At 36.7% G+C, this 55438-nt stretch overlaps 1 pseudogene; it reads right to left on the bottom strand.

Annotated features, from left to right (window-relative positions):
* Window positions 1–18784: 18784 nt before the first annotated feature.
* LOC141575193 (guanylate-binding protein 6-like) lies at window positions 18785–31917 on the bottom strand (annotated as a pseudogene).
* Between the last annotated feature and the right edge of the window lie 23521 nt (window positions 31918–55438).

Below are 55438 nucleotides of genomic sequence, written 5' to 3'. Positions count from 1 at the left end.
AATTTGCCTTCCACAACAATTATTTTCCTGCAGTGTGGATGACAAATTTGGGAGGTGGAAGAGGGGAAAGAATACAAACTGAACTGCTGGTTGGAAGACAATTATCAGTGGTCCTGGAAAGACTCAAGGCAATCAAGAAGCTGTGAAGGAAGGGTGCTGAAGGGAGGGACCTTAAGGATATGGCCTCTGGACAAACTGGTTACTATTGTTTAAGGAATAGTTTAGTGGGGAGCAAAGCAAAGACAAGCACAAAATGTGTTCTAAGTCTTTTGGGGTTATGTAATTGGGTAAATGGTATTGATATTTGCAATATATCCATATATATATATGGAATCAAAAAATTAGTCACAAGTTTCTGGGAGAAAAAGTATCTTCGGCACCCTAACTCCAGGTCCTCAGTTTTTCTATGAGGCAGGAAGCACAGGTGATGTTATCCCTATTTTATGTCCAAAGGGGTAAACTTTTTGCCTACTATCACATGCAGCAGGTTGGGAAGTTTACTCTCTACCAGGCTTAAGAACAGGTAAACAAGGGAGACAAGAACCATGCTTTCACAGAACTTATATTCTTGTGTTTGTGTTGGGGGGAACAGAATATGAACAAGTCAGCAAGCAATGAACCCAGGTCTGAAGGACTATGATGGTAGCAGGCAGTGGTACTTTATCTAGATATTAGGGAAAGTATCCCTGAGGTCACACTGGAGCTGACCTTCCATTGAGAAGGAAGCAGTCATTCAGATTCTTAGGGGAAGAATGTTCTAGGCAGAGAACAGCAATTGAGAAGTCCCTGAGGTCGAAACAAGTTTGCTGCACCCTGAGGGAGGAATTCCAATTACAGAGCAATTGAAGAGCTGGGGAAATTCGTAGTTCCAATGACATTCCTGGGAAGGTGAAAGTGAAAGGCTTGTGACGCCTTAGGGTAAATACCTAGTACAAATACTCTTGGGGAGGGCTGGGAACCTGCCCACCGTGCACAACACTATGCCTCTAGAAACTGCATCATGACTCACAAATGCTTTTGGAAGACAAGCCCTTGCTCAGTTGCCTATTTTGGTACCTCATTTAACTAAAACTCATTTAGGTTTGCCTACAGAGATGAACTTAAAAATCTTTAGATGAATGGAATTCATCTTAAATTTATCAGCTCAGAACAAGAAACCACCTACAGTCCAATGGCAGGCAGCTCTTCCCCCGAGGCTCAGTCATGCCCTAACATGTTACATGGGAACAGAGCCTCCCAGCCAACTTCCAAACCCCTAAAAGAGACCAGAGGGGCAACATTTTCCCCAAAGGATGCCCCGTTAGCTCAGCTGGACAGGACAAGGAGAAATGGTACCCCACTGCCAAGGTGCCAAGCTGGGTTCTTGTCTATGTGAACCTGGAATGCCTTGGAGAGATGGGACATTGGAGCTGCCTGCTGGCTCTGAGATGGGCCATCCCAAGCACAGTCCTGCCTGCTCTCTGGAACACACTGCTCACACCTCTCATCCTGTGGTCATCCTCCACTGCTACTTTGTGGGCTACCTATTCTTCTGCCAACAGTGTTTCTTATGCCACCCCATTCAGCCAAATGGCTTCAAATTCAAATTCTCACTACAGGTAATGCAGATCAACACTCTGACCCTCTCTGAAAAGATCCTACTTTACAGCCAATTTTCTCAGATATCTCTGCTTGGTGTATCAAAAAAAAAGTATGTGAATTTAATATTTATCAATATAGCATGAATAAATTATGAAATAATTAGATTATTCCTAAGTTATGTAGCCCCTTTCAGAGTATCACATTGAGAAGTTATATATCACGGGCACTTATTTTAAAGACAGCCCCAAACCATGAAATGCATTCTTTGGAGTGGTGCTGGAGACTGTGGCATGTTTTGGTCCATGCCAAGGGCAGGCTCACCTTGTGTCTGAGCTCATTTCAAACCATATGCTCTTAACATCTCTTTACTTCAACTGACTGGTCAATTTTTTGTTCCTAAAATCACCATTCAACCTTGGATCATAAGATGTTCGCACATACTTTCACAGCACCGGTATGTCTCCTTCCTAACAACTTTAATAATGGCAATTTTTCATTTATTTTCAGTGATTGATTCACCTGTCTCCCTCAGTAACTGCGACTTCCACAGCAGCAGGGACCATGTGCATTTCTGCTTACCAATATGTCCCCAGAAACTAGCACAGCTTCTGGGACACAGTAGGGGCTTAACAACTAGCCACTGGGGGAAAGATGCTATGGAATATACTCATTGGTGGAAACGTTTCTGCTTCTAAGAGTGGATCTGCCAAAAATCATTCAAATCAAGGCTAAATAAGGTTAAGGCTCAGCTATGCTGTTTTTTTCTTTAAAAAAATACAAGAAAGACTTTGCTGCTATTTGGGTTTAAACTGATTTTGGAGACAATTATCAAAAGGTTTGACTAACAATTTAACAACACTCATTTGTATATGTATGGCGATGACCAATTTTAAAACTTTTTTTTTTTTAATGGAATAAGAGTTCATTTTCAAGAAGGTTCACCCAGATTAGGCCAAATTTAAAAAGATAAGAAAAACTACCACTTACTTTGTCAGGTGCTCTCTCTCTATTATTTTCATTTAATCCTCATATCTGAATCTTACCCCAGGTCACAGATGAAGAAATGGAGGGAGCAAGAGGCTGGGGTTAGACACTGACAAAGAGGCAGAGCCAGGATTCACATCTAGGTCTATTTGATTCCAAGAGCTATGTCTTAAATCTAAGCCAAACTTTAAGCTAAAAAATAAATGCTGACATTGAATAATAATGTATTTGTTGCTCCCTCTTATGAAAAGGTACAAGACTACAGCTTAGTACCATCAACTGGGGCAAGTATTTAAAATAGAATTTGGATGCCAATGATGGGGTATAAGGGAAATGAGAAAATTCACAAAAAAGGAATAAGGAGGGATATTAACTAACATTAACCGAAAGCTTGTTTTATGCTATATACTGTATTAGATGCTTTCATAGTAACATTTATTTTAATCCTAAGACTCCTGTGAGATGGGTAATAACAGTCAAGAAAAAAGTGGTATAGAATAACTGGTATTTGGCTACTCCGATGCTCCTTTCCCCCTTTCTTTCTAAGGATGTGAACCGCCCACATTTCAGCTGAGTATTGTCTGGAATAAGGAGAACATTCCCCAGTCTCTATTCCAGCTTAGTGAGGTCACAATACTAAATTCTGGTCAATGAAATGTAACAGGAAGTGTATGACAGCCTCTGGGAAATTTCCTTAAGAGACCATAGATGCTTGCCTTCCTCTGTCTCCTTCCTTTCCTTCCTTCCTCCTTTCTACATTGCATGTGATGGATAAAGCTCCATCTAGGGCCATGAGATTGAGGGCCTCATCTGATTTTTAGCAAACCTAAAAGGTGGAACCAGCCTAAGCCTCAGGAGATTTGTGAAATCATAATACCAGTTCTGGATTGTCTCTCTAGAAATTTTTTTAATGTGAAAGAGAAACAAACATCACTTTGTTTATGCCACTGTTCTTTGCAGTCTCTGTAACTGGCAGCTAATTTTAACTAATCCAGAAACTTATCCAAAGTGATCATGTAAAGTTCAAACCCAGGCCCACCAGTCTGCAAAATCCACACTCTTAGGCAGAAGCCTGAAGAACTCCTGCTTATAATCTGCAAAAGATTGGTGGTGGGGTAAGAATGTGTGTGTGTGTAAAACTGCTGACAAGAATTTGACAGAAGGAAAGAAGGAAAGTTTGAATATGCTCGCAATTCTGCATACCTAAGAGACAATCAAAGGGAATATGCTACTGGACAGTAAAGAATGTAGTCTCCATCAGAGGTGGACAGAGAAAGATCTGTCACCTTCATGGATCTGGAAAGAGAAAGGAAAGAGAAGCTGTGTCTCTGAAAGATGCTGCTGTATTTTATTTCCCATCTATATTTTATAAATTTCCTATATATATTTATTATTCTGTTCATAGAAAATTCTAAAAGACTCAGTCACTATTTCCACAGCCAAATTTGTCAAAGTGTAAAATTGTGTTTAGAAGTCTCATCATAATTATTAAGCACTCATTCTGTGCCCATCAGTATGCTAGATATCAAGCACAATATCAAAAAAGCATCAATATTGATTTCTGACCTCAAGCAGCTCAGAACTTAGGTGAACACATAGAAAACAACCAAGTACTACTTACATGAAGAGATGGATCAGTGCAGGTGATAATAATCAGAAAGAGACTCATGAAAGAGAAGTAAAATTTAGAAAGACCTAAATTCTATATGTTTGCCTTATCTGCCCCAAATATTGTCTTAAAATGACCAATCCACCCTCAGGGCTCAGTCAATCTCTTTCTGGTAACCTGAGAAAATCCAGAAGAAAAAGACATAGAAATACTCTGTTTTCTACAGCATCCCATTGGTTTGGGGCAATATCTAGTGGTAGGCTCCTCACATTCATATGATAAAGGAGATGACTGTGAGCAGCAATGTGGCTGGTTCCTCTGCCCAATGGCACAAGCAGAGTCACAAATAACAGAAATGAAAGGATCACTACCAATTGTGTTATTGAACTGCATGACCTACATGGAGCAATCAACTCACTCCTAGGTTTGGCAGGGCCTTTCTGAGTTGCTTCCCTGAAAAACAAAACAAAACAATAAAACCCAAACCAAACCAAAAAATAAAAAAAAAATTTTAAAAAAGAGAGACTCTGAGTGTCATCATCTCTGCTCCATGTGGCTGCCTTGATAAGAGTTCAGATTTCTCTGTGTCATGAGAAAATTTTTATGATTAATGGAAGACAGAATATTATCCAGTATTAACAGTTATTTTCCAATTCTGTATTATAAAATTATTTCTGATAATGGAAAATTCTCTATTTCTTTAAATTAATTAAAACATTGAAAGTCTACAGTGTATAAAAGAAAGCACTGGAGTTCTGGAGAGGTGAGGCAGAATACGAAGGTAAACAGGAATCATTATTCCTTTTCTCAGAGGTATGTAATCTACAGGGGAAGCATGCAGCACCTGAAAGGGGAGGAGAGGTTGGTGGGCCACGCAAGGTTGAAGGAGGAGCATAGGGACATGGGTCTGGGAAAGTTTGGCTAGCTTTACAGTGCTCAATTGAAATACTACTTTGCAATATTTTCTCAACACCAGGGTTCAAGTTTGTTAGTCCTACTGAGACATCAGGTCAGAAGAAAAGAACAAAAGTGAGAAGGCATTTATGGCTTTGCATTCTCAGAAAGTCATCCTGCTGGTTCAGCTGTGTATGATTGAGCATATTATCATTGATGAAGAATTTTTATTTATTTTTGATCAAAGACTTCACCATGTTTTCCTGACCTTTTCAATCTCCTGGTTGCAGAGTTTTAACGTGAGCTCTCCTCGGGCCTGGGAGAAATTCTGAGAATGACCCCTGAGAATGAGCTCAGTGGTGAGAAGTCCAAGGACAGGATGAGGTCGACATTGCAAGTGTTTTTGGAATAAGGTAGCTTGACTAGGAACTGTAATTGTGCAAGGCCAGCTGTGCACTTCTGTGTGAGCTGATCCCTTATCATGGTCCCAGTCTTAAATATTCACGACCAATTACTCTGTGTTCTCAGCCCACTGTGCTGATTGACCCTCTGCCTTAACTCTATGACATCCCTTCCTTTTATGACAAGTGTTAGGAAGGTGATCTTCCAGGCTCTTCTTCAAGGGAAAAACACGATTTCCTGCAGCAGGATGCCCGCCATCTCCAGCTAATCTGTCTTCTTGGAAGATGTCCAAATATTTCTTTGAAAGTTTCCCATGCATCCCATTTAAAGAATATGTACTGTCATCTGGGTCCCATATTGGAATCTGCCACACAGCAGCCAGCCAGTTATTGACTATTGTCTCTTTCCCATCCATAAAATGAAGACTTCTAAGAAAATATTTGCAAGTGAAGCCAGGCTGAAAGCTTAGAATTAAAGCAGAGTTAGTGCTCCTTAGCTCCTGTGAAGTGATATAAAAAACGCCCTGATGGGTTCTGCTAGTGACTGAGACAGTGCTTGCTGGGATCCCTGTAAGAATTCAATCTGTGTTCCCTGGACCATGTTGAAATCTGGGCAAAAGTTTTCCTGATACTGTGAAAGCAGCTGGTTTCTGAGGTTCCTCATAGTCAACTTTTTCATTTATTTGATTTGAAGTAACCCAGGTCTAATACCAGCTAGACCTTGATTACATGCCCCTCCCATCTTTTTTTCCTCAATGACTGTGTGAGTATGTATTTGTGCATATGTGTTTCTTGGCCTAATATTAGGCTATCTGTTAATTGTAATACACATTTAATACTGAACTTCAATTCTAACCTTAACTGATTCTCTAAGACTAGGACATAATATGTATGCACATGTATGTGTGTGTGTGTTTGTATGTATGTATATATACACACATATATATAGTTTGTTAAGAATTTTTAAGAATCAATATAAATTGTAAAAGAACAAGATTCAGAACATTTTAGAAATAGAGGAAAAGAGATATGAGTCAGAAAGTGTATGAGAATTGGTATCTTGGCTTCTGCTGGTGGCTCTTCTGTCAGTGAGATCTGGGGCAAGCCACTAACAGTCTAGGCAGGAGTTTCTGTTTTCTATGTGTTTAATGTAACTATCCTGGACTATATCAGAAAAGAAGATAGGAGTATTTCATGTTCCAGATATCTCAGACTTCGTTTCATCTTACCACTCATTTATCATCCAACAAATGTTTATTCTATGCCTACTGTGTGCAAAACACTGGACTGGTTTCTGAGGATACATTGGCCCATTTGATGGATGTGGCCTTTGCCCTCCTGGGGTCCACAAGTCTCCAAGCATTCCTCCAGGGACCGTTAGGCTGGACATGATAAATCAATGGGGACTAACTAACCAAACCCCAGTGTGTCCCCACACCACAGTTCTCTTTGTCTTTGTCTCCTGAATCCTATGTATCCAAATGCAGGCACACCTTCCAATTATCCACTTATTCTACTAATTTATCTCTGCTAACTTCTTTATCTCCAATTCAGTCTCTCCACCAAATTGTTTTTGGAGGATATAAAAACAAATAAACATGTGCCCTCAAGAAACTTAGAGTTTTAAAAAAAATAGAGGCAAATATGTAGCTGGATATATGAGCAAATTCAGGGCTGATTAAAATCTCCTAGTACAGGATATTGACATGTTTCAGAGCCTATGACTCAAATATGCTTTATAATAGCTGAATGTAACCAGGTCACCTTATGAAAAAGAGCAGTATGATAATAACTCAGGCATCCTTTATCTCATTACAAAATTGAAGGGCAAAAGTAGTTGGGTCTTACATTGGTAGATGAAAAAGTGGGCTAAAGTGGAGAGGACTTCACAGATTTCTCAGAGAAATTGAGACCTAAAGGGCAAATTAAAAAAAAAAAAAAAAAACTTAAGGCTTAAGGAAGCCTGTTGTTTTTGTGAGCAGAACAGCTTTTGGTGTCTGGTAAAGGCCTCTGTGTAACTGGGGGAGTTACAGACAGATTGATTACAAGTAAAAATGAGGGGGGAAGCATACTAAAGGATGAAACAAATATGTAAGTGGGTGTAAATTTTATAATTTTACCTTCATTTTTGAGTGAACTTGATTATCAAATAAAATGCCTGGATTTGCTTAATTTACTTAACCAATTCAATAATCAGATACAAAATTTTGTTCTTCAGGGTCCTCAAGGACACAAACACACAAAAAAAGATGTGTGCATTCTGACAAAACATAATCATAATGCAAATAATTTCTATTTATAAACTATTTTATAGTTCATGCATATCACTCAAACAGTGTATTACTGTCATTTCAAAATAACATGCTCTCTCCTCTGTAGTCTGCACACCTGAGAGTGACAGCATCTCTTAGCAGTCCCCAGTCTTGCTGAGTCATTCTGTTCATCCTCCTGTAGCTCAGGCATCATTCAGAGGCCCAACAGGTTGAGAATTGACAAGTGCTTAACTATGGATCCCTAACTTACTCTGGAGGAATGCTGTAAGACTGTGGACCTCAGGAGGGTAAAGGTCACATGCATCACCTAGACTAGCTCATCCCCAGAACCCAGTGCATTGTTGTGCATATGGCAGGCACCCAATAAATATTTGTTAGTTAATAAATGAATGGGTGAAATGAAGTCTGAGGCTTCTGAAATGCACATCTTCTCTATCTTGTATAGTGCAGGGTCCTCTCAAGATTTAATCCCTAGCTCTGTCTACATTAACATGTTCTTATTTGATTGAAGAATCAACACACTTAAAGACTGGGATTTGGAAGTGAGAAGGAATACATGGAAGTGATTCAGGAAGACAAGGAAATGAGACACAAGTGGCAACATTTGTCAAAGTAAGATAAAAGAATACTTATTACAAGATTACTTATTATATTTCTCATGTCTGTGCATGTCTTCATCTTCACCTTCTGGTAACATATACATCCATGTTGAATTGAGCCATTTTCCCCAAATCGAGGATCTTGTGACTTTGAAGTACCATAATATCTTGAGATTTCTTTGATAATTTTTGACCAATGGGTTCTAGAGATGCTGGAAACCCTGAAAGTATAAAATAACAAGACAATGTAAAAACATGTGTCAGAAAATCATGACTGCCTTTAGACATAGCTACTTAAATATAGCATGGTGACTAAAAGTATGGATTCTGGAGCAAGACTACTTAGATTCAAATTCTGACTTTGCCCTTGTGAGCTGTTTGATTTTTGTTGTTAATTAATTTCTCTGTGCCTTAGTTTTGTATTTCAAAAATGAGTTGTGGTGAGGATTAAATAAACAATACTGTTAGAGCAGTTCTAGGCGTATAGGAAGTGCCATATTAATCTTAGCTCTTGTCGTGATCGTGGGTAAGTCACTTATCCACTCTGGGTTTAAATTTTCCAGGTATAAAATGAGAGATTTTGACTAGATTTTCTCTAAGGCCCTCCTGAACCTACTGTTTGCAAATGCTTACAGTCCATGTGCTTTTCTACATATATGTATGTAGTTTGTGATAGGAAAGTGCATGATTAGTAAATGCTTTCCTTGATTGATGCAAGGAGATGTTATTAGGGGATTGAGACAGTCTTCTTCACTAGGCCAAATTCCTTGAGGGTAAGAGTGTATCTTTTCCTCCTCAGGATCCCAAGGCCTAATGTGGTGCCTGGGGACAGTGGGTGCTCTGTAAACTGTTAATGGATATGGAATAAATGCCTATGTCTTGTGTACCCAGATATATGGGAATGGGAAATGGTTGTAACTCCTTCCTAGGCCTTATCTCAATTAAAGCTACTTACACCGAATATTCAAAAAGCATTAGTGCTCTCTACTGGAGACATTCCTAGTACAGGAATTCAAGTTTGAGTTTTTGATGGCAAATTCTGATTTGAGTTCATAAGTCCTGGATTTGAGAAGTAGGGTATAGCAGATACACATAGTTTACTGTGTTGCAAGCACAGATTTGGTGTTATGGCACTGAGGATGGCATGATCAGCATTAAAATGCCAAGTCTCATTTCTTTGCCATGTATTTATGCGTTTTTTTCCAGAGCAGCTTTATCTATAGATTTGTACACATGTTGCGTTTGCTTTGATTCATTTTAAGTAAAAAAAAAAAGAGAGACAGAGACATAGCATTAATTGAAAAAGTAATGTTAAGAAAATGAAAAGACAACCCACAAAATGGTAGAAAATATTCACAAATAATATATCTGATAAGGGACTTGTATCCAGAGTTCATAAAAACAAAACTAAGCAAAACAATAGGATTTACATTTCTCATTTAAGTTAATTATTTTCTCTACACCTCAAGTCTTTTTTTGGCATTACTGTTTTCTTTTTCACTAATTGAATATTTTCTAATATTACTTTTTAACTTCTTTAATGATTTTCTTGCTATATATTTTTAGTTATTTACTTAGTGATTGCTTTAGGCCTTACCATATATGTCTTATCAAAAACAGTTTCACAATTACACCAGCAATTTCAGAGAATGTAGAAACAGCATTCCCATATAGCTCTACTCTCTTTTCTTTCTTACTGTGGTATTCTTGTCATAGGTATTATCTCTATGCATGTTATAAGCCCAACAATACATCATTATAATTATTATTCCTTTATGTAATTTTATGTCTTTTAAAGAAGCTGAGAGGAGAAAAGAGAGCAAGTTTATACGTATAACTTTTTTCTTTTTTTTTAATTGAGTTATAGTCAGTTTCCAGTGTTGCATCAGTTTCCAGTGTAGAACACAATTTTTATGTTATATGTATAATTTTTCTCATATTAGCCTTCTTTCCATTTCAGGTTCTATGCATTTGTTCCTTTGGATTCAAGTGAAACATCTGGAGTCAATTCTTAACCCAATGTTGGTTTGTTCTCACCAACCTCTTTGCCCTGCTATTGGAAAATATATTACATTTCTGTATGTTATATGCCCACAAATACAATTAAATGTATACTGCTTTATGATTTTTAAACAAGATAAGAAAGGATAAGAAATAGGCAATTATACTCCTTTATAATTGCATAATTACCTTTATCAGTGTTCTTTGTTTTGTGTGTGTGTGTATTCAAATTACTGTCTTGGGTCACTTGCTTTCAGCCTGAAGAACTAACTTTAGTATGTCTTGTAAGGTAGGTCTACTGGCAGCAGATTCCTTCAGATTTTGTTTTCCAAATGTCTTTTTATTTCATCTTCATTTTTAAATGATAATTTTGCTGGATATATGATTCTTGATTAAGAACTTTTAAAATTTGAGGGCTGAGAATAGGTTATCCTATTGCCTTCAGCCCTCTATTGTTTCTGATGATAAGTCAACTGTTAATCTTATAGGAGTTTCCTTAAGCAAGATGTCATTTTCCTCTTGCTGCCTTCAAGATTTTCTTTGGCATTTTTACTATGTGTCTATTCATGGGTCTTTTTGAGTTTATCCTACTTGCAGTTTGTTGAACTTCCTGGATATGTAGATTTAAATTTTTTAGGAAATGGGAATTTTTTAGCCACTAATTTTTCAAATATTTTTCTGCTCCTTTACTTCTCTGTTCTTCTGGTGCTGCCTTTAAATGTCTGTTGGTATACATTAGTGTCCCACATTTCTCTGAGACTTTGCTCATTTTTTCTTCATTCTTTTTTCACTCTGTTCTTGGATTGCATAATTTCTATTGATCTATTCTTAAGTACTTTTACTTTCTGCCCATTTAAGTGTATTATTGATTCCATCTAGTGAATTTTTAAATTTCAGTTATTGCTCCTTTCAGTTCCAAAATTCCCATTTGGTTATTTTTAATAATTTCTGTCTCTTTATTAATGTTCTCTATGTGATGTGACACTGTCATCATGCTTTACTTCTAAAATCATGGTTTTCTTTGTTTCTTTGAACATATTTATAATGTCTTCTTTTCTCACATCTGGTCTCTCCTGCAGGTGGCTTTATTGCCTGCTATTCTTCTGGAATCTAGGCCATAATTTCCTGCTTATTTTGCATGTCTCATATTTTTTGGAAAATGAACATTTTAGATATTGCAGCAACTTTGGGTACTGGCTTCATCTCTCCCCTCTTTCAGTGCTTGTCATTGTTGTTAGCTTGTTTACTTGTTTAAAGACTAACTGGATTATTTTAGTGTTGTCCATTCCCTTCTCTTCCTCCTCTATCCCCTAAACAGACACAGGGTAAAGCCTCTGGTGTTTTTCCTCAGGGATTCATCCTTGGACATGCCCAGCCACTTTGGGATAACAAGGTTTTAGCAGGACTTAGGCAGTGTTTGTCTAGTTACCTGACCACACTAACCTATGAAACTCCACTAACTGCTGGTTAAAAGCTCTATTGTTCATAACAATGCCCTGGAGAATAAATTATTTACACCCTAATCCAGTCAAATTCAGGCTGCTATGAAGGGACAGTTCCTGATGGTCAAAGTTTGAAATTTATTCAGACTCTAGTTCTTGCAGCTGGTTTCTTATTTTTCTCCAGCAACTAGTTGGCTTATCATTTAGCCTGTATCTTCAAGGATTTTATCAGTCTCCTCCCCATTGCCTCTCACCAACACTTCTACTGTTTTTGAAAGCACACTTAGATTTGAACTTCATATGCTGTTGCAAATAAAGTTGGCTCCTTTGGGGAGATAATTTGAACTCTCTGTTCTATGGTCTGCCTTTCCTCCCAGGGAAAATCTCTGAGCCACAACTCTGGTGCTGGAGTAAGGAACAATAGGTCAATTCTAAGTGACAGCCCAGTTTGAAGAAGTAAGTGCTCAGTGGATATATGGGCAAGAGCCCCAGGTGTCCTTGGCTTGTCTCCCTTGGCACAAGCCCCTGTCCTATGAGCTGAGTCAATAGCAATTGGGATCTCAATGTCCTACCATGCCCAAGGTAGAACCTTTGTCTCATGAGAGGAAACGTGGTGGAAGAATGGGGCCCCCACCTGTTGGCTGCAGTAGTACAGAACTTTGCCTCAGCAACAAGTATCTAGGGGCAGTATGAGAAATGCTAATGTCATGTCCTTCCCAGGAAGACAACCCTCCAACCAGGACCTGGGGGGAGTCAAAAACTTGTGTTCTTGGTTGTACAAGTCTGGGTGGAGTTCCCAGCTCAATGAGTGGAGAGGGGAAAAGTGCGGATCTTCAAATACTAAAGACTCATCATTTTATGGAGCTTTAGTAAATATTCTTGAGTAAATGTGTCCTCATTTGCTGTATATCTGTAGCGGCATTTCCATTTGTGTATGCTCATAAGGCCAACTATTTTTAAATGTGTTTTAAAAATAGTTTTCATCAGTTTTTTTGAGGAGTGATACTGAGTTGCACACCATCGTGCCAGAAGTGGAGCCAGGAAGGGGAAACTGATACAGTATAGATTAGCATTCTCTTTAACTGAAGGCTTGCTGTATCTTTGGTTGCTAGTGGAAGGCCTAAGATATATTTGTAGTATTAAAAATAAAAATTAAAAAATAATTTTCTAATGTTAGTATGTTAGAAGCAAAGCCTAAGATGGCAATTCCTGTAGATGATTTGTTGCTTGAATCCTCTGAGAAGAAATCTTTAGAGAAGTGGAGACATAGGAGGATGCAAGTTCCCAGGCATTTCTCAAGGGAGATCATGTAAGCATTTCTAGAAGCCAGCACTCAAAGTATCTTGGGATGGATACTCTGCTGTAAAGAGACTAAGAGAGTTCAATATCAGCTATCAAAATCAACCTCATAAAAATAATCATATTAAAGAGTATGTAGAGTAAAGAAACTCAGTGTAGAGTTTTCTAACAGCTGCTCCAAGAACCCAAATCAACCACATAAACAAAATTGTAGCAACAGTAATAAAAACAATATAACAGCCACTCTTATTGGACACTTTCTACCTTTAAGGAAGTACACTTACTATCTCTAATCCTCATGATCACACAGTAAATTAGATATTATTCCTACATTTATGCAAGTGAAGAGATTAGACTTAGCATATTCTAGGTCACTTAGCTTGGTTCTAGAGCTTAGTCTCAGATGCAAGCTCTCTGACTCCAAGGCCTGTCCTCTGTCCATTACTTACACAAAACTGTCCAAAAAGGGGTGAAGAAATGAGAAAAGAAAGAAAAACAAAGGGTAAAAATAGATAAGAGAATAAAGTGGTAAGGAAAAATGTATGAAAGTATAGTCATGCATGGGAGTGCCAGGGCAGGATCAACAGGTTCCCCTGTAGTTCTTCATTAGCACAAATACCCTCCAATTTGGTCTAAGCCTTCTGAGGCGAGCTTCATCAAGGCTCAACAATGCTGAACCCACAAATCCTTTCAATGTAGCCCTATTTCTACGTTGGGTTTTTGCTGAGAAGTCTGAGGAAAAACTCCCTTAAACTTTCCAGAAGCCCAATTGTTTGAGAGCATCTATGATACATACTGTATCTCCTCAGAGAGTCTTTTTCTGATTATGTCATACTCCAAGGATGCAACCATAATGATTCTGAGGTTTAAGGAAAAGAATCTTCAGTCATGTCCTTCATTTCATATTTGACCCCTCCATCTTTTTTCTTTTCTTTTCTGGCAACACCCTGGATTTGTTCTTTGCTTGGAAACCATTTATGAATTTAATTTTAGGATCATTTCCCTTCCTGGGAACTGCTGCTTTGTGTCTTCCTATTCCCCTTCCCAAAATTGAGTTTAAGGTCTCCATAAGATTATATATCATGACAAAAGTATCTTACAAGTCTCCTTCAACTTTCACTGCATTTTGCAAATTTTGATGAGTTGTATTTTTATTTTTATTTCATTGAATACATTTTAAAATCTCTCTTGAGAATTATTTGACCTATGTATAACGTAGAAGTGTGTTGTTTACTATCCAGGTATTTTAGGACTTTCCAGCTATCTTTCCATTGTTGATTTCTAGTTTAATTTCACTCTAGTCTGAGACATACATTATAACATTTCTGTTCCTTTCAATTTTTAAGGTGTGTTTAATGATACATAATGAGGTCTATCTTGGTGAATGTTTTATGTTAGCTTGAGGAAAATATGTATTCTGATGTTTTTGGTATTCTATAAATGTTGATTACATCCTGTAGATTCCAAATAGAAAAATCAATCAATATAATATACCACATTAAGAGAGCAAAGAAAAAAATGGTCATCCAATTGATTCACAAAAATCCTTTGATCAAATTTAATAATTTTTCTGTTAAAAAAATACTAAAAAATTAGGAATAGAAGAAAACTTCCTCAACATGATAAAAACCATGCATGAAAAATCCACAGCTACATCCTACTCAATGATGAAAGACTGAAATCTTCTCCCCTAAGATAACAAAAAAGACAGTAATGCCCATTTTTCCCTCCTCTATTTAACATAGTATTAGAGTTACTAGCCAGTGTAATAAAACAAGGGAAAGAAATAAAGAGATTTAAAATTGGAAATGAAGAAATAAATTCTCTCAACACACGACAAGATATTGAATATAGAAATATCAAAGATTTCACCAAAAAAAAAAAAATAAACGAATTCAGCAAATTTGGAGGATACAAAATCAACAATTAAAAATCAGTTGCATTTCTATACACTAACATGACAATTCAAAAAATTAAGAAAGCAATCCCATTTAAAATAGGATCAAAGTGATTAATTAAAAATAAATTTAGCCTAGAAGAAGAAAGATTTGCATACTGAAAACATTGCCAAAAGACATTAAATAAGACATAAAGAAATAGACATCCATGTTCATAGGTGGGAAGTTTTAATATTGTTAAGCTGTCAGTACTACTCAACAGATTCTACAGATCTCATGCAATTCTTATCAACATTCCAATATTTTTTCCAGAAAATAAAAAGTTTTAAAATTCATAGGGAATTTCAAGAGATCCCAAATAAACAAATAAAAAATCTTGAAACAGAAGAACAAAGTGGGAGATATCATACTTCCTGATTTCAAAACTTAGTACAAACTATTGTAATCCAAATAGACATATAGACGAATACAGTAAATAAATCTTCTCATATGTGGTCAAATGATTTGGTAAAGGTGTCAAGACCATTCAGTGGGAAAAGCACAATATTTTCAACAAGTGATACTGAGGAAATTCGATATTCACATGCAAAAGGATTAAGTTATACCCTTACCTTCCTCCATATTCAAAAATTTACTCAAAATAGAACAAAGATCTAAATGTAAAAGCTAAACAAAATCTCTTAGAAGAAAACATAGGGGAAACTCTTCATTCTATTGGGTTTGGCAGTGATTTCTTGGATATACACCAAAGGTGTTTGTAGACAACAAATGAAAAAATAGATAAATTGGTTTTTACAAAAATTTAAAACTTTTGTGCATATCAAAGGACAATATCAAAAGAATAAAGGGTAACTCACAGGATGGGAGAAAATGTTTACAAATCATACATTTGATAAGAAATTAATATACAGAATATATAAAGAACCCTTTAACTCAGCAACAACAAAAACAAAAACAAAGAGCTCATTTCAAAAATAGTCAAGGACTTGAAGACACCTTCCCCAAATAACAAAGATAAATGGCCAATAAGTACCTGAAAATGTGCTCATCATCATTATTCATTAAGGAAATGAGATACATTTCACACACATTAATATGGTTGACATTTCTTTAGAAACAGAAAACAAATTTTGGTAAGGATGTAGAGAAATTGAGAATCCTGTACATCATTGGTAGGAACAAATTGAACAGCTAATGTAGGAAACAGTATAACTATTCCTCAGAAAATTAAACGTAAAATTACCATTTGATTCAACAGTTCAACTTCTAGTTATATATCTCAAAAGAACTGAAAGTAAGAACTCAAATATATAGTTGTACACCAATGTTTATAATAGCATTATTCAAAACAGTACAAAAAAATGGAAACAATCTAGTTATCCACTAACATATGAATGGGTAAATAAATTGTAGTGTATTTGCTGGTCAGAATGGATGTCATCAAAAGAACACAAGCAACAAATATTGGCAATGATGTGGAGAGAAGAAACCCTTGGTGGGCTCTTGGTGGGAAAGTAAACTCATGCAGCCACTGTGGAAAATAGTATGGAGATTTCTCCAAAAATCTCAAAATATAATTACTATATGACCCAGATTCCACCCCTGGGTATATAAAAGCAAAACCAAAACCAAAACCAAAAACACTAATTTGAAAATATACATGCATGTCAATGTTCATAGCATCATTATGTACAATTGCCAAGGTATGGAAGCAACCTAAGTGTCCATGAACAGGTGAATGGATAAAGAAGATATGATATACACACACACAGAGATAGATAGATATAGATAGATATAGTATGTATAGATATTTATTGTATACTACACACACACACACACACACACACACACACACACACACACAATGGAATACTACTCAGCCATAAAAAATGAAATTTTGCCATTAACAGCAACATGGATGGACTTGGATGGCATTATGCTAAGTGAAATAAGTCAGACAGAGAAAGACAAATACTATATGATATCACTTATATGTAGAATGTATAAAATACAACAAACTATTGAATATAACAAAAACAACAACAAAAAAAGAAGCAGGCTCACAGATATAGAGAACAAACCAGTGGTTACCAGTGGGAAGTGGGGCAGGCAATAAAGGTATGGAGGAGTGGGAGGAGTGGGAGTAACACACCATTGAGTATAAGACAGGCTACAAAGATGTACTGCACAACAAAGGGAACATAGCCAGTATTTTGTAATAACTGCAAATTAAGTGGAAATGTGAAAGTTCTATAATAATTAAAAATTAAAAAAATAAAATAGAGTGTAGTACATTCTTACCATGGAATGTTATTCAGCCTTAAAAAGAAGGATATTCTAACACATGTTACAGTCTAAATAAACCCGAGGACATTATGCTAACTGAAATAAGACAGTCACAAAAAGAAAAATACTATATGATGTCATTTTTATGAGGTATCCAGGGTAGTTAAATTCATAGAAACAGAAAGTTTATTCACACTTACCAGGAGCTTGGGGAGAGGGAAATGGAGACTTGTTTATTGAATACAGAGTTTCAGCTGAGCATGATGCAATGGGTTGGAGGTAGATAGTGATGATGATTGTAACATCTATGTGAATATACTTAATTCCACTATATTGTACACTTTAAATAATTAAAATAGTAAATAGTTGTGCATATTTCATCAAAATAAAATAATTAGGTACTTTAAGTGGGAGGGAAATAGAACTTGATTGTCTGCATTTTCTATATTAATGGACAGTCAGCAGGGGCAGAGAGAGATTGGGGCCTTAGACCAAATATATCAGGGGAGGAATTCATTACTCATGTTTTATCAGGGACTGTTTCCTGGGCTAAGAGTGAGCACCATATTCAATGCAGCCTGGGACCACTGTCCACAAAATAGTGGTCAGGAAATAAGATCACATTATCTGAAGTAAAAGGAATTCCATCCAAATAACACTGTTGAGTGGCACAACCACACTTCCATGGAAAAAGAGACACAAGGAAGAATATTCCAGAGTTGTCATATCAGTCCTAGTACAGTCATAGAAACAGAATCCACTTTAGTTTGTTTAAACATAATAAATTTGTACAGGTGATAAAGGAATAGAGATCAAAGAACACAAAATTCTTCATCAAAACCTTTACTTTTTGGCCTATAGGTAATGAGGGATATTTATTACCCTTTGAAATAATAAACAAATGTCACACTTATTCATACATCCAACCATTAATCTATTTATTCATTGTTTCAATCACCATGCACTCTAGGTTTTACCTTACTTTAAAGTTACCATATTTGGTCCTTAGGGCTCTATAATACACAATTATATCTCCAGGCAAGATGCACTAGGTTGAAACCAAACTTAAAAAATGACTATTTGGTTGCTACTTAGATTCTTGATCACTACACATAAAATATTTATATATATACACACACACATACACATACATACACATACACATATCTATATACACACACACATCTATATACACACACACATATATATATACATGTATATAATTACAATATTTATTTCTGCCTAAATAACATTATGTAAGGCCCATACACAGTGTAAGCTGCATGAGGACAAGATCTTTGCTTTTCTCTCTTTACATAATCCAGAACAATGGCAGGGAGGACATAAGAATTTAACAAACAATGTAAATAATTAGAACCAAGCATTCCTTAATGAGAATTAGAATAGATGTGTGAATAAATTGTTAACTACTATTTAAAGCCTTTTTATTTTTCTAAGTGACCATTGTCAGTTTTATTATTTTTTATTGAAAGAAAATAGAAACAGTATTTCAAAGAGATATCTGCACTCATGTTTATTGCAGCATTAACCACAGTAGCCAAGAAATGAAAGCAACCTAAATGCCAACACATGAATGGATACAAAAGATGTGGCACATATACATATACACAAGGGAATATTATTCAGTCACAAGGAAGGAGGATATCCTGCCATTTGCAACATCAATGGACCTTGAGCACATTATGCTAAGTGAGATAGGTCAGAGAAAGACAAGTACAGTGTGATATCACTTGCATGTCGCATCTAAAAAAGACAAGGTTTCTCTTTGCTCTTCAATGCAGGGTGTGTCTAGTCCAAGGGATTAGAACATCTGCTTAAGTCAAGCTCTCAGTGGGAACAGATATACAGATATTTCTGTAGAATCGTTTACTTTTGCATTAAACCCCATGATACATTGTTCACATATTCATTACTATATGGTTTCTTCTTTAAAAGGCAAAGCCATTCATTCTTCCTTCTGAACACTTGAAGCCACGACTAGACGGAGTCATTTAAATTCTCCAGTGGAGATGAGTTAACATCCTTGCAGAGATACTGAGACTGTGGTGAATAAGGTCACATAGGGGGAAACTGTACCGAAAGATTTTCTTCTGCTCCTCTGGTCCTTAAGTCAAATTAGAGACCTTAATCTAATATCTAAAATCCAAACAATCTATTATCTCAGAGGTTTGGTGTGATCATGGAATTCTGGCAATTGAAAACAATCACACATGTGTCAGCTTTTTGTTTTTACAGAAGTTTCTTACTAAGTACCCTCTGTGCCTAAACATACACTATGAAGATGTAAAGAAAATACATATATATATATATATATATATATAAAATGGTGTCTGTCTTCAGACGAACTATACTTTTATTTGAAAACAAATACTAGACCAAGTTAGTTGCACCTGGGCCAAGACTGTGTTCATACAAGGATGTCATGTACCTCTAACAGGGAGACTGTGATGTCTTTTCAGGATCTGAGCATCACTCCTAGCTTGGATCCTGATTCTGAGAGTCCTTGAATTGTTTGGGTATTCTCATTTCCCAGCATATGGATCCAAGTACATTTCCAGAGGTCCCCTAGGAGAGGCACTGTGAAAATCATTATCATTTATCCTCATCCCAGAGTTGCAAGGTCCTCTCTCCTGGGATCCTGCCCTCCCCTCCAGGTGATAGTTCCATCATCTGAAATTGGTTTAGACCAAGGCTACGGATTATAACCTTTTATCAATGTTACCTCTCAGCTTCCTATAAATATCCTTGATTCCAATGGTTTCCTCCCCATTCTTTTTTTCTCTACAGACACCTTGTTTTATTTGCCATCTTCAGAATTTTCTCTGGTCAGGTCTGCTGGCTGCCACTCCAACCAAATTATAGACTGAATGTTTGAATGTGTTCTCCAAAATCTATTTGAGGAAACCCCAACTACCAATGTCCCAATGTGCTTGGAAATGGGGTTTGGGAGGGATTAGATAATGAGTGTGGGGCCTTCATGAATCTAATTAGTGCCTGTATAACAAAGAATCATGAGATTCATTCTCTCTGTCTCTCTCTCTCTCTGTCTCTCTCTCTTCACCATGCTAGGACACAGTAAGAACCTTGTCATCTGTAAAGCTGTAAGAGGACCCTTACCAAGAAAATAACAATGCTGGCACAGTGCTTTTGGACTTACAGCCTCCAGGACTGGGAGAAATAAATGTTTGTTTTGTAAGCCACACAGTCTATGGTAATTTGTTATAGCAGCCTGAGCTAAGACAAACCACAATGCTCATTACTCTTATTGTATGTACTTGAATTCTGATGTTTAAATGCCAACACCTGGCCTCTGTGTGTCTGGGTTTTTCATTCCCCATTACTATCAAGGCATCCACTTCTGCAGTGGTGCATCACCCCTTCTGTACTTGTCTACAGCAGAGACGCCACCACTGAACTTAAGGATGTTGGGAATTCCTCTCACCAGTGAATATTCTTAGTGTTTAGTAATTTGTTTCTAAACACTGTAAAAGTGTAATTGAAACCTATGAAGCAAAGGTTACTGTTGTTGAGATTTCAAGGGGTAACAGGAAAGTTCATACCTTATTTTTGAAGCAAATATAAGGGATTAAAAACCAAGGCCAAAGCAAAAACAAGATTAGGATGCAAACGTTATTTTCTAGTATTCTGATCTTAGTCTTAGACCCCTCATTAAGCAGGCTAATGTCATTTCTGGAAGCAATGAGCAATTCCATTTATTCACATTCCATTTACTATTTTAATTATTAGTATTTTAGTTTGTTTTCTTTGTTATTCGAGAAATAACACAAGCTAACTTTGCAAAATTGAAAATATAGAGTATATAATGAAAAGCATGTGTCCTTTCCATCCCTGATGCCAAGCTGCCCTCTCCAGGAAGAACCAATGATACCAATTTCTAATGAATCTTCCAGAAATGTACTATACATACATGTGTATGAGTGCCCAAAATAATTGCCTTTTTTTTTTTACGGTGAACACATTATACAAACTGTTTTGTGCCTCATTTTTTCACTCTACATTCTATCTTCCAGATTGTTCTATATTTATACGAATAGAGCTCCACTATCTATTTACTAGCAACCTAGTATTCTAGTATAAATGCATGCAAAATATATATAACCAAATTACATAAATGAGCATTAAGTTGTTTCCAATCTTTTGCCATTAGAAGTGAAGCCTCAGTGAAACTCTTGTATATATGTACATACACATATATATGATTTTGCACACATATATATTTCCTAAAACTGAACACACTATATCAAAGTGCCCATGCATTTATTCTATCTAATGTGGGCCAGGCATCAGTATTCTCTAGAAATCACTTTTTATATTTAAAGCATTGCTGGATGAAAGTGAAATGCATGCACATCAGAAATAGGCCAGAGAACATACATGTATATTATATTATATATCTGATTTCTTTACAAGGAGAGCTACTTCTTTTTAAATAGTGAGCTCACTACTTTCATAACATTACCAAGAATGTTAGCTGGGGCAGGCAATAACGAAGCGATCCTTTTGCCAAGGTTGTCCAAGGCTTGTACAAGCAAGGAACTATCATCATTTTTAGTATCAACAATTCTCTCTCCCAAATCATTTATCTCTGTACTCATCTCCTCACATTTCTTTCTAAATCCTTCAGTACACAGATCTTCTTGGACCTAAAAAAAAAAATAAAAATGAGGAAGGAAGTAAAATTTTTTAAATCCCCCATTTTTTCAAGGATTACATTTTGTCAAATTTTAAAACTTTGTCAGACTATCTTTGTTTTATTCCTAAAATTGTTCTCTCTTAATCATGAAAGGAGACTCTTGTAACAAGGAATATTTCCTGGCTTGGACCTAAATATTAAGAGGAAGTGTAGTTTACAGCCTTAATAATATTCATATACCTTAGGGTTTTGCCAGGAGGCTAAGCCTGGCATGAGGACAGATGTAATATTTTCCAGTCAAAAAATGCAAATGAGAGGTAGCCTTGGTCTGACTGCACTAATTCTCAGTCCCACTCAGGATGACACTGTCACCCATATTATAAAAATCTGTTATAAACACATGGCCCCTAAATTATAGAAATCTCTTATAAATCATGTTCAGATGAACAATGAGAGAAATCCCTCCAAGCCACATGATAACTTGGGGATCTGTCCACACCTGGAGGCAATGCAGCAAGTGTAAAATCTATTATTTCTATGTGTTTTTAAGTCTGGACATTTCTGGTAGTTTTATGTCAGCACAGATCTACCTCAGGGCCTTGGGCTGAGCAGGTCTCCTGGTAAAAGGTAGTGATCTTGGTAGAGCGTACTAGTTGTTGTTCATATTAAACACACATAGTTGGAATATCTGTTCAATCAAGCCCTGTGAGATCATTTTAAAATTCTCTAAATGGCTATTCAACCCTATTTATATTCTCTGAGGGCTTGGAGTAGAGGGGGGAATACTCATCCTGAACTCTCCAAAGTCTACTTACAGAGCCGAATTTAAAGGTTTTGGAAGGATTCAAAGGCTTCAGGGTTTTAATAAATCACAAGCAGTAGATGCACTTGTGATCTTTGCATGACCATGCTGTAACCTTCACCCATCACTTCCTGGGGTACCAGGGCAAAGCTATCAAGCTCTACTACTGCCACAGCCTGATTCACCTTCAGCTGATGCTCCAATATCTTGTTTGGCTCTCTCAGCAGGTTTTCTCTTTCTCTCACCAGCTTCTCCATCATCTGGACTATGTGTTTCTGGAGACTTCTCTTCTGAGCCTCCACCTGCTGCTGCTGCTCCTGCAGTTTCTGATTCAGCAGCTCCTGTTCCTTCTCAGCTGTCTCCTTCCAGGTCCACTCTTCTGCCCCAGGAAGGTATTAGAGAGGGAAAAAATAGGCAAGAATTGACCTCCACCCTCCTGAGCTCAGAGGCCAAACCAAATTGAAGAGAGAGGTAGGAAATCTCTGAAGTCCTCCCCCCACACCCCATGTCCACACCATCGAGAGCACACTTCAGAATGTGAGAGAAAATGCTCTGCCTGTCTGGCATCCAATCACAGTTTCCTTTGCTGTTTCCAAATGCAGCAGGGTTGTTCCACAGAAAGGAAGGAAGCTCCGGTATTGGGAAGGTTTTGCTCTCACAACTGTCAGAGGGCACTGCAAGAACATACGCATCCCACTGTGAGCCCAGCCCTACCCCGTACCTGCTATGGCCTTCTACCCATCAGTGAGGGCTTTATCTGCCTGCAGGATTTCTCTAGTGCCACCTGGGACTGCAGAAACCTCTGGAGGAACTCATTTGCCTGAGGAACCAAGGAGGAGCACAGAAATTAGATTTCCAATAGGGAAATTAGTGCTGCAAAGACAACTAAGTCCATGTAAATTTTGCTTCAAGTTTAAAGTTCCACAGTGGTTCCTTACAATGAGTCCAAGCTCCTTAGAGTGACCTGTCTCTCTCCAGTCTCTTGCCCAGTGCTACTTCCTTCTCCCCACTCTAGAATCCAGCCAGTCAGAATCATGTTCAGTTCTACAAACCCCAAATCTCTGGTGCTTTTACATATCTGCTTTACCAGTGTGAAATAGTGCCTCTAAATTGTGCTGCTGTTCTCCTCTGCCACTAGCTGGTTATAACTTTAGACAACTTATTTTAACCTGCCTATGCTTCTCAGTTCAGATCTTTAAAATGTTGATAATGTAGATGCTTCTTAATGCTATTTGAAAGATTAAGTTAAAGAGTCTAGGGAAAGAGCTTAACATTTTGGCTACAGGAAACAACAGTTCAATATATATTAGTTGCATTTTTATTGTTGTTTTTTATTATTTTATTATTATTATTATTATTATTATTATTATTATTATTATTAATTATTATTATATTTGTTTCTAACACCTAAGTAGCTCTTTCCTGAGTGTTATAACTTGTCTATGTAGTTGACTTCCTGTCTCACTTGTGATCATCCTTGTGTACAAAGGCTGACTTGTAAATTATCAGTGCTCAACACTTCAAATATGTTATTGAGTAAAAAAAAAATGAATAATTTCTGTTCTGTCTCTTGTGGATTGAAGAAATCTGTACTCATGGTTGGGAGTTGACATTTGTACTCTCTTCAGGAATAAATAGCATGCAGTGAACCTTAAAAGCCACAGCTGTTTGAATGGCCCCATACTCTCTATGCATGCATGGAGCTGCACTCTCAGATTTTCAGGAGACCCCTTTGACTATTCTGTAGGTTCCCCATGTTTCCCTTATTCCTCACCTTCACTCCTTTCATGGGCACTTGGTGATATTCCTTTTCAATAATTTCCTTTGCTTTCCTGTAGAGTTCATGACCTCCAGGAACAGAGAAAGTTCCTGCTGAGATACTTTTTATTAGTGTCTTTGAAAGCTGATCAAGTTTAGTCTGGCAATATTTGATTGATGTCTCTTCATTCTGCATCAAGAAATCCTCTTTCTTATTCTTTATGATTTCCTAGAGGGAAGAAAGTTAGAGGGCTGTCACCAGAAGCAAGGAACAGAGGAAGTATATTTCCAAAGGATCTGGTAAAAGAATTGGTCTAACTGTGTTCCTCATGAGAAAAGTATTCTGTTGGAGGACATGTAATAAAACAGCAGTCACAAGATTTGATTTATTCACAGCTCTGAAAACTCTGGAAGACCATGGGGAAGTTCCCTAACCTCCTTTGGGTATTTCATCTGAGCTGTTGGAGTTGCATTACCTAATCTCTGTGGTTCCTTGAAGCTGCCACATTCAGTGATTCTCTCTGTCTTCAATGATAGATACAATAAGGAGCAACCTAAGCTGAAAGTGGCCAGAGATGTGGATCTGAAAAGAGAAATTTTGGTTCCCAGCCATAGGAGTGTGTTCACAGAAAAAGAAGCCAGCTAAAGAATGTCTTGGGTGTTCTGGACAGGCTTGGAATCCACAGAAGTATTTATTTCAAGAGGATATCCATTCTGATTTTTCATTGAAGGTCAAAGAGAGTTCCAGATAAACTGCCTAAGTTCTGGCAGTCAAAAAAGAAGGAAATGTAGTCCTTTGAAACTCTGTCCCTCATGAGAACATGGACTACTTTATCCTTGAGTGAGAGATGAGCCATGGGACCGGTAACAACATTTCTAGGTTTCGTTCTTCAAGGGGAGGCAACATACGGTAAATACTAAAACAGATTACAACAAGATTCCTCTGTAACTCCTGCTTGTCTTCCTTGAAGGAGTGCTCCATGAAGACTGCAGGGGCTTCCCTCTCACAGGCAGCGTGCGCCTCCAGCAGCTCCTGCAGCATGTCTGTGGGGAAGCTCACTCACTGGGCCATCTGCTCGCTGTAGTGGTTGTCTGCCTTCTGAATGGCAGCTGAGTTCTCCAGCTGGGCCAGAGTTGTCACTGCATTCTCCAAGCGAGGTACTGCTCCGCTATTGCTAGTATCCAGGTAGGTCACAACCAGAGTCCTCAGCCCTGAAGAAGCCAGGAAATTTAGGGTCTAAATATCAAGTTATCAGTCAATGGCTCCAGGATTCTGAGACTATGCTTCTAGGGTCATATACACATGCACACACACAAACACACACACGCACCCCTACCTCCTTCTACTATTATCACCTTCATTTTTTTACTGACTCTTCATTTTTATGGTTTTCCAGGCCACAGGACTAAAAAAGTTAATATCTACTTCTATCTAACATACTAGGGGCTACCTGGAAAATACAGTTCCCCATTTTAAAAATTGAAAGCAATATAGATTACATAGATAGACAGATGAGGCAAAGTGTACCATGTTTAATTTATTCCTAATTCTGAGGCTTTGAATGGATTTTCAGTGATTTATGGGCTAATATTTATTTTTGGACCACTCTAAATTCTCAAAATATCTTTTGAATTCTCCTTGTGAAGAACACTTGTTGTATAGGACTTCCTTTGAAAACATGCAGTATTCTGTCTTTACACCAAGAGAGTGATTATATTCTAAGTGGAGGATGTTTTCAGATAAGTGGGAGCCAAAGATATCATTCACAAAAGTTGCAATTTGGGGAAGGAATTTGTAAAGCCCCCAAAGTGAGATAATTATAAAGTATACAGATTTCTTCATGGAGTATAAATGTCTGTAAAATCAGAATTCTTTATAGAATCAAACAAAAATACTAGAAAGCACATTATATAAAATATTCAACACATAGCAGTCCCCATGGAAATGGGAAAAAGAGACTCACCTTTCCCAGTGACCATGATTCCTTCTGTGAGGGTCTTGGTCCTTGCATCAGCGAAGATGTAAGAACAGAAATTTTTTGTTTGCTCCTGGAATTTAGGATCCAGTTGGTCTTGAGATACCATCCCAATATTGGCTAGAATTTTTTTTTTCCTATGTTGGCCAGTCAAAGACAAAACACTTCCATCTTAGAAATAAATGCCTGATGCAGTCTCTGGGTAGATTGGATGTTTGGGCTTTGGGATTCTTCCCTGAGGGACAGAAAAACAGGGATTAGAGTGTGTAGAGTCTTGAGGCGAGGGGGTTACAGGTGTTCATGGCAGGGATTTGTGTGTCTTTGCCATTTCTACACACAGAACTCTTTTAACGTAGACATTCAATACTTCTTTGCACATCAGACTTATACCAATGATATAACTGCAGAGAAATTTAGGGAGACATCTGATCCAGTAAAGGAAACCTATGGCTGGTCTCTCCAGACATGCACATAGTAGAGTGGTTGTCTATGATGTGTTTGCTTAACTAGCAGCTAAAAAGATGAAAGGTCACATGAAACTTTCTGCTCAACTCAACCTCATGTAGGAATTGAGCTTTGGAACCAAAAAGGAGAGCTACAAACAAGGGATCATGGACAGTAATTGGAATATTAGGAATGACATCCTCATTATTTAAGGAAAACTGTTTTGATGCTAAAAATAATTGATGCAGTGTTATCTATTTTTTAGAAAAAACCTCTGAAGTATAAATGTACCTGAAATGTAATTTTAAGGTATCACCACTAATCTATAAACTCTTTGAGGTAAATGATTATATCTGGTCCTTTCCTGCCAGCCAATTTCTTAATAGCTGTTTTGAGAAATCATAAATAGAAACATGAATGTAAGAATGAATAAATTGGGATTGATATTTCTCTCAAGGATTCAATAGACACACATCCTTGGAAATGTAACCCATGAAAATAATTTTTTACCTTGTAATTAATTCATGGTTAAACATGTGGGAATTAGGAGAAAGCTATGATGTGGAAGGTAAAATGAATGTTCTAATAATTGTCAGTATTATTGAAAAGGCATACATTGTAAAGACAGTCACTTCTTCAGGTTCATTTAGAACATATAATCATTTTGTAGATGATATAATTATACAGGATTAGAAAGTTTTATATCCCTCTTTGAAAAGAATAATATGTGAAATCTATATTTTGTTCATTAGATAAGCTTTTCACCGCAGTTTCATGTCTAACAATTAGCTGATTAGTTGTTTTCTTCAACAGAGACAAATTGAAGGAATAGGAAACACAGTGTCCAGTCTTTAGAATGTTTCAGCACCCATTTAAATCTGGATGCTAAATTTAAAGATGTATAAAAAACATATTGGTTTTGAGTAATTTCACTTTACACTTTACTTTTCTTGAGTAAACTTCAACTGTAGCCCCTAGATCTTTGCAACCCACTTTCCAGCCACCATTTCCACAGGCTTTGATTTAGTCTCAAATACAAATGCAATCACAGAGATGAGGGATATTGTTTAGTAGATCCCACACTCTATTGGACTGTACACTGCCCAGGCCATACTCTGATACCTGGAATCAGCTTCAGGGCATTCTCCAAGTACTCATCTTCTGTGATAGGCTGACCACATAACTGCAGCTCCAGGGTGAAATCCCATACAGTCCAGATAAAGTCTGGAAAGAAATTCACAAATTCTGTGGAATCTTCTACTCTATCAGGTGTTTGAGAGGACTTTGCCCTGATGTTTTGCAAGCTCTGTCACATAACTAAGATTTGATTAGGGAAAAGAAACTCACTACCAACAATTCCCACATTTCTCTAGTATAAAAATATTATAAACACTCTCTTTTGCCATGGGTCCCCTCTGCTCCACCCAAGAAAACTAAATGACAGGAAAGGAGAGACTGACTCTATCCTCATTCCCATGAATTCAGTGAAACATGGTGGTTCAGGACCTGGAAGGATACTGCAGATGCTCCAGGGCCTGGTGGTTGATGGTGCTCATGCTGTTCTAGACAAAGCTACTGCACAGAATCACGGCCAGGGCAAAGATCCATGAATCCTTCTTAGACTCATCCTAGAAAGCACATTAGAACAAGAGAGTTAGAAGTTTACCCCTACATTAGAAATTCATCTGTACACTTCTTCAATCATGGTTTCATTTATTATTTCAGCTAACATACTCACCATGCAAAGAAATTGCTTGAAGACAGATGTAAATGCAGATATCAACTTTGACAATTACAGAGACACTTCTTGTGTTTGCAAATTTTTCATATATAAAAGGATTCTAATGTTCACAGTGCTTTCTTTTTCCTCAATTGGATAAAGTAAAATAACATATACAGAAAAACTAATACAGTACCTGTTGTGTAATTAGGAATTCATTGATGAGTGTGGGCACTTATTCATTCTGTATATATTTATTAATCAGAGTCCATATAAAATATACCATAGTTGGCATAACTGGGTATTTAAATTATATCCAATCAATAAATACTTGCAGGAAGCTACTAAATATCCCCCACTGTTCTTAGATTTTAAAAAAGCAATGCTAAAATTGAAAATTTTCTTTCAACATGATTATTTCAAAGCAGTGGACAAACATCCATAACAGTAAGTGCAAAAAAGATACAAGTATCTGTAAAAGGCTTACTCTCAGTAATGTATATAAGCAGTGAAACCTATAGATATAACACTAAACTAAAATTTAGAAGTCTATCAAGGAAGAACAGAGCTATGAAATTTGGAGAAAGAATATATGATCTGAAAGCTTCCTCAAAGTCTTGAGCTGAATATTAAAGAACTGGTAAATGTGGAACTGAAGAAATGAAGGTGAACCCTTTAGACAGGAAAACCCAGAGAAACAAAATTAGAGATGGGAGAAGACAGGGATCTTGTAGTTAGAACAGAGTCATTTGAGGGCAGAGGGCAAGTGGAGAAGTTAAGGTGAGATTTCATGCAGCCTAATCAAGGGCCTTAAAGCCCAGGCTAAGTTGTATAAATCATAGCATTGTCTAAATGATGGCATAAACTGGAAATAGTTTTTTTTTTATTATAAATGGCATGTAAAGTTGCTCCCAGTGTAAATGCAAAAACTGTGGTTTATGTTGAGAAGATTCTAAATGGGAGTTTGGGGGGATAAGAGTCTATTCATTACTTTCTTCCCCCAAAACCCAGTTTTTAAAAATAATCAATTAGGATAAGAAGAAGTAGCAGTTATGACAAACAATTATTTCAACAGCAAGATTATATCATTGTTTGATATATGGCTTTAAAAATAAGCACAGACTTTCTAACTCCTGTTGAGAAAAAAGAGAGAGCTATAAAAATGTAGGTACTATTTCCAAATAAGTCTCAAAAGGGGGAAAGGAGGGATAGTTCATTTCACCCATTAGCAGAAAGCTAAAACACCAAAATCCATTTTAAATGTTTCTTGTAGGACAAAAACTTACTTTTATAGAACTTGCACATTCAGAGGTGTCTCACAGATTTCCAGAACACTCTGTGAGTAGTTGATGAACTTCATCATAGAAAATGTAAACCTGTCTCTTAAATCCAACCCTCAAATACACTCTTCACCTTGTAGCTGAGAAGGTGAATCAGAAATATTTCCTCACTCACAGATTGATACTTCTCCTCTTTCTTAGTTATGCTTAACTGTAAGTTCTCAAAACCAGACAGGTGCTGCCTGGATTGCCTTTCAAAACTGAAGGACTTATTCCCCCAGCTGTTGGGAGTGCTGGTGGAAGACAGTATTCAGTTGTCAGCCCTCTTAATTAGAAAGGCTGCTGGAGCAGCTCTTCAAAAATGTATCAGCGCCCCAGTCCCAAAATCAGGATAACTCAAAAAAGCCATTCCAGCCATGGAGCTCCCATGAAATTCCCAGAAATTGGGGATTGCAATGCAATGTAATTTCTTCTTCTCTCCAGCCTGCTTCTTTCCCAATTACATGGTATTAAATCTGACTGCAGATAATGTCTTGTCAATTGAACTAAAGACTCTTTTAGGGCAGGACATTTACTTTGGTCACTGATATCTACAATGCTAAGTCCAAAGGCCTGGAACTCAGCCGTTCAATAATGACTTACTAAATGTAATCAAGTCTTCCACACAGTGCCAAGAAATAAAAGAATTTATCTAAGACACCATGATAACTTACCTAGAAGTGAGATTCAAACAAATCATAGTTTGCCTTATTTACTATAATTGATTTCTAGATTTTACAGATTAAAGAAGTAAAATTTCTAGGACCATGGAGAGATAAGGGGAAAATCCAGAATAAAAAGTATTTAACTGTGAATTTCTGCTTTACCATTCGCACATCCCCCAGGCTCTAATTGTGCAGAAGGACCACCAGAGTATGATTGGGCTTGCGTGGGTGAGGCACACACCACATCCAGATGCCCTTGGTTTCAGACTGCACTGTAGAGCCTAGAGGAAAGCCTGTGAGGAGAGGGGAGAAAGCAGCATTCAGTTAGAGCAGAAAATCTAAACCACCAAGGGGCTACAGAGTCAGATCTATTGGAATGTCAGTATCCCAGCATACGAGTTGGAGCTTTCTCCATTTCCTCAAGAATGTCCTACTTTGTGTGTCATCTGTTTCAAAGAGGAAGGAATATTAATTGTGATAAAGATACCAAGCAAGGGCTCAACATAGAGGCAAAGGGGAATCCATGAATCAGACAAAATGGAAGTCACTGATAATCATAACAAGAGTATCTTGAAAGAATGGTGAGGTTCAAAGCCAGAGAGAAATGGACTGAAGACAGACATGGGAAGAGAAAAAGGTGGGAAAAAAATAAAGATTATATTTTTTGTCAGACAAATTTTTCAAAAGTGGGGAGAGGTGTTAGCCACAGTAGTATATGACATACAGGAAATATTTTTAAGATTATAGACATTTGAACACATTTATATGTTGATGAGAATAGTCCATAAAAAAGCAAAATGTGTTTCAAGAGTCAGTAGACACAATTGTAAGAGTCCAGTGCTTAAGCATGTAAAATAAGGTAGGATTGTGAGAATTGCTAGGAGAAATTTTGCTTTACAGGAATAAAACATACAATATGATAATGAATTACAGTAAGACAGTGGTTTAGCAGTGAGAAATAGGAGTGGAAAGTTGATTTGTTAAGAGAAGTTTGGTTTTCCCTACACATGATCAGGACAAAAATTAAGAAGCTGAGGTATTAGCTAGAATCAAGCAATTGGTCCTTGACCCAGTACAACACTCACCATGATTCTGACCTGCAAGATGGTTCATCAAGTAGGATTTGCCTGTATGATACGGTCCTACAATGGCCACCACCAGCACTGGCAAAGAAATCTCACCAAGAATCTGCAGAGATTTTTGGTTCACTGAAAGCTCCTTGACACTTTCCAGCAGACAAATGGGGTCCATCATTTTGGGTCTGGATGCCATGGCAACCTGCCAACCTAGAAGAGCTTCTTAGTGGAAATCAGATTATAAAGTCATTCTCTAACTCAGACTTATACAAAGCATGTATCAACTTAGGGTAAGGTAAGTAAGAGTTCTGTGCTTTCCATGAGACAAAATGTAACCTAGAATTAGCATACTGCAGAGGTTTTCCCCCATCATTCCCTCAAGTCTCTCATGATATTGGTAGTGAAATAATATAATATCACTCTCCAAAGTGTTATTTCAAAATAATAATATAATTAAAGTTATTGTTATGATGCACTGAAGGCCTACAATATACCAAGACCTTTGATAATAACTTACATATCCAGCTAAACTGATATTCACAAGAGACTGAAAGTTAGAAATTAATATAACTACTTTGGAAATGAGGTAAATGGTTCTCACAAAGGCTGAGTGAATGTCATTGAGAAAGGATTGAAAATCTACATACTTGAGCAAAATGACAGACTAGCAAACTCTAAGCTCTTGTTTCCCCAAGGAGATATAAACAACAACCAAAATACTGGCTAGAATAACCTTACAGTAGTTCCATAAAACAGTCAAAGGTCCAAAGCAACCAACCAAATACCAAATCAAGAAACAGCCTCATTCAAAATGGTAGGAAATTCTGTGTTTTTTCTGTTGCCCTCGGTCCCCATTGTGGTAAGGTCTTTAAGGAAGTGGCAAATCATTTCCCAATTCCCTCCCCTGATTCAGAGAGAGGGAATTTTATAATGTTCTAACCTGTCAGGGCTGCCTCTTCAGGTCTCTGTTTCACCTCACATGAAACTCGGGGAAGGGTGGCAGAGGGGTAGGTGGTGGTAAAACTTGGATATCAGGTGGAAAGAAGCAGCAGGTATTTCTCAAGGAAAAATGTGGAGAGACAGCTCCACAGATGCCTAGAGCAAGAGGTTACCAGTGAATATATAAAATAGACTATCTAAGGCATCAATTGAGTTTCCAATTCCCTTTTTCAAAATAAACAGAGCAGAGCAGACTGCATTTACAATGTTCTGACATCTCATGGGCTGCCTGAAGGACTGTTATGTTTTCCCTTATTTGGATCTTAGGCAGGGAGAAGCAGTGGGCATTGCTTGGGAAAGCTGCAGGGAGAATGACCTGCAGACACCTATGACAAGATATTATGGGTGTGTAATATTGAGATGTATAATAAGAAATACAAATTTGATCATTGTCCTTATTCCTGGTATATAGCTCTTAAAACCCTATGTGATGAGAGAGATGAAATTATTTTTCTTGTAACTTTTGGTCTTTTGTCCTCAATTCCTAAAGTAGCTCCAGATTGATAAAGATGAAAGGAGAGTCTTTTGTTATTTGTAACAAGCACCTTTCAACCACAACTGAGTTTATGTTAATGAGGTGATTTTGTAAAGCCCCTAGATCACTACAGAATGGAGTTGGTTGCTAGAGGAATCAATGTTATTAGAAAGTTGCAACATTTATCCTGAAGCTCCAACCACTGGGGAGCAGAGAAGAGTTGAAAGTTGAGTTAATCACCAATGACCAATAGTTTACACAACCATATCTATCTAAGAAGTCCTCCATTAAAAAAATAAATAAAACCTAACTGAAGGGGTTCAGAGAGTTTCTGGCTTGATGAATATGTGGAGGTTGTTAGAAGGTGGCACATCCAAAGGGGTCATGGAAGCTCCACACGCTTTTCTTGATATCTTTCCCTTTGCATCTCCTATTTTGCTGTTAATAGGCTGTATCCTTTTTAAAATAAACCAGTAATCTAGTAAGCAAACTATCCTTCCTGAGTTCTTAAGCCATCCTAGCAAATCATTGAGCCTGGGGAAGAGATGGGAAACTCCAATGTACAGCCAGTTAGTCAGAAGCACAGGTGACAACCTGGATTTGTAATTGCATCTGAACTGAGAAGTCTTGTGGGACTGAGCCCTTAATATGTAGGGTATAAACTAACTCTTGGAAGTTAGTGTCAGAATTGCTTATTGTGAAAAAATGCTCATGTATGTGGTGACCAGAAATAAGTATAGAGAATAGAAAGTTGAGAAGAGAAACTGAATTTTTCTTTTTCTTTTCAGGGTGGAGACACACAATAGACAATCAAAAGTTCAAAGGAGACATCATTTGGGAAATTAATATACTTAAAAGGAGCACATATATGGGAAAACTGAAAAAGCAACACACAGGCCCAGGGAAGATGCATGCTCAAAAAAGCCTAAAAAGACTTTACAACTTCTCCTAAGCTTAATCCCAAGTTTCAAAATCAAGAGCCAGCTTAGGAAAAGACTTCCTTGTCAAAAGGCCAGTATGCAAAGAATGGGAAAGGTGACTGCTTTCATAAATGCTCAATTTTCAGGGGGTGGGAGGGTAATAACTCAGTAGTAGGGCATGTACTTAACATGTCCAAGATCCTGGGTTAAATCCTGAGTACCTCCATTTAAAATAAATAAATAGATAAATAAATATCCAATTTTTCAACAACAACAACAAAAATCACAAGACATACAAAATAAATGAAAATATGGCCCTTCCAAAGGAAGAATATAAAGTGGTAAAAAAAAAAAAACCCTGAGGAAACAAGTGCATTAGAAGTTTTAGGCAAAGACTTTAAAATAACTTTTTAAAAATATGCTTAAAAAGCTAAAGGAAAACTCAGAAAAATAACTAAAGAAAATCAGAAAAACAATATGTGAACAAAATTAGAAAATGAACAAGGAGATAAAAATAATAAAAAAGGAACCAAACTGAAATTCTGAGGCTGGAAAATACAATGAATGAATTTACACATTTTCTACAGGGAATTAGACTTGGGGGTAAAGCTCAGGGGAAGAGCATTTGAATACATATAAAGGGGATTAGACTTGCACAGGGAAAAAGACTCAGCAAACTTGAAGGCAGGACATTTGAAATTATCAAGTCTCAGGAGCAGAAGGAAGAAATAATTTTTTTAAAGTGAATACAGCCTAAGAAACTTATGGAATACTGTTACATAGACAGGTATATACATTATGAAAGTCCCTAAAGCAGAAGGGAGAGGCAGGGCAGAGAGATTATTTGAGGAAATAATGGCTAAAAAATTCCCAATGCAATGAAATATATAAATCTACAAATGCAAGATATTCAACAAACTCCAGTAGGATAAATAATCAGAGACCAATGCTGAGGCATATTATAATCAAACTGTCAAAAGACAAAGAGAGAATCTTGAAAGCAAAAAAAGCAGTAACTCATCACATCCAATAAGATTGTCAGTCAATTTATCAACAAAATATTTGGAGGCCAGAAGGCAGTGGAATGATATGTTTAAATTGCTAAAAACTGAGTGATGGGGTAGGGGGGAACCTACCAATCAAGAATACTGTTTCCAGAGGAGGGGGGTCAAGATGAGGGATAATAACTTCTCACAGAAAAATGACTGAAAACTGGCAGAACTCCTATACAAACAAGATTTCAAGAGATATTTCCACATAATTAGGGAGGAGTAAAAACTTCAGGTTGGGACCTGTGCAACTAGGGAAGGACTAAGAGGAAAAGGAAGACTGTGCAAACAGACCCTAACCCTGAGGAGTGAGTAGGTCAAGCCACAGACTTGGCATCCCAGTCCTGGGGTCCTACACAGAGGAGACAAGTCCCATTGGCTACTTGGAGAAAGACTGAAACAGATAGGAAGGCTGGAGAAGCCTAGACTAGAAGGAGTGAATGGGTGCTGGTTTGCCACCAGACAGGTTGGAGACAGGTCAGCCTGAGCAACTACCACCTTACTGTACACCCCAGGAAGATTTTCTATTCAAATAACAACAAAAATAGTACTGTTGTGGTTATATCTATATGAGATAAAAAAATGTATTTCAAGCACTGTTAAAAGAGACAAAGAAGGATATTATGTTAAAAGAGTCAAGTTTATCTAGAAGATAAACAATTCTAAATATGTATACCTGAACATCAGAGTTCCAAAATATATGAAATAAACACTGACAGAATTGAGCAACAGATCACTTAACAATAATACAATAGTTTAATACCTTACTTGCAATAATAGGTAGAAAAAACAGAGTACTTGAATAACACTATAGATTAATTGAACCTAATAGACATGTACAGAACACGCTCATCCAACAAGAGAAATCACATTTTCCCAGATGGGCATGGAATATTTCCAAGGATAGACCATATTTTAGGCCACAAAACAAGTCAACAAATTTTAAAAGGTTAAACTCATAAAAAGTATCTTTTCTGAACCCAATGAAATGAAACTGGAAATTAATAGATGGAATAAAACTGCAAAGTCTACAAATATGTGAAAACTAAACAAAATACAATTAAGAATAAAAATAAACTACCTGAACATAAAGAAGTCTATATATGGAAAAACGCACAGGTAACATCATCCTCATAGGTAAACTACTGAAGAGTTTTCCCACCCTCCTGCCTCCCCTTTTTGAGAAGGAGACTGCACACTTTAGGTCAATGTTCCCACACAGTTGCTCCTTCTTCAACTTGCCACTCTTCTTCTGTTTCAGGAGGATGTCCTGAATCTTGAGAGATTTAGGCCAAGGTACTTAGCTGAGAAGGGTCAGGATTTTTGCAACTTAATCCCATAAATGAAAATGCAAATATTGTTTTATATTATATTGAGAGACATATACATATATTTAGAGAGAGGAAGCAAATCTAGGAAAATGCCACCAGTGGGTAAATCTAGGTGAAAAGGATATGAGATTCCCTTGTAATTGTTTTCCAAGGCAAATTTGATTTTAAAAATTAAGTATTAAAAACAGTTGTACCATGGTTCTTCTGGCATATTTCTGATTGGCATTATATTAAAATTTCCCTATAATATCTATGCATATTTCATAATCAGACTATATAAACATGATATTATATTCAAATGTCTCAACTATTCAGTTCCATATTTATAGGTCAAGTATTCAAGATGCCTCAAATACTATCAAAAATATTTTTAAAAAATACCAGCTTTATCAGTTACTACTTGTGTGGCCTTAAACAAGAAGCCTCACCTAGCTAAACCTAAGTTTTTAAGAATAATTATAGGGGTAATATGAAAAAAATGGTAAGTCCAGTCTGGAGGATGTTTTGATAATAAAATCAGATAAGTCAAAGCTTATATATGAGCATAGAATGCAGCACAAAATGGGATTTCAATGCATGCTTACTGAATTAGATGGAGATTTATCCACAACAACTGCACTAAACAAATTGGGTTACATATTTGAACACAACCTGCAAACTTCAGGTTACTAAGAAACAAGGTCTATAATTTTTTTTTTCAGAGCAAAGCAGCAAGAAAATTCAAACACTGCTCCTGTACCATCTCCTTTTGTCTGATTCTTCATTGTGGGAGAAAAGAATACAAAGGTAAAACAGGATCCTCTAACAGCTACATTATAATGACCAGAGTTGTCCAGTCCCCCTCTTTAAATGGAAAAGTTAAAGGAAGCTGCAGGAAAATGTGAGAGAAACAACTTTATAAAAACCAGGTCTGTGGAATAGAATAGAAAGCCCAGAAATGAACCCACAGGCACTTGGTCAACTAATCTTCGACAAAGGAGGCAAGAATATACAATGGAATAAAGATAGTCTATTCAGCAAATGATTTTGGGAAAACTGGACAGCAGCATGTAAATCAATGAAGCTAGAACATTCCCTTACACCATACACAAAAATAAACTCAAAATGGATCAAATGTTTAAACATAACACAAGATACAATAAATCTCCTAGAAGAAAACATAGGTAAAACATTATCTGACATACAGCTCAAAAATGTTCTCCTAGGGCAGTCTACCCAAGTAGTATAATTAAAAGCAAGAATAAACAAATGGGGCCTAACTAAGCTTACAAGCTTCTGCACAGCAAAGGAAACCATAAGTAAAACAAAACAAAAATATAAGGAATGGGAAAAAATTTTTGCAAATGCTGAAACCAACAAAGGCTTGATCTCCAGAATATGTAAGTAGATCATACGACATAATAAGAAAAAACCAACAGCCCAATTCAAAAATGGGCAGAAGATCTAAACAAGCAATTCTCCAAGGAAGACATACAAATGATCAATAGGAACAAGAAAAAAATGCTCAATATCACTAATTATCAGAGAAATGCAAATCAAAACTACAGTGAGGTATCACCTCACAATAGCCAGAATGGCCATCATTCAAATGTCCACAAATGACAAATGCTGGAGAGGCTGTGGAGAAAAGGGAACCCTCTTAAACTGCTGGTGGGAATGCAGTTTGGTGCAGCCACTGTGGAAAACAGTATGGAGATTCCTCAAAAGACTAGGAATAGACATAACATATGACCCAGTGATCCCACTCCTGGGCCTCTATCAAGAAGGAACCCTACTTCAAAAAGACACCTGCACCCCAATGTTCATAGCAGCACTATTTACAATAGCCAAGAGATGTCAACAGCCTAAATGTCCATCAACAGATGACTTGATGAAGAAGAAGTGGTATATTTGTACAATGGAATACTATTCAGCCATAAAAACCGACAACATAACGCCATTTGCAGCAATATGGATGCTCCTGGAGAATGTCATTCTAAGTGAAGTAAGCCAGAAAGAGAAAGAAAATTACCATATGAGATCTCTCATATGTGGAATCTCAAAAAATTTTAAAATGAATATAAATACAAAACAGAAACTGGCTCATAGACATAGAATACAAACTTGTGGTTGCCAAGAGGGCAGGGCGGGGGGAGGGACAGACTGGGAGTTCAAAACTTGTAGATACTGACAGGCATATGTAGACTAGATAAACAAGATTATACTGTATAGCACAGGGAAATATATACAAGATCTTGTGTTACCTCACAGTGAAATGTGTGACAATGAATGTATGTATGTCCATATATAATTGAAAAATTGTGCTTTACTGTGGAATTTGACACAACATTGTAAAATGACTATAACTCAATAAAAAATATTTTAAAGAAACAGACCTGTGATTTCTTAGCTGTGAATAAGCCACATAATTTTTAACATCAAATTAACAAACTGCAGCTATTCAATCCTGTTCCAGGTTGGTTTTCAAAATGTGATCTACAGAAAAAATAATCACCCAAAGGGATTGTTAAACCTAGGTTGTGTATGTATAAAACATGCTACAAATGATTCCAATGTTCTTATGAAAAACAAACCCACAAATGAGGGGGCGGGGGTTGGGGGACAGGGGAAGAGAGAGAATGAGAGGGAGGAAGAGGAAGCCAGAGAGACAGAAAGAGAAAGATAGTTTTGATGTGATCGTAAAGTTTAACTAATAAAGATCAGGGGTGAGGGGACTAAATTTATCGCTACATAGAGATTTACAGAGCTCTCACTGTGAGCTTTCTTAAATTGACTAATAGAAACATTAAAAAGAAACAATCTCTATAGATGACAGTTCCCTATAACCTCCTTGCCAGGGATTGTCTTATTCTCTGAATTCTAACGCCAGCCCAGAGACCTTGACAGAGCAAGACAGGCAGGCTCCCAGGAGGACTCTCTCAAGGAGCAGCACATCGAGGGGGACACAGTGTGTCTGGCTGTCACTTTGCAGCTGCTACTGGTCCATACAGAGAAGCTGAGCTTCCTTTGAACTAAAGCCAGCCACAGAGCCCTGCATGCCAGACAGCAGGCTACTTGCCCTTCCTCAGGTGTCACTTTGAATCTGAAATCAATCTTGCTAACTACTACATACAGAATAGATAAGCAACAAAGTCCTATTGAACTATATTCAGCATCTTGTAATAACCTATAATGAGAAAGAATATATATATATATCAATCACTGTGTTGTACACAAGAAACTAAGACAGCATTGTAAATCGACTCTATTTCAATAAAATCAGAAAAGAAATCAATTTTGTACTGCATGTAAAAGACAAGGACATACCTGCTCCACACACTGGGGATACAAGAACAGTTCTCAGTGCCTCTCACACCTTGCTCACTAACTCCTCCTACCAGTCTGACTCTCCTTCATGAAAGCTAAAAAAGAGTGAGGAGGTTCATCTTTTCTTGGTCCATCTAGTATGATGGTAATAAAACTAAAGCTGAAAGCAAAAGTAATTCATGCTGTTTTTCATTTAGCAGAGTCATGCTAGATCCACTGATTACAGTACGAATATGGGTGTGTAGTTCATGGTGAGAGGAGATTAGAAAAAGCTATTTAATAGTCACATCTTAACACATGCCACCGCTTTCTGTGGGCTGCCCTGCACTGGAAGGCCTTCATAGCCCCCCTTCTTGATACATCTCTCCCCCCCTGTAAAGTTGCCAAAGGCGGCTTAAGTTTCCTTGGCAAACAAGAAAAATAGAAAATCCATGGCACAAATGTAAGCAAGGCTGTATACAACAAGTATAATTCAAGCATTTTCCTCTTGGCGGGGATTCCTGGGTATTTTTGTTAGTAAAGGGCTTTTAACATTTTACATCTGTTCCATAATTATATATGTTTAGTTAAATGAATATCTTTTATCATAATTAGAAAATAAAGATTAAAGATGGAAATGAACAACCCTTCATTGTATTATCTGGAGATGCTCACTATTGGCATTTTGCTCAGCATGCCTGTACTTCCCTAACACATGGACCCTCTCCTAACATAGATACCCTCTTTCCACAGGAATTTAGCCAATTGGACCAGTTCCAAAGGGATGTATTTGGTCAGATAAGAAAGTGACTGGGTGCACACATTTGTGAGAAAGAAAATGGAGCAGTGTATAAGGGAAAGATGAGAAGTGCAGCAGGGAGATGTCCAAGGAAGCCAGACTGTGAGGGTATAGGGAGTACTTCTCCTTCCTCCTCTTCTCCACCTTCCTCAGCATTCTCCGTGTCTATGGGAACTTCTTCATAAAAGGCCAGGTAGTAAATATTTTAGGCTTTTTAAGATATAGGTTCTCTGTCACAACTATTCAGTGAAAGCACCCATGCAGTAGGTAAACAAATGGGCATAACTATGTTCCAGTAAGACATTGTTTACAAAGGTGGACAATGGGAAGTCATCCTGGTTTAAGTAAATGTGGTGCTACGATATACCAGAGGTTGTCATCAGCTCATATATGTATCATTGTCTTACAAGCCAAGTAAAATGGTCCAAGTCCAGAATCTCAGGCTGAGTGTCTGCTTCTAGTGCCATTTGGGTTAAAGTGTCTAACTATCCTCATTGTCTTGGAGCAGAGATGCAGAAAAGGAATCTGTGTACTGTCCATGTGTCTATGCATCATCCACATTGGTTCCTGCCTGGTCCCCAAGCCATGCATCCACACGTCTATGCCAGTAACTGTCTCACTCCCAACAACATAGCACTGCCAGTAGCTCCTAGATCAGCCAAAGAGAAACAAAACGTGATGAAATACACTCAGTGGTAGTGAGGAAGAGGCTGGTTTGGTGTGTGACATCTGCCCAGGTCTGCAGGCCTCTGTGAGTGTGGGAGGAAGCCTGACATCTGGATACATGTCAAGGTGACTGTAAACTCAATTTTGGAATGGGGAATAGGAAGACACCAAGCAGCTATCTGGGTATTTTTCAAATTCATTTGAGTTGTTAAAATATCCACTCTGTTTCCAATTAGTCTTTTCCATATGTGGTAGTTGCTTTTAGGGTCCCTACATTTCCAAAAATCCCCAGAAGGGCAAAAGAAGCCTAAAGCTGAGTGATTATAGAGAGTTTAAGGGCTAGAGTGGGAAGGGGAAAGTCTGATAAGGGTGGATTGAGGGTTGAAGTATATAGTTATGGGAACATTTAAATAGACCTCAGGATAGAGTTCTATTAGATTTGAAGGGGAACATGTTAGAATCTCCAGTCTTGGAATAGCCAGTATCCTTTCCATTTGGCTTTTAAACAGCCAGAATGAAAGTGTTGCATGGGATACAAGTAGGAACCAGGAGTACCTTATCTAATAATTCTTGAACTATTAGCACCCATCAAGTTTCTCTTGTGTTATGTTATATTGGGGGATCTTGGGGGGGTGGGCATGGACAGAACTACTTCTACTTACCATAGCATTCTATTATGGGGTTCTCCACCTCATACATGCCCAATTTCAGTTAAATTCCTTGTCTATAAAGAAGAGAAGTCCTGTCCACTAATTGACTTAAGTCCACAGTAAGATTGGTACTAGGTTGAAGAGGACAGAGAAGCTTAAGGAAGTCAGGTAAAGCCATTAGAGGTAACAAAAGTGAAAGAAATGAATAGGAGACCTGTGAAAGAAGTCCTGCAGTATCACAATGAAGTATAATACCCCAATCCATGAAGTTATTGGAGTAGTTGGTCTAAGAGGAAAATTGTGTTGACACAGAAGGGATCTTATAGATATACTGAGGGACTGGGAGGCAAACTATGAGGCAAATTATCAAATCCCACCACTGGCAGTTTGGTGACTTTGAAGAAGGTGCCAGAAAAGGAAGCAGTGTTAAAAGTGAAATATGTCACTCCAAAATTAAAGAGAAATGTGGTAGGGTGCCCTTCAACTCACAAGGGTAACCTCACCCTGTGAATTTAGTGGGAACTGTGGTCAAAGAATGCTTGCTTCCTCAGAGCTAAGTTAGTATTCCTCCTGTGTGTTTTTGGGGCTTTTCTTTCTATTTGGAGTCTAGACAGTCCAAAATCCAGTGAACTTTTCTTTGTAATGCCAGCAAGTATTCTGTTCAATGGAAGCCCATATTTTGGGGTCCTGTCTTTGTTCAGATTTTTGTAATTGTTTTAGTTGTAAAGCCATGTGATTTGATAGTGAATTTTCTATTTTTTAGAAACGTTACCCTCACAATGCTGAGCTGATGTCTGAAATTCAGGCATCTCAGCATTTTAACAGTAGACTTTTTTCTGTCATAAAGCTCAAGTCTTATATCATTCAGAAAGCTGCGGCTAGAGCAAAGGTTACTTTTGTAATTCAGTTCAAGCCTTGACTGCTCTTTCCAAATAGTTTCTAATTGCTGGTGTTAATTTGCCACATTTCATCCTTCAGTTGTTTACAATTTTGAACAAAGGACCAAACGATTTTAACAAGATAAAACTTAGAATGGCTTCTAACCCTTTTTCTCTAACTCTTACTTTCTGACTGAACTCAGCAGTAATTTGAGACCCCTCCAGGTCTTCCAAGATAGTGGTCCATTTAGCTTTCTGAAACCAAAGAAAAGTATCACCACAAATAAGTGGATAAGTTGATATAAATTTGGGGAATCTCAGAGACTAAGCAGCCAAGGGTTCTTGACTTTTTGCATAGTTTCCCTCTTTCCTTTTGGGACTTGGGGAAATCATTCGCCATGCAATTTAATTGAAGACAAAGGTTTAAATGCTACTTTCTCAGTTTGTTTATGGTTGGGAGTATGTGGCATGAGTGGTTTGAGCATTGTCTACAGAAGTTGGAGATCCAACAGATTTATTCTCCACAGTAAGCTGAAAAGCAGGAGATCATTTTGAGGGGGGAACTAAAAGAGTGGGTGAAGAGGGAAGAATGGAGGCCCTGGAGGATAGGGCATACGGGATTGTGTTTGAGCAAGCAAACTCCTCTGCTGCCCTCTTGTGGATATCTGTGGCTGAGCAGCCAATCATCAGGCTCCCACTAACGAGCAACTGGTAGGTTGCTTTCCTCCTTGGCTGTAAACAGGATGCTGAATCAGTCATAGCTACACTTTAAAAAGATTAACCAGGGAGGCCGAGGGTGGGAAGGGATAGACTGGGATTTCAAAATTGTACAATAGATAAACAAGATTATACTGTATAGCACAGGGTAATATCCACAAAATGTTATGGTAGCTCACAGAGAAAAAAATGTGACAATGAGTGTGTGTATGTCCATGTATGACTGAAAAATTGTGCTGAACGCTGGAATTTGACACAACATTGTAAAATGATTATAAATCAATAAAAAATGTTAAAAAAATTAATTAATTGCTTTGTTTGTTTGTTTGTTTAGGCTCAGCTAGTCTTCTGTTGTTGGTAGCTTATGAGAAGTTTCCCCTATTTTCTGTCCTAGTCCCAAGGTTTAGAGTCAAGGAAGAAAGCAAAGCATTTCATAAATGTATGAAGCTGTTCCCTGCAAAGAGTGGACGCCTTTGGACAGGCAGTGTGCAGCTCTTGGATTGTGATTAGGTGGGATCAGAATGGTCCTTCTCAAGTGTCCAGATTGAACTTCATTCAGGGTGCCAGGGAGTTACTGAGCTATTTCTGCTGCTTTTTTTTTTCCCTCCAGAAGGGTGCATAAGCCTTTAAAATATCTATATCTATATCTATATCTATATCTATATCTATATCTATATCATCAATCTATATCTATATAAAAGTCACATGTTCATTTGTACCTTGGGAAAAACAGATAGTGAGAGAAAGAGAAAGGTCTCCTGTGATGTCAATACAGTGACAAGCTGTTGGTGGTTTGCATTGTATCATTCTGTGTGTACATGTATCTTTGAAGAGTTGTATCCTATTAGAGAAGATGTTCTAGACCCCTCTTCTCACACAGCACCATAATTGCAAACATGTTCCTCAGCCGTGCTCATCTTTTTCACCTGTGTAGCCGTCCTCATGCTCACATCAGTGTCTTTACACTCTGCTATCCCTTGTGAGGATGGGAAGATTTAAGAGGTGTCCCCCGTGGCAGCTCCTTGTTGTCACTCAAGCCTCAGCTCAAATACTGCCACCCCAACGTAACCTTCCCTCTCCCTCAATCTAGGGAAACTCCTCTGTCATTTATTATTTCCTTCATGCCATACACCAGTCCTATTGGTAATGAATTTGTTCATTTATTTGTTGGCTTGTTTTTGGCTCTCCCCTGAGAGCAGAGGCCTTCTCTATTTTCTTTATCACTCTGTCCTCAGGGCTTAGGGTAGTATTGATGCCTGATAACTGTTCACTGATTGACTGAATTCATTCTCTGGCTGGACCAACTGTACTAAATGTGTTTAAGTGATTTATTTTTGCAGTGCATTTAGATCGTACCCTGAGTTATAATATTTTTAACAACACTGCAAGAATGCCTTTCTACACTTTGACGGTTCTTTTCTCTCTCCAAACATTAAATTGATACATTTTAAACATACAGAAAAGTGGAAAAGATAGTGCAATGAACACCCATATACCTTCCATTAAGATTTAAAATTTATTAATATTTTGTCACGTTTACTTTCTCTCTCTACATACTTTTTTCGATGAACCATTTAAAACTTGTTTCATGACAATTCACAATACCCCTAAGTATTTCAGCATGCATCTCACAAGAATAAGTAACTTCTCCTAAATAAACATGTGTTATTAGTGTAACTGGGAAAAAATGGTAATTAATAATTCTCTAATATAACCTGATAGCCAATATTTGAATTTCCCAATTGCATCTAACATACTTTTATAGCTGTATCATTTATTTATATCTTTGAATCAGGGTCAAACCAAGTATCATGTCCTATATTTATTTGTTATATCTGTTTATATAAAACTAGAAGTATCATTTTGTGTTTTTAACTTGTTATTCATTTTAAAAACAGCGTTGATTTTTAAAAGAAACTACTTTTCATATAGAATATCCCACATGTTCATTTTCTCATGGTGTCTTTTATCTTGTTTTTCTTTCCCTATGTTTCCTATTGCTGAAGTTATATCTGGATACCGGCTTAGGTTATGTGATTATAATCACTTATAGTCATGAGTCTTTTTGATATTAAAATTATCCCAAACTTGCCCATGATATGTCCATTTGGCATATTTGATATGACCTATTTGATATGACCTCCTTAATCTTTGAGTGTACTTTTGTTTTCTGGCACCAAACTATATCATAGCCACATTTTGTGTTTTTCCCCTCCACCTGCAATCAATCTGAGATTTCTCTAAGGAACATTGTTTGCTACATTTTTTTAAGTGAACAAAAATTTGAAAACAAAAATCTGGGTGTTGCATTTGTTCATTATTTCTGCAGTGCTGTTGCTTCAAAAACATTTTAGTGGGCCAAACTGCTATATATATATATATTATATATATATATTTATATATATAATATGTATACACATACACACACACATTTTTTAATTTAATTTTTATTAAAGTTTAGTCAGTTTACAATGTTGCATCCATTTCTGATACACAGAATAATGTTTCAGTCATATATATACATACATATATTAATTTTCATATCTTTTTCTTTATATGTTACTACAAGATACTGAATATAGTTTCCTGTGTTAAACAGTATAAACTTGTTTATCTATTTTATATATCTTAACAAGTTTTTAAGTTTGTAGTGCAGTATTGTTAACTGTAGGCATAGTACTATACTGCAGCTCTCTAGAATATACACATCTTGTGCAACTGACAACCTAATGAACAACCAATCTCCCTTTCATCCTCTTCATAGCTCCTGGCAACCAGCATTTTATTCACTACATCTGTGACTTTGACAATTTTTAGGCACCTCATGTAAGTAGAATCATGCAGTATTTGTCCTCTGTGACCAACTTAATTTGCTTATGTAACGTCTTCCAGTTTCATTAATGTTGTGTTAAATGGTGGGAATTCCTTACCTTTTTAAAGCCGAGTAATATTCCATTGTATGATTAGACCACATTTTCTTAATCTACTCATTTGTTGCTGGACATTAACTGTTGATAGCTTTGTCTGTCTTATAGTTCTTTTTTACTCTTTCCCTTTCTTGCTGTCTTCCTCTGTGTTTTGTTGATTTTTGTTACTCTTTGATTGTTTTCTCTTTTTCTTTTTTCTCCTCTGTTGGTATTTTCATGTCATGTGGTTACCATGAGGCTTGCATAAAATATCTTAGAGTAATGTCTCTTTTTAAACTGACAATAACTTGACTTCAATCACATACAAAAACTCTACTCTTTTACTTCTCCAACTTTATATTTGTTGTCACATTTTATATATTTTTATATTGTGCATCCATTCATAAATTTTTATAATTATGTTTATTTTTAACATTTTTCTCTTTTAACTCTTAAACCAAAATAAACTGTGACTTACACACTACTATCACAGTATACAATATTCCATATTTGTTTATATATTTATATTTATCAGTGAGTTTTATACTTTGGTATACTTTCCTGTTGCTATTTAGTGTCTTTTCTTTTCAACTTGAATAACTCCCTTTAGTATTTCGTGGTGATGAACTCCTTCAGCTTTTGTTTGTCTCAGAATGTCTTTATCTCTCCTTCACTTTTGAATACCAATTTTGTGGGATATAGTAGTCTTATTTTACAGTTTTTCTTCTATCAGCATTTTGAGTATATCGTTCTACTCCTTTCTAGCCTATAAGATTTATGCTGAGAAATTCTCTCATTTCTGGACTCACTATTCTGTTCCATTGGTCCATATGTATGTTTTTGTACCAATACAATGTTGTCTTGATGACTGTAGCTCTGTAGTATTGTCTGAAGTCTGGGAGGGTTATTTCTCCAGCCTCTTTCTTTCTCTTCAGTAATGCTTTTGTAATTCTAGGTCTTTGCTGGTTCCATATAATTTTATTATGATTTGTTCTATTTCTGTGAAATATGCCCTGGGTAATTTGATAGGGATTGCATTAAATCTGTACACTGCCTTGGGTAGTGTGACCATTTTAACAATATTGATTCTTCCAATCCAAGAACATGAGATATCTTTCCATTTTTTAAAGTCTTCTTTAATTTTCTTCATCAGTGGTTTATTGTTTTCTGTATAATTTTTTCACCTCCTTGGTTAGATTTATTCCTAGGTATTTTATTATTTTGGGTGCTATTTTAAAGGGGATTGTTTCTTTACTTTCTTTTTCTGTTGATTCATCGTTAGTGTAAAGGAATGAAACTGATTTTTGAACGTTAACCTTGTGACCTGCTACCTTGCTGAATTCTTTAAACAGATCTAGTAGTTTTTGTGTGGACCTTTTAGGGTCTTCTATATATAGTAACATGTCGTCAGCATATAGTGACACTTTTACCTCTTCTCTTCCAATTTGGAACACTTTTCTCTCTCTTGCTTGATTGCTGTGTCTAGAACTTCCAAGATGATGTTGAATATGAGTGGTGATAGTGGGCATCCTTGTCTTCTCCCAGATTTTAGTGGGAAGCTGCTGAGTTTTTCACCATTGAGTACTATGCTGGCTGTAGGTTTGTCATATATAGCTTTTATTATGTTGAGATATATTCCATCTATATCCACTTTGGTAAGAATTTTTATCATAAATGGGTGTTGAATTTTATCAAATGCTTTTTCTGCATCTATTGAGATAAGCATGTGGTTTTTGTCCTTTCTCTTGTTGATGTGATGTATTACATTGATTGATTTGCATATGTTGAACCATCCTTGTGTCCCTGGGATGAACGCCACTTGGTCATGATGTATAATCTTTTTAATGTGTTGTTGGATTCTATTTGCTAATATTTTGGTGAGGATTTTGGCATGTATGTTCATCAGTGATACTGGCCTATAATTTTCTTTTTTGTAGTGTCTTTGCCTGGTTTTGGTATCAGGATGATGATGGCTTCATAGAATGAGTTTGGGAGTATTCCCTCCTTTTCAATCTTCTGGAAGAGTTTGAGAATGACTGGTATGAGTGAACCCACAAACTTTTGGTCAACTCATCTTCAACAAAGGAGGCAATGGAATAAAGACAGTCTCTTCAGCAAATGGTATGGAGGAAACTGGACAGAACATGTAAAGCAATGAAGCTAGAACCCTCCCTTACACCATACACAAAAATAAACTCAAAATGGATCAAAGACTTAAACATAAGACAAGATACAATAAACCTCCTGGAAGAAAATATAGGCAAAATATTATCTGACATACATCTCAGGAATGTTCTCCTAGAATAGTCTACTCAAGCAATAGAAGTAAAAGCAAGAATAAATAAATGGGACCTAATGAAACTTACAAGCTTCTGCACAGCAGAGGAAACCATAAGTAAAACAAAAAGACAACCTATAGAATGGGAAAAAATGTTTGCAAATGAAACCGACAAAGGCTTGATCTCCAGAATATATAAGCAGCTCATATGACTTAATAAAAAAAAAACCCAATCCAAAAATGGGCAGAAGAGCTAAACAAGCAATTCTCCAAGGAAGACATACAAATGATCAATAGGCACAAGAAAAAATGATCAATATCACTAATTATTAGAGAAATGCAAATTAAAACTACAATCAAGTATCACTTCACACCTACAGAATGGCCATAATTTAAAAATCCACAAATGACAAGTACTGGAGAGGCTGTCAAGAAAAGGGAACCCTCCTTCCCTGCTGGTGGGAATGCAGTTTGGTGCAGCCACTGTGGAAAACAGTATGGAGATTCCTCAAAAGACTAGGAATAGACTTACCATATGACCCAGGAATCCCACTCCTGGGCATATATCCAGAAGGACCCCTACTTCAGGATGACACATGCACCCCAATGTTCATAGCAGCAATATTTACAATAGCCAAGACATGGAAACAGCCTAAATGTCCATCAACAGATGACTGGATAAAGAAGAAGTGGTATAGTTATACAATGGAATACTATTCAGCCATAAAAACCAACAACATAACTCCATTTGCAGCAACATGGATGTTCCTGGAGAATGTCATTCTAAGTGAAGTAAGCCAGAAAGAGAAAGAAAAATACCATATGAGATCGCTCATATGTGGAATCTAAAAATAAAAACAAACAAAAAAAACAAAGCATAAATACAAAACAGAAATAGACTCATAGACATAGAATACAAGCTTGTGGTTGCCAAGGGGGTGGAGGGTGGGAAGGGATAGACTGGGATTTCAAAATTGTAGAACTGATAAACAAGATTATACTGTATAGCACAGAGAAATATATACAAGGTCTTATGGTAGCTCACAGAAAAAGGTATGTGACAATGAATATATATATATATATGTTCATGTATAACTGAAAAATTATGCTCTACACTAGAATTTGACACAACATTGTAAAGTGATTATAAATTAATAAAAATGTTAAAAAGAAAAGGAAATTCTCTCATAGTTATGGGTTCTCTTGTATGTGACAAGTTATTTTTTTAATGTTGCTTTGTAAAGTCTCTCTTCATCTTTGATTTGACAATTGCTTATAATGTGTCTCCGTGTGGACTTTAAATCCATTCCCTTTGGATTCTTTATGCTGTATGAATATGGATGTTTATTTCCCTCCCTAAATTTGGGAAGTTTTCAACCATTATTTCTTCCTAATAAACTTTCTGTCCCTTCTCTCTCTCTCTCCTCCTCCCCTCATATTGTTCTAGTATTTCCTTCCTTTTACTCACTTTGGGCTTTCTTTGTTTCTTTGTTTGTTTGCTTTAGTTTCTTTTGGTGTAAGTTTAGATTGGTTATTTGCTTTCTTGTTTCCCAAGATAGGCCTTTATAACTACACATTTTTGTCTTAGAATGATTTTTGCTCTGTCCTATAGATTTTGGATTGCTGTATTTCTATTTTAATTTGTTTCAAGGTATTTTTTAATTTCCTCTTTGATTTCTTTGTTCACCCATTTACTTTTTTAGAACCTTGATCTTTAGCCTCCATGTGTTTGTGGCTTTTTTTTTTCCAGCTTTCTTATTATAATTGATTTCTAATTTTATACCATTTTGATCAGAAAAGATGCTTAATATAATTTCACTCTTCTTAAATTTATTGAGTTTTGTTTTGTGGCCTCACATCTGATCTATCTTGTAGAATGCTTTATGTGCATTTGAAAGGAATATGTATCTGCTGCCTCTGGGTGGAATGTTCTGTGTTTATCTATTATGTTCATCTGGTCTAAAGTATTGTTTAAAGTCATTGTTTCCTTTCTGCTTTTCTGTGATCTAGCCATTGATGTAAGTGAGGTGTTAAAGTCCTCAAATATTATTGTATTATTGTCATTACTATTATTATCTTACTGTCTCCCTTTGTGTCTGTTAATATTTGCTTTGTGTATTTATGTACTCCTATGTTGGATGCATAGATATTTACAAGTCTAGTGTCATCTTTTAAAAATATTTTATTTATTATTGTATGATTTAATTATTTAATTTTGGGGGCAGGGTAATTAGCTTTGTCTATTTTTAGAGGAGCTACTAGGGATTGAACCCAGGACCTCATGCATGCTAAGCAAGAACTCTACCACTTGAACTATACCTTCCCCCCATACAATTGTTACATCCTCTTGTTAAATTGATCCCTTTATCATTATGTAATGCTCTTCTTTGTCTCTTTTTACAGTCTTTGTTTTAAATCTATTTTGTCTGATGTAAGTATTGCCACCCCAGCTTTCTTTTTGTTTCCCTTTTCATAGGATATATTTTGCCATTCCTTCACTTTAAGTCTGTGTGTATCTTGATCCAAAGTGAGTCTTTTGTAGACATCATATACATAGATCTTGTTTTTCATATGTTCAGTCACTCTATGTCTTCTGTTTGGAGACTTTAGTCCATCTACATTTAGAGTAATAATTGATAGGTATGCAATTATTGCCATTTTGTTAATTTCTTTCTGGCTGTTGATATTTCTTTAAAACTGCTTCTGCATTAATCTCAATTTGGTTCTGGAACACCCATTTCATATAGTTTAGATTTTCTTGCCTTATCCTCTAAGATGCCTCACTTCTCTTACATATCTTCTTCTCCTTCTCCTCCTACTTCCTCTTCTGTGCTGCACTCAGGATATTGTATTCTGACTTGTCACCCAGAACAGCAGTTCTCTTGTCAGATGTCTCTAATCTACTTTTAATAATATATTTTGGGTTTTTAATTTCAGCTATTCCATTTTTCATTTAAAGACTTTTCCATTCCTTTTGAAATTTGCTGTCACTATATAATTTTCTATTACTTGCAAATATTTTAAAGTTTGTCTTTTATTTGTTTAAACAGAGAAAGCTTACGAGTTTGTAATCTGTATTCAATAATTTTCAACATTTAAATTTTGTTAGTCACTTTATTCTTTTTTTTTTTTTTGGAGGGGTGTTTGCTCATTGTTTCCTTTTGAGCTTGGCAATTTTTAAATTGTTATTGCTATTTAATTTCTTTTAAAATTCCTTGTTGGAATTGTAAGATGAATAAGGTAAAATTATCTTCCATTGTGAAGGATTCATATTTAATTCTTTAAGGTGCCTGTGGATATTACCAGTCCAGAGTCATCCTACACCAAAATTTTGGCTTGAGTTCCTGGACCATCCAAGAGGTGCAACCCTGTAACTATATTTACTAGCTTCTGTATTTAATGGTTTGGTATCTTGGGATTTTGCAGTCCCTGAAGAGACTGATCAATCTAGGGTTAGCCAATTCTTAGAAATAGTAAAGGACTCCCTTGCAAGTTTGCCTTTTGTATAAAAACCAACCAATCAATAGGCTGTATTCCAGCCACCTCCTCTATCAGCCTTCACACTCTGGGCCACTATCCAACTGCTCTAATCACCTGAGGATCAGATATCAGTCAACTATGGACACCCCCATACCATACAGCCTGCTGAAATTATTCAAACTAACCAATCTTAACCCTGCCTACTTTGCTTCACCCTTTCCATTTCCCCTTCCAGCAGCAGCCACAATAAAGCTCTTGCCCAGGTTTCACCTTGCTCACTCTGCTCCTTACTGACCCTGGCACTTTCTTGTGTGGCCCCACATTGGCATGGCATGCCCTCTCCTCTTGGGAGCTGTGAATAACAAACCGTCTTTTCAATGACAATCATCTCCTTATCTGTTGGCCTCACCATATTTGAATAATAACAAAACATACACTTTAAAACAAACCCCGGGCTGCAAATAAATATGATAGCCATGAATCTTTTTTTGCTTCTCTTCTCTCTCCTTTCCATACTGTATCAAATCAACATTGAATATAATGCATTGGGAGTGAGGGAAGGCAGATTCCCTTCAAGTTCACACTTTCTTTGTAGGTGTACTCCAGTTGTTTTCATCCTTGGCTTGCAATTAAAATCACTTGGGGAGGAGGCCTTAAAAAAACACTCATGCTTAGCTCCAAGTCCAGCTCTGTTAAATCAGACACTCTGGTGATGGTCCAAAGATCAACTGTGAGCATTTTTAAGAGCATCCCTGTTGATGTTTATGTACAGAAAATGTTAAGAATAACTAGTTTAGTCTTTCAATATCTAAAGGAGTTCTCCTACTAGACCCTGTCTGTCCTCCTAACACTTTCTACTGACAAAGCTGAACTTTGCCACTTTGCCAAGGAAAAATACTTGAGGAGTTCAGCTGTATTTTTTCAGAATAGAGAATAAAGAGTAGACTTGGAATTGGGAAGTCAATGAATTGACAAATGGCACAATCATATTGAGAATCACACAAGGTGTATAGTGATCACATTTAATATATTAACATTGAGCAAGTTTGACACAGTTCCAGGAATACAATAAGTGATTAATATATATTATACTGTTATTATATTTTCTATTATAACATATAGTTTTATGTATAATAAAACCCATTCTAGTTTTATTATCAAATAATGCTGGAATTCTAATTAACGACTCTAGGAGGTGTGAAATAATGGATAATTTTCAGGAGAGATGAGATAGCATCTATTCCCTTTAAGCTGAAAAAAACAAACAATGCACAGTTATTCATTTGCCTCATATAGATTAGGGAGTATTCTGATCAGAAGTTATTTTTTGAAGTGAAAGTTTAAGCCCCTCAAACTGCAGCAAGAATGCTTTACTAGGGCTCTACTATGGGAATTTCAAGCTTGGAATTTTTAATGTTCAAGCAAAACATATTTCTTCATTAATAAAGACACTTTGCCATTGAAGCTTCATCACCTTTTGTGTTGAATGGAACTGTGTTGTCATTGCATTAATCTTCAGTGTTCTTGAGAGGCAAGAATATAGAATTATACATCCCTTTATATTGCTTTTATTTCTCATAATTGGTTAATATCATGTTATTAAAACCTAAGTCCTTTACCTTTATTTTTCTTCTTTTCTCCTTTGATATTTTAGTTCATGCATTTTTACATTATTTTTAAATTGAGATATAACTGGCATATAATATTATATTACTTTCAGGTGCACAAAATCATGGATTTGAGATAGGTATATTATATATATATATATCATATTTATGTATTTCATACATACGATCACAATAAGTCTAGTTAATATCCATTGCCACAAATAGCTATATATATTTTTTTCCTATGATGAGAACGTTTAATATCTACTCTCTTAGCAACTTTCAAATATGTAATACAGTATTATTAACTATGGTCATCAAGTACATTGCATCCCCGTAGACTCTTTGGGTGAGCTCTGGCTTTTGAATTCTGTCCCCTTATCACACACCTTCAAAATTGATGGCACATTCCTTTGTTTGACAACAGCTTCCATGCTCCACTTACCTCACTGAGTTCCCACTTTCCCTTGAAATTTGGCCTAATGATGTCATTCAGTACTAGTTTAACATTTTTATTGCTTTTGAAAAGATACATTTCCTTAATCCAGAAGCTTAAATTATTTTCAGTACAAGGCTTTGTCTGAAAGTATTACTCAGATTCGGTCACTCTATTTCCCAATTCTTAGGCTTCAGTTATTTCCAATTCTCATTGCTCATCCTCTTACCTCTGTTCTCAAACGTACTGTAGCAGAGCATTCCTGGTACCAGTAAGCTTACGTCTATGTCCTGCCTCGAGTGCCTTTCATCTATTCTGTCTCAGGCTTTTCTTTAAACTGTGAAAGGCAGCTCATTTTGCACAAGCACAGCCTGTAAGTTTAGGGGTGTTAAAGACATCTACAAAAACTCTCAATCAATGGGAAATGTGAGTTGTTGGATAAATCTCCACATTGCCCTTCAAAGAGATACTTCTGAAGTCCATTCTATGTAGTTCTTCAGAATATCCATTTTGGGATTGACCTCATTTCCTAGAAGGGGAACCAGTCCTATAACTAGCCTTTCTTGACTTTTCCATTTTCCCTGTCTTACTGTCCCTTTTTGCCATCTACACCTCTCTGGATTCCTGTCATCACTTCCCAAATAAGCCACATACATCCAAATATCTTTTGCTGTGAAATTGTCTCTCTATAGGATCTTAAGATCTTACTACTTCTCTCTTCATTTCAATTAACCTTTAAAGAAACTACATTATAGGTGTTTATGTTAGGAAACATATGATGGCAAAATTATTGTTGCATGCATGGGATATATTTGTATATGTGGATTTCTACTTCACTATAATTGAATTTCTATAAAATCTACATTGAATTTATATTGAATTCAGTAAAACAGTTTTCTCAGGGAAAATTCACACATTACTGGATTGATGATGGTTTTGAGTTACCACATGATGGCAGGATCAGCAAGCCATTACACCTTAGGTTTGGCCTTGTGCAGCACCTGTGGGAACTGTGTTGTTCTCTAATCTGTGCTGGGGATGAACAGGCCATGTTGCACAAGTGTAGGCAGAAGTACCCCTGAAAAGTCTTATAAACTTCACCAATGCCCCACCCTCTCAGCTCAGCTGAGGTCACCTTGACATGTACCCAGATATCAGGCTTTCTTGCTCACTCACAGAGGCCTGCAAACCTAGGAAGATGCCACACGGCCAAACCAGCCTCTTCCAAACCACTACCACTGACTATATCCCATCATGTTC

This window comes from Camelus bactrianus, chromosome 3, assembly GCF_048773025.1.
Source record: "Camelus bactrianus isolate YW-2024 breed Bactrian camel chromosome 3, ASM4877302v1, whole genome shotgun sequence".
NCBI lineage: Eukaryota > Metazoa > Chordata > Mammalia > Artiodactyla > Camelidae > Camelus > Camelus bactrianus.
This window is presented reverse-complemented; position numbering and strand designations above follow the sequence as displayed.